Raw genomic sequence first — 52854 nt, 5'->3', positions numbered from 1 at the left:
TACCGACCGGTGTCCCACCTTCCGTTTATTTCGAAAATCCTCGAAAAAATTGTTGCACAGCAGCTAAATGAACACTTAGTGTCTAACAATCTCTGTGAGCCTTTTTAATCCGGTTTCAGGGCAAATCACTCTACGGAGACAGCCCTCGCAAAAATGACTAAGGATCTATTGCTAACGATGGATTCTGGCGTCATTTATGTTGCTGCTTCTCGATCTTAGCGCTGCTTTCGATACCGTCGATCATAATATTTTATTAGAGCGAATCAAAACAACTGCGGGTATGTCAGATTTAGCCTTGTCTTGGTTTAACTCTTATCTTACTGACAGGATGCAGTGTGTCTCCCATAACAATGTGACCTCGGACTATGTTAAGGTAATGTGCGGAGTTCCCCTGGGTTCGGTTCTTGGCCCTGTACTCTGCAGTATTTACATGACACCTAACTCTACATGCCCCTAAAGCTGACCAACACGCCGGATTGTAGTCAGCTGGAGGCGTGTCTTAATGAAACTAAACAATGGATGTCCGCTAATTTTTTGCAACTCAACGCTAAGAAAACGGAAATGCTGATTGTCGGTTCTGCTAGACACCGACATCTATTTAATAATACCACCTTTGTCAGAGTTGTCCCTGACAGTTTGGTCAAGTTTTAGTTTTCCTCTGCGTTTGTCTTGGTTTCCTGTTTTTAGTTCCTGTCAGCACTCTTATTTTGGTTATTTCCTGATTGTCTCCCTGAGTGCTTTGTCCCCTCAGCTGTGGCTGATTGGCACGTGGCCACACCTGGTGCCAGTCAGCCAGCTGCCTATTTAAACCTGTCCTGTCCTCCAGTCACGGCTGGATTATTGTAGTGTCTACTGGTCAATGTCACTTCTACCTGTCATTTATACTTGTTGTTGTAGCTCTGTCTACTTCTGTCCACTCTGTTCCTATCATAGTTCATCCTGCTCGTTTCTTGCCACGTGAGTTTTGTTTATTCGTGTCACAGTTAGTGTTTTAGTTTCTTGTCCACAGTTAGCCTTTGTGCTATTTTAGTTCGTAGCCTAGTTTGTTCTCCGCCTTGTGCGCGCCTTTTGTTTGTTCCCTTTTGTTTGTTTTTTGCCAAAGTATTTAATTAAATCATGTTTTCTCGCACTATGCCTGCTATCATCTCTGCATCTTGGGGTTCGTCACCAACAAACTTTGACAACCTTAACATTTGACAACAAACAATTACACAAGGCGACTCGGTAAAGAATCTGGGTTTATCTTCGACCAAACTCTCTCGTTTGATTCACACATTAAGAGTGTTACTAAAACGGCCTTCTTTCATCTCCGTAATATCGCTAAAATTTGTTCCATTTTGTCCACTAGCGACGCTGAGATCACTATTCATGCGTTCGTTACGTCTCGTTTAGCATGTATGTCTAGCATTAAAAGATTACAGTTGGTACAAAATGCGGCTGCTAGACTTTTGACAAGAACAAGAAAGTTTGATCATATTACGCCTATACTGGCTCACCTGCACTGGCTTCCTGTGCACTTAAGATGTGACATTAAGGTTTTACTACTTACGTATAAATACTACACGGTCTAGCTCCAGCCTATCTTGCTGATTGTATTGTACCATATGTCCCGGCAAGAAATCTGTGTTCAAAGAACTCCGGCTTATTAGTGATTCCCAGAGCCCAAAAAAAGTCTGCGGGCTATAGAGCGTTTTCTATTCGGGCTCCAGTACTATGGAATGCCCTCCCGGTAAAAGTTAGAGATGCTACCTCAGTAGAAACATTTAAGTCCCATCTTAAAACTAATTTGTATACTCTAGCCTTTAAATAGACCCCCTTTTTAGACCAGTTGATCTGCCGTTTCTTTTCTTTTCTCCTCTGCCCCTCTCTCCCTTGTGGAGGGGGAGTTACACAGGTCCGGTGGCCATGGATGAAGTGCTGGCTGTCCAGAGTCGGGACCCGAGGTGGACCGCTCGCCTGTGCATCGTTTGGGGACATTTCTGCGCTGCTGGCCCGTCTCCGCTCGGGATGGTTTCCTGCTGGCCCCACTATGGACTGGACTCTCACTATTATGTTGGATCCACTATGGACTGGACTTTCGCCGATATATTGGATCCACTATGGACTGGACTTTCACATTATTATGTCAGACCCACTCGACATCCATTGCTTTAGGTCTCCCCTAGAGGGGGGGGGGTTACCCACATATGCGGTCCTCCAAGGTTTCTCATAGTCATTCACATCGACGTCCCACTGGGGTGAGTTTTCCTTGCCCTTATGTGGGCTCTGTACTGAGGATGTCGTTGTGGCTTGTGCAGCCCTTTGAGACACTTGTGGTTTAGGGCTATATAAATAAACATTGATTGATTGATTGACATTGAAGTACGACTGAAGGCAAGATTGTTTTATAAATAGCTCCGCAGTGACTCTACGGTTTAATTTTACATTTTCGAGATTAATACAGATCCCAAAAACACAACAGCAGGTACCAATAGGTAAGAACAGTTGGTTTTGTATAATAGGGCCCCTTTTGTTTTATTTTTAAGATATTTTTGGAGGAGCCACAGCTAATAAATGGTAATGGTGGATAATTGGAATAAATGGTATTTCGGGGTGTTAAATATAACAAAAATGTACATCAGACTTAACCGATCCAGCAAACGTGACCAAAAAGTGTAATAAGACCTGATTTTGGAAACCATTCCACCTCGAATATATATACAGAACACTTGGTAAGCAAAGTGCCTCCGTGACAAGGCGGAATCCTGATTGAGTTGTTTTTGTGCACGGTCAGTACATTTACAAGTACATGCACCAAAGAAAACCAAAATTATTACATGAAAGGGCTTGAAACTAGCTTTCTAAAACATAAATAAATATCAAGATACCAGTTTAACAAGTGTCAACATGTTAAAAAAAGACACATTTAATATGTGATATGGAGTGAGCACAGCTCTATGCACAGTGTAATTAATAAAGTTAGTGTTTGGTTAGTCAGTGATAAGTACAATACGATACAATAAAAATAGCGGCAGATCACATAAAGTATCATTAAAAACTATCAAGTATGTCTAGCTGAAGACCGCAGACACTGCAAAACGTTCACGTGCCCACCGCATGACACGCACAAGGTGGTGGTGACAAAAGTGAATCGGCTGCTTGATAGACACTGGTGGCCTGGAGAAACAATAGGCTGAAATAAATAAAACACATATTTTAAAAATGTTGCTGAAAATAACAAGGACAAAACTAAGTAAAATCTCAAACTACTTTCCACGCAAAAATGTAATCAATGACTTAATGCAAATGAGAGGTGCCGTAGAAAAAAATAAATAATTTGAGGACAGCATTAAAGGGGAACTGCACTTTTGTTGGGAATTTTGCCTATCATTTACAATCGACAAGAACACATATGAATTTTATTTTGCATTCTGATTTTTAATTGTTGACTCATCCTCGGTGGCTAGCAATTGTGCTTATGAGAGTAATCCATTTTGCCTCTAAATCACCCTGAACATGTGCCAGCAATACTCCGTTTACAGTACGTGAAGTATTAGCAATATTGTAATTATAAACGTTGACGCAGACAAACTATTTTAAGACATCATACAGTAAGTGATCAGGTTATTATGGATGTTGTCTCTCATGAAATGTGTCATGATTAGTAGTGTTGCTGTTGTTGAAGGAAAAAAGTGAATGTTGTGATGCGTCGATTAAATGAATGTGCCTCCGTTTGCTTAAAATTTGTAAAATATGTAAATATTGGATGCTATTATGAATTTGTCTGTTAGTGCATTACATACTTCCAGCGTGTATATAAAACGTTGATAAAGCTGTTTGGATGATTTTTACAGTGCTTTATAGGTACGATCGACTCCCAGAGGCTTCATTGTTAGCTGACTTTTATTTACACGTTGGAATGCATAAAAAATAAAGCCTTATGTGTGCTTCTCTCACAAAAGAATTGTGAATTATAGGCCGAATTAAAAAAAAATGCAGTTCTTTAAGACGTAGCATAGTAGCCTGGGAATAGAGATTACTTGTACTGTATATATATATATATATATATATATATATATATATATATATATACATTTGCCTTGGTAAAGAGACTCGGAAATGACAGTATATCCTGTATATACTGTATATATATATGTATACATACTGTATATATATATATATATATATATATATATATATATATATACATATATATGTATATATATATATATATATATATATATATATATATATATATATATATATATATATATATACATATATATATATATATATATATATATATATATATATATATATATATATATATACTGTATAGGTATGTCTGTATGTTAACGTTGTCATTTATTGTGTGTTTTTCTTTTTTTAAATACTCATATTTGCAAAACTTTGTTGAAACAGTGTTGCAAAAACTTGTATTGCTGCAACTTCTCTATTTGTGGGCATGGTTCTTTTGACTAAGAGTCTTGCACATATGCTTGCACAATCAAGACAACTGCAGTCAAAAAAGCCCTCTTGAACATTGTGCCTTATATCATTTGTATACAAATAAATTCTAAAGATAATACTTTTTTAACCACTTATCCACGAGGCTAATGTCTCTAGTCTATCATGTTTTTGGAATGTGGGAGGAAAGGAACACACAAGCAAACAAAACATGCAAACTTCACATAGAGGGGTTCGAGCTAGATATGAACCTAGAACCTTCTGGTTGCAAATTGGAAGGCTGTTTTGTCTTCTAAAAGCTTTACAGAACCATTTTGATGAAAACAAAAGACAATTCAAACCACAAAATGTACAAATGTGTAAAAGAATCAAGCAGTCAGAAAACAGCCTATACGGGCCCTGTAGCCATAGTCTAGGGAAAAGCAGGGCAGTGTGCAGATCATGCGCTGTGCGTAGGGCCCTGTGATCTGTTGGGGGCTCTGTTTTGTGTAAAAAATGCATGTATATGTCAATTAATTAAGGCTTAATATGAAATGTTTTCCACAAACATATTTCTAGCCTATCCCTGCTATGTCACTGATAAGAATAATGGAACATTTCCCTAGATATTCACAAAGTCTCTTGTGGTTTGCTGCAGTACTGGGCTTGTAAGCCGAAGCACTGGGTGTGATGATCAGCTGTGTCTGGCAAGCATCTGGAGTGAGAGAGGGAGAGTCATGATTCAATTAAAAAAACAAAAAACAAAACACTATTAGAATTAGAAAAGACCCCAAAGAGTGCAGATGCCCACCAGGCTGGATTTCCCAAGAGTATAGAATTAAAAAAAAAAAAAATCCTAAATCCACACGTTTATCCAGGTAGGTTTTTTTTTAGAGACAGATGAAACTTTCTGAACTGAAAGTAAAAAGACCACAGGAAAAAATAATAGGTTACTCAGCTTTATTAATTTGATTTTACATCCATTTTTACATTTTTACATCCATTCATATTTCTAGCGATAGATTTTGTTACATTTACATTTAAGGTCAAAATTATTAGCCCCTTCTTGAAATCAAATTAAAGCCCTTTACCAATGAAAGGGTCATGACCCAAAGTGTTCACAGTTTGTGTGTGTCCACTAAACGAAAACAACATTTGTATAAGGCTTTATTTGTTGAATTGAAACAAGAAAAAAGTAAAAAGACGCATTCTCCAAAATTATTAACCCTTGGACAAGTAATTGTAAATGCCTTTCTGATTGAAAAGGGAAGATAATGTCTTCTGGCAGTTTCTAATAAAGTCGCCATATGTCTGTTGATGTATTTGTCTGTTGATGCACATTTTATCAAGGCAAATGTTTCAAGTACATTCAAACAACTTGGCCTCTAGCATGGACCATAACTTTCAGCTCCTTACACAAATTTTCTATAGGATTGGGCTCTGATGGGCCACTACAGAACTTTGATTTTGGTGTCTGTTAAAAAGTTCTTGATTAACCTTGATGTTTGTTGTTCATTGTCTTGTTGGAAGACTAAATGACAGACTTCTTGGTGTTATTCTTGACTAAATTAATATTGTTTTTTGTGGTTGCATATGTAAGAAACAAGGTTTCCTGTGCCTGAACCAGCAAAACACCTCAGCATAATCCTCCCACCACCATGCTTCACTACGTACAGTATTATTAGGGTTGAAGGTCAAACAAAAACAGTAACATCCCAAGTGTATTTAATACGACCAAAGAACCAACTTAAAAAATTCATCCTCGGTTCCATCTGACAAACGTCAGTCAAACTTTGATGTGCCGCTGTGAGAGCAGGTTTTTGTTGGGCGGTGGCCATGAAGTCCACTACGATGAAGATCCTTCACAACAATATGATGTGAAACATCAATTCTAGATGATGAGAAATCACCTTTGCTGCAATCAATTGTTGTTCACATTTAGAACTGAAAGTTACATAAATGTTGTGTTTTTGAACCACGCCCAAGTTTGTATTTAACAGAATTTGTTTTGTTTTTTGTTTGTGCTTTCCAATGATGACACACACATCTGTTTTGGAGACTCTGAGAGACTCGGAAATGACAGTATATCCTTCCACCTTAAGATGAGCATCTACTGTCCTCAATCTGATGTCCAGACTGATTTCCTTACTTTTTGGTATGATGAGATTACTTCTTATAAAGATACATGAGCAACTCTAGAGCAAGTCATTTTTGATCAAGTGGCTAAGTGATACTAACTGCGCTTTTTGGGGTTACCTTAATAAAATTCAGTGTTAATTGACAGCTCAGATGTGTATGCCAAGTCGGCACATCAAAGTTATGGCTGCCCTCAGAGTGCCGCATGTAACAGTAAATATTGATCTGAATATTGATGTAAAATCGCCTAACGGTCAAGGCTGGTTCTAGGCAGGCATATATAATTGGGCAGTCCAAAATGTGAAGGGGGCATCATATGTTGACGCTGTTCCATCATGCTCCAGCCCTTTTTTCTGCGCTTATACAATAGTAACATCCTTCTTCATAAAATGTGTTTCTTAGCTATGTGACCAAATCCAACTTGGAGAAGTGCATAGCACTCCGTCAGGCCTCTACTTTTAGACTTGTACAACTTGGGTGTCCCACCTGAAGACTAAGAAGCTCCTGCTGGTATCACTATTAAAGTACCAGTAGAGTGGTAAAACAAGTTCACCTTATATGCTTATTTCTGTTGTCGTAGAATTTCTGACCTTTTGACCTATATTTCGTGTCTTTTAAGAATGTCCGCTCATTTTCAATTCTCTTGTATTTTGTGCCATTGAATGGACCAGTTGTGGGACAAAAGTGAATATTAAGTCGTGCCAACCTGTCTACAGAATGTGTTGACTGTCTAAAGGATTCGAGTTGTTATGGAACAGATAGGAAAAACAACAAGACATTGACGCACTCGATAAGGAACAATGACGCACAAAAGACATATAAAAAATGGCAGAAGACCGGAACTCGAGAGAGATTTTGGCTTGTGTGTGTCTTGTTTGCTCCGGAGTGACATGTGGTCCATCTGCACGGCCAACTCAATTCAACCTGCACTTCTGATAATGGGTAAATAAATTTGTTGTACTAAACTACTTTTGTTGCCTGTTTAAGCTTCGGACAATCCACTACACAAATTGGCGTCACGAACAGGATGGTTTAGAAGCTACAGGTCGACAGCCGCTCCCGCTCTCTCAGTCAGGCAGACAGTGTGCTGCACGCGCGCATAACAAGGTAAGCGTTTTGCTTAAAGTGTAAACATTTTCTGCCTGGAGAGAGCCGGATTGATAAGACTAATTGCTGAATCTATTTTTGATAAAAGATAGGTTTAGTCAGGTTCTCCAAAAACAACCTGGAATGGGGTAAATTATGGATGGATTGAGTTGTTTTATATGTGATCATTTGTCTGTGTGTTTGTTGAAAACTTGTGATTTCTTGTTTTTAACATAAGGGGATTGCTGATAGAATTTTGGTGGTTTGGAGTGTAGAAGCATAGACGATGTGGGACGAAAAATTTCTTTTAACCTCTTCATCCTCTGTCGTTGTTGGCAGAGGATGCTTTTTTCTGCAAGTACATTAGGTTAGCCGGAGTTGGACACAGCGAAATTTAAGGCAAGGTTGGCTAAACTGGTGTGACATTTGACCCACACAAATTTATGACGTCTATGAAGGTCCTACGTATCTGTCTATGTGGAAGCTGCAGCCGGGTAAAAAGCCTGATATAAGGTGATCGTTCAGTGACTCCGGTAAAGGAGATCAACTGAGCCAAGTTGTCACGAATTTGGAAATTTGCTGCAGTATAGATGGATAGAGTTAAGGGCTCCATATGGTAGAGCCTTGGTGAAACTATATGGACTGACCAGACACGATGTACTGTAGGATTGGGGGGTGATTCCTGATGATTCTACAACGCCTTAGGCTGTTATCCGTGTTGGTCAGGAAGGAAAAGCAGGGTTTGCTCCGCTAAACGGGTTAATCGCCGTTATATGAGTAAGAATGACCTGCGTGTGTGTGTTATGAGACGGCCGATTCCACAAAAGCACGCGTGCATTAGTTGTTTATATTGGTCCGGACCAGGGGGGTGTGGTTTGTGGGATAAAAATGTGTGTTTTTTAAATTTATATATATATATCTGCATAATTTAATAACTTTTGTGTAGCACCTGGTTTCTTATCTGGTTTAATTCCCCCCTTCCTTTTCCTCCCCCCCTCTCGCAACCTCCCTTCACGCTTTTTCTCACAGCCCCGCTATCTGTAAAAGTTTGGAAATTGTCTAAAATGTGTGTGCGTGTGAGAAAGTAGACAAAGTTTATGTACAGAAAACATATGAGTGTATGATCTATCCATTTAATTATCTTATTCCGCTCTCGGAGGTTGGATCGCGGTGGCAGCAGCCTAAGCAGGGAAGTCCAGAATACCCTCCTTAAACTAGACTATTTGTCCATCTAAGAGTGAATGATAAATGTTGTTCTTATTATTAAGGTTCTGATATGATACAGCTGTGCTTCTGGATGAGAAAAATAGTTGTCTATTGCATTTACTTTTAACTGTGCTGGTAAATTCTCTGTGTGAGTGACTGTGTGACGCATATAAAGGAAAAAAAAAAAAAAGGAGTCTCAGCTGGAAGACATTTTGAGATAAGAGTGTGTGCGTGTGGCGAGGCTGTGTGAGTGTCAGCTGTACGAGGCGTGGGCCGAAGAGGTGTGACAATGTTAGGATAGCATTGAGCTAGGTTAGCATTGTGTTAGCATAGCATTGAGCTAGGTTAGCATTGTGTTAGCATAGCATTGGGCTAGGTTAGCAAAAGTTTGCATACTGAGGCATAGTAAGGCTAAGTTAGCATCTAGCTTGGCATTACTAAGTGTGGTTGAACAGTTATTCTCGGTCTGTAGTGTGCTAGTAGTAGGTGCTTGCTAAGTCCAGTAAATTAATAGATATATGGAAAATTACACGTTTAAATATCAATAAATAAATACGGATTGTGGGACATTGAAACATTGTTTAATTCATCATTCATTTATATGTCTAGTATACTTTTTTTGGTACAGCCTTGTTGCTTATCTGATCCATCCAGTTTCTGTGTTGAAGTTGAGACAAACACACACGCACGAACATCATAGATTAGGACACATTGTAACTTTGAATTAATAGTTATACAACAAATAAATTAATAATATTGAATTTAAATTTGATAAAGATAAATTGATTATACATTGACATTTTAATTTTTTTTAGGAATAAACACACAATAAAATAAAAGTAAAATTTATATTCTAATACATCTAAGGGCATCTGTGAAACATAGAGTCTGAAGAAGTACAGATAAGAGCCACTCAGCGCCATTGTCAAAACAAAACGTAGAGAAGCGTTAAACAAATTCTAATCAGAAGGAAGACAGACCAAAATATGAGAACTTAAGTAAACAGACAGCAAGTAAACCAGAAATAATAATGTAAATAAATAACAAAGAAAGCAAATTTCTATGTGACATTGGTGCATGTAGAATTACAAATAGAGAATAAAACTAAATGGAAATAACTGTCTGCAAGATGAGCATGACGTCATGAATTGTGCTCGGGTTAGTAATAGATAGATAGATAGACAGATAACACGTTATTGATTCCTTCAGGAGAGTTCCCTCAGGAAGAAGAAGTAAAAAGTAAACAGTAACTAATAAGGGTATAAATGGAAACAGAATAGAAAAATATTACAAGGAGAATAAAAATATAACAGTAAAATAAGAGAAACTAGGCATTAACGACCATGATATAAAAAAGTATTGCACTGTTATTGTTTTGCATTCCCTGTCATCCTAGCCCCCCCAAAGAGGAATTGTACAGTGTAATGATGTATGAGACAAATGATTTTTTATAGGCTAAACCAGTAGTTCTCAAAGGAGGGTATGGTGTTTCCGCCCGGACAAAAAAGGGGGGTACTTGAAGGTATGCCAAGGGGTACCTGAGATTTTAAATATTTTAAAATAGCGACAATTCAAAATCCTTCATAAATATAATTATAGAAGAATAATTCTTCAACAAAATAAATATTTAGAATTAAGTTCACGAGCCCAGATGGATCTCTATTGCAATATCCAAAGAAGGTTGATGATTGATTATATGTATAGAAATCTTTATTATAATTTAATCATTTGTTTAATTTTTGAAACGTTTTAGTTATTCTTATATTTTTTGTCCAAATAAGTCAAGTAAGACCACAACAAATGAGCAATATGGTGCACTGTTATACAATCTAATAAATCAGAAAATGATGACATTATGCTGTATTTTATTTCTTTATTTTACTGGAAAAAAGGTTGAAAACCACTGCCCTAAATCATATCTAAAGCTAAAATTATTTTATAAGACTGATTATTTTGGATTATTGTGTTTGTATTATGAGAGAAGGAGAGAAAGTGAGAGAGAGAGGAAGAGAGAGCAGGTGAAAAAACAAATTGAGGGTGAAGAGGATGGTTTGAGAAAATATGGGAAAAGGATGTTTATAACCTTACGTTATGTGAATGGTTTCTAGGAGAACAGAAAATAGAAACATTGTGTGAAGTGTAAGGAAGAGATGGATACAGGATGTTGTTTGTAAAGGAAAACGAAAGTGAAGAAAAGATGAGAAAGTGACAAATGAAGGTATTCGTAAATGGTATGCTGTTGATTGTTGATTGTGGTTAGCTGCAAGTTTGTTTAATTGTTTGTTTGTTTAGTTGTTTAAGTGAAATGGGAAGAAATCAATAGGAATAATTACATGCAAAATGGAATAAAACTATGAGTGCGATAGATAATGAATGAATAAATGAAATAAGTTTATTTTGGTCATATAATCAACCATCAACCAATTTGTGTGAGCAGTTTAACAGTAAATTAGACATATTAACAATCATACACATTTACACACAGAAAAGAAAAGAAAAAAGAATGACCGAAAAAAAGAATAGGCGGAAGCCAAAGCTTATATTGGCCTATGATATACAATTACTGAACATTAAATTACCTGGAACATCAACGTTAAAAGATGAAAGTAATTGTTACTATATTTTATAATGTTCAAAAAACTATACCTTTCAAGGGTCTCCAAAACCATAACAAAAAACTACATGTGTTCAGCTCATCACTGAGGATGGTACATTATTTAACTCCTAAAACTGAAATACATTTGTGTTTTTATTTTATTTTACTTGACCTATTTCAAAAATCAATATCCCCCGTAAATGATAGTGTCTCCTCTTAATGTAAACAAGCTAAGAATACAAACTGGAAGGCTGTTGTTCTTTACTTGGAAACATAATTGCCATTGTTTTAAAATTAAATTATCTGAACATTTAACACATTATGACTTAAAAAAAAAAAAAAAAAGGATTGATATGATCATAATAATAATGCTTTGTGTATTATTGAAATGAGCCTTTTAATTTTAAGTATTGGGTCTATATTTCTTCTATAAACACTTCCCCAAACTTCAAAACAATATTACATATGGAAAAATAAATGAATAATATAACATGTGCAGACATTTCTTATTCAGCATGTGTTTAACTTTATACCGAATAGCAATGGATTTGGATATTATGTTCAATATGTGGCTTCCAACATATTAATGATCAATTACTATTCTCAAGAATGTAGTTCATATACTCTGTAAATTTCCACTTAATTCAACTTTAATTTTTGTTTCACAATTTGACTTTGCACCCTGGACAGGTCGCCACCTCATCACAGGGCCAACACAGATAGATAGACAGACAACATTCACACACTAGGGCAAATTTAGTCTTATTAATTTCTACATATTGAGATCTATTACTTAAAATAACTACTTAACCACTGTTGTGAAACACCTTTCTAATTTATGGGAGTATTGGGATAGGCTTGAGGAAGATGTCTGCTGTGGTGGTGGTTAGTTTGGAAATTAATTTAATAAAAGTAACTTTAAAGTGCAGTCTGACATTTTAGTTTGGAGTAATTTATATTTTTATTTAGACATTGCAGTACACCATACTTCTGGATGTTGAGCTAGAAGAGGATAATGGCATGACAGAATAAAGTTAGAATTAAAGTTGGGGTGCCAGTGATTGTCACACACACACTGGGTGTGGTGGAATTTGTCCTCTGCATTTGGCCCATCCCCCGTGATTGCCCCTGGGAGGTGGGGGAATCATGTTTGGTGATTTGGCTCCCAAATTTTTTGTAGTCTTTGGTGTGACTCGACCGGGGTTTTGAGCTTGCGACCTGCCGATCTCAGGCCGGACACTCTAACCACTAGGTCACTGAGATGAAGGAGGCAAACCAAATCTCAACAGCTTTTAGTTAGCTACAGATTTTGAGAGTATAATGCGAATAACTATAACTTTACAACTGTTTGCTGTGAATAGTGTTGAATAATAATTACAAATAACAGCCTACATTAATAATTAGAATAAGAGCCGATATGTAAAGTGTTAAAAAGAGGAGAAGTGTGATTAGGGCTGGCGCCTAGAGCATGGCCTTGTGTGTTTTGTTGTGACTAGGTTGGATAACCAGTCGGAGACAGGCAAGGAAAGGATATGCAGCTTTGTTTGTGTGGCGTTTTTCATGCAACAAAGTGAAATGAAAGAAAATAAAAGCAAAATTAAAATGCAGACAATAAAAATAAACACAGTGCGGACGTTAAAAGTTAAAATATTAAAAGATTTAGCTGAAAGATAAGGAGAAACGTGAATAAATACATTATTTTGTTTTGGAGAATATCACGTACAGCAGGAGGTCAGAGTGCAAGCATGACAGCTTGCTCGCGCCTACTGATAGACAAATGATAGTTTAAATTAACTTATAGATAATCTTTAAGTGAATTAAAAGGGTACTTAAATACACATGAAGTAGTACGTATAATCTTTGAATTAAGGTTATTGATTAGCAATTAATGGGATAGTTAAGACTGTAATTTTAAAACGTGATATGCAAAATTGAACTAACCGAGAGGATATGAAAACGATGGGTGTACATGTTTTGAGTTCCAAATTCTGGAGGAAAAAAAAAAACCTCAACAAAGCGTAAAACCATACAGACGGACTTGGGTGGTAGCCACGGTTGTGCTAGGTCAAGCGAGGGTGGAAAGGATGTGCAGCCGGGGGACTGCCAGCTTCTCTGAACAAGACAAGCTCCAAAGTTGTAGCCAGAACATGCTCACAAAAAATACAGGTGTGACAGCAGGACGAACAGCAGGATACAAACAGACTCCTGCTGGACATAAGTGTCAACGGACAATGTTCAACGCAATCTTTGAAGCATTCCTTTGTGGTCAACCTGCACACACCTTGTAATGACCTGCTTACGAACTGTGCCCTGACAATTCAATACCGCACAGAAGGAACTTCCTGATGTTGCCTGACAGCACGACATCAGCTGACAACTACTGGGGACGCCTCCCAGGAACGAATGGAAGACGGGGACTGCTCCAACTGTCCTAGCACTGGTTGACGGAGGTGCGTCCGTGTGTCCTGCCACCCAAACCGCCAAAGTGTACGAACACCAATTAGACGACTCATAATAGGAGCCTTTTGACTCTTATATATGGTGGGACTCAAGGTATGGCCGCTCATGTGAACTATCCTTACAACAATTAGAATGGTATAAGATGGACAACTAATGACCCACATTGTTCCCTCTGTCCTGCCTACGAAACCAAAAATGTAGGTCAAATGATAAAACAGGGCGTAGCTGCCGCTGATTGAACCGATACGCTAATACCACATTTTCAATTATTTCAGTTGTCTGTTAAAAACATAGCTATTGGTTGCAATTGGGACATTCCTGCAGTAGGCTACAAAGAGCTAGCAGCTACACAACAGCTGAGCTAAAACAAAATTTAAGCATATCAAATATTTATAGTTGCTTATTACATACACAAAGTCGCAGAGAGACAGAAGTCTGTAGAAAGTATTCAGTAACAAACGTGTCCGCATTATTAAACTTTCTACCACAGGAAACATACTGAACAAATACAGCAGTTACTGTCCGACTCTAATCCGGATTACCTTGTCTATCAGAGACATGGTTAAAACCCACAACAACTTTCGCTCTAATTAATGTCCCGGGGGACAAGATTACAGAAAAGACAGATCGAGTGACAAAGGGGGGAGGAATTATGATTTATGAAAGGGAAACATTAAAAGTAGATAAATTTGAGTATGTTAAAATGTTATTTAATTTAATTTTCCTCAGAAATGTATTTCAAGGTAATTGTAGTATACCGACCGACCACAGCCAAAGACATTTTTCTTGATTCATTTTCAGACATCCTCAAACAGCATAGTATGAAAGAAGTAACGTCATGGGGGACTTTAATCTGGACTGGTTAAATAAGACGCGTAGAAAGAAACTTAAGGATATTATAAACGGCTTCTACATGATACAAATTATAAGCTGCCCTACTAGAATTACAATTGGATGACAAAAATCAAAGAGAACATCTGTAAATACACGAATACAAAACCAGAAAAAAGAGTGTAAAATAAAAATACCATTGGATTAATAAAACAATTTGGATTCTAATAAAGACATGAGGACTAAACAGGTCTAAATACAGATCGTATGATTTTAAAAGTTTGGAGGAACAAAGTTACAATGTTTATGCGGAAGTCTAAGGCTCACTTTCATTTAGAATTAATCAAAGCTGCAAAAGGGAACAATAGAGAGTTATGGAAAACCAGATACAAACTTACGGAAAGAGAGCAAACAAGAAACAACACTATAACATTAAATATCAATGGCGCTACTATCGCAGACAGTCTGGACATAAGTAATAATTTTAATGAACATTTCATCCAGTCTGTACAAACCCTGAATAAAGAGTCCCTCAAAATCAGTACAAATAATTGTCATTTATTCAGGAAGGACTAATTTTAGAATTAACAAATGAAACAAAGTTAAACAAAATCTTCACTGCATTATCAGATTCACGATCTAGAGATATATATATATGGGTTGGACACTATCTTCCTAAAAACATATAAGGATTGTATTATTGCTCGTATAACAACAATTGATAAATAAATCAATAACGGAAAACACTTTCCCTACCACGTCGAGAAACTGCTACTATAATTAAATCCATAAAGCAGGAAATAAAGAAGACCAGAACATGTACAGACCAATTAGCCTTCTCCACGTTATAACAAAAGGAATAGAAAATTTAAAATTAAAAAGTGGCTTTGGAGCAATCAAGGCTGCTCAGACGGTCACTAAGAGGGGCATTATGTTGACACATCAATTTAATGAGTATTATATTTATCTATGAGAGCATTTTTGTTGGAAATTGTGAGGTATGGCTGTTAAAAGCTTGGTTGTTGTTATGAATGATGACAGATGTGAACAAGAGCATGTATTGTCTTTGTGTGATGATGTAAATAAGGTGTGGTAGTATTGTATGGTAAGTATGTGTCCATGAAGGGGCATTTGGTGACTTTTCTTATAATTGATTACATGCTACAGTATGATTATTTTTGATTAATTATTGATTATTATGAATGTATATATTTATTATGATTAATTAGTGTCATAATTTTATTGCTTGATTTTTGGATCCCTTTAATTTAGGTAGCCAGGGACTGCAGATGGAAAGTAGCTATTTAGATATAATCTGGTACAGAACATATCTGTTTCTGAACTTAATGTTTCTGTGCATTGTCCCATCATAGATAGACTAAATTAAATACAACTATTTAGTGAATTATTGTGGCCACAATAATTCACTAGGTGTTGTAAAATATCAAAGTACTATTGCAAAAGCGAACAGTGACCTCAAACATGACCTGTCCTCCGCCTCTGTTCTTGCTGCGCTTGACTATCAGCTGTCTTTTCTTTTTCTTGGATGTTTCTGAAACTACTAATACTACTACTACTATTACTATTACTACGACTAACACTGTTCCTGTGAGAGGGACAGAGGGGGGAGGTGAGTTTGGATTGGGTCAAGTTTGAGCGTGTTGAGGTTTTACTTAATCGATATGATCAATCCGGTACAAGGATAAAGGAACGTAATGATTAAGATTGACAATTGCAGTGGTTGGCGGAAGCAACCCCAACCTCAAAGGAGGGTGCCAATTCAGTAATTAAATGTTTTGTGAATTATCTAATATCCCGACATGGTTTCCCCAAAAAGATTAGGTCAAACAACGGCACCTAATTTAAGAAAACAGGTTAATCTTCTTCAGTCACAAGATCAGCACTTCTCAGGACCAGCAGCTTCCTAGGAAGGTGGAAAGACCATGAGACCAAAATGGTAAGTTTGCAAAATGTAGAATTTGTGTGCCAGTTCCTCTGTGCAGATTTGAGGATGAAAGCAGCCACTCCAGATTCCCTTGCACTCGCTAAGAGGGGCACGGTCAAAGCCGATCCAGGACCAACACCCGATACCTGACTGGAAGGAACCGAGAGGAGAGACAACACCTTGCCAGCGATGACGAGAACAACTAAGGTTGCCAGCCAATGTGTCCACCGGGACTCCAGCAGCTGTGGAAAGAAGTGTCGGGAGTGCCGAAGCAGCGAGTAGGCCTGAAGCAAGCCGAGGGCCTGGACCAAGGCCCCACGCCCCATACTCTGCCCCAGCCTTCCCCAAAGCCCCCACAGCTCCAACTCTACCTGAGTTTTCCCCAAAGCGGCCAGCGCGCACATGCCATTGCACAGTCTGCCCAATGGACTGAACCACACCCCAAGAAGAGACAGAGACAGACTGTTTGAGTGGATCTCTTTCTTCACCAAGGCAGCCAAAAGCCCAACGAGGTGTCGGCAGGCCACCAGCCTGAGGCACCACCGAGCCATCTATACGAGCTCTAATCGAACATGGACTCATACGAAATTCAGTTGTGTGTTCAAAATCAATTGATAATTAACAATATTGGTAACTACATTCATTGCAAATGCCGGGAAAAATATTTTTGCAAATGTCTTACAGTCATAAGTCTATATACATTCATCTATTTATGTTCAATGATGTTCATGATCAAAGTATTTGTTATTCCTTTACTAAATCAAAGGGTAGGCCACTAATTGTGTTCTGTGAGATGGTTTTACTGCAGGCTGGTAACAGCGATCGCTCTGAAGGAGGGTCATAGACGGAATTTTTGCCTCGTATAAAAACATTGAGGTTTTTGCCTCTATCTGTGGTAGAGATTTAACTAGTGGTCTACATCAGAAATTGTTTTGGTCCAGGGTCTTATGACCCTGGAAGGAGGGTATGTCGTAGAATTTCTGACCTTTTGACCTATATTTCGTGTCTTTTAAGAATGTCCGCTCATTTTCAATTCTCTTGTATTTTGTGCCATTGAATGGACCAGTTGTGGGACAAAAGTGAATATTAAGTCGTGCCAACCTGTCTACAGAATGTGTTGACTGTCTAAAGGATTCGAGTTGTTATGGAACAGATAGGAAAAACAACAAGACATTGACGCACTCGATAAGGAACAATGACGCACAACAGACATATAAAAAATGGCAGAAGACCGGAACTCGAGAGTGATTTTGGCTTGTGTGTGTCTTGTTTGCTCCGGAGTGACATGTGGTCTGTCTGCACGGCCAACTCAATTCAACCTGCACTTCTGATAATGGGTAAATAAATTTGTTGTACTAAACTACTTTTGTTGCCTGTTTAAGCTTCGGACAATCCACTACACTGTTTCATTGTGTCCATGAATAATCCATATGCAATTGTATTTACATTCCGCAAAGTGTTTGAAAACACAGTCGAAACATCACAAAATGCCACAAATTCAGTATATATTCAAAATTCATTTTGAATATTGCGCTCCGAATATTTCCGTAGATTCTACGTCACTGGAGTAACGCTTCTGCACTATCAGATCAGTCATACTAGAAATATGCAAAAATTGGAAAGAGATGCGCTGTCTATCATTCCCAATCGTTACGTGAGACAAGAACACATACGTTTGACTTTTTTTATGCATTCGAAATAAATAGCTAAGAATTGAGTCAACAGATTGAGGGTCCTATTGCGCCTATTTACCCTCTCTAAAAACATCCAGAAACCGCCAAAAAAAACTTCATATACATGTCTTGACCTGAAAATTAACCAAATATGAGCGATTTTGTTATTACAAGCGCCAACGCAGACGGTCTATTTTAGTGGCGCATTGATAGCAGTGTGGCAACAATAGCTTACACTGCTACTGTTGCCACACTAAGCTGGCGTTTGCTCCTGCTAGGTCTCAAACTTGCTAAAAGTTCATTCTAGATTATATTTCATGCATCTCTCACCTGATAATAGACAAATATGGCCATGGACCGAGAGGCTGGTCGACTTTGACATCCCCCGAGATGGCGAAAAAGATACAAAAACATGCTAGTTGCAGCAACTTTTTGTTAACCCTTTGTAAGGATTGCAATTTAATCTTCATCCAAACAGAATTATGTGAGAATACCATTGGTCGGCATCTCAGCAAGAGTGGAAATATTACAGTAAGTGTTTGTTTTATAATGGTTCATTATGGTTAGTTTAAATGCTCAGCGCCAAACAATGCTGCTAATGCTATATTGTTTCAATAAAGCTGCCTCCATTAAGTACTCAGCTTCTAAAATTCATTGCTCATCCTCTTTGTGTTCGGGCACCAAAATGTAAGGTTCTGGATCACAATTTTTCCCAAAGTAATCATTTTTGTTTCTATCCTTCTGTCTCACAAAGTCTGCTTGATTAGCATTGTTGTTGATGGGGAAGGGATCTGTGGTTCCTGACTCTACGTCAAGAATCACGTGACTGGCATCCTCATTAACTCTGAAAATGGCTCAGGAATCTGTGTGAGATTGATGCTGCTTTGATTATATCTATTTATTCTCAAACTTTGTAAGTCTTTTGGTGTCATACGTAAATCAGATATAAATGATAATAACTCCAATATAGAGGCAACTTGTTTTTCCACTCTACTGGTCACTGAGGTACGCAACCCCCTGATCATAATAAGGAGGAAATCCCTCCGGGTTAAATAAAATAAAGTATCCTTCATCTACATTTTATCAATCATCACAACACTGATGGCCTAATTCTTAAATTGAATTTAATCTTGAGTACACACAATAGTTAATATTAAAACATTTACAGTACTGAAAAGTACGGTAGTCTTATGAACAGTGTTGGGTTAGTTACTGAAAACCAGTAACTAGTTACAGTTACTAGTTACTTTATTTCAAAAGTAACTCAGTTACTAACTCAGTTACTTACACCAAAAAGTAATGCGTTACTGTGAAAAGTAACTATTTAGTTACTTCTTCTACTTTTTTTTTTTTTTAAGCTCCCATCAATGCCCTTTTAGCCTTCATTTCAGTACTGTTATTGCACTGGAGAATAATACAATCTGTTGATCAACTTGACATGCATTTGCATCACTGACCTCTGCTAAGCAATGTGGTCTACATACAACACACAAAGACAAAGCTATGTTTCAAAGGGCCAATTTATTTCAGGCCAGAACAAATTGACAAAACTATTTTAAATAGCTGCAACATAACATACATAAGTAACAAACAGCATAATAACACTAACACTAACACTAACCACGTTAAACCCAGATTCCGAACTAACAAAGGTCTTAACTGATTCTCTTTCTATGCCACATCAATATGGAATGCACTCCCAACAGGTGTAAAATAAAGTGCATCTCTATCCTCCTTCAAAACCGCACTAAAAGAACACCTCCAGGCAACTACAACCCTAAACTAACACCCTCCCTTCCACATAATACCTCTTCGGATTGTAAATAATCAAATGTAGACACTTTTTCTTATACTTTCTGATCTCTCTCTCTATGTCTACTACTTGCTGTACATATCCTACCAAGTCAGTCCTACACTGTTTCAATATCCATTTCTCTGATGATGCAATGGTTAATGCTGATTGTTGATGACTGAAGTGTTGATACCGACCAAACCTAGTCCGTGTGGACCTGAGTGAGGACAGCCTGTCGTCACGTCCGCTTGGCCAACCAAAAAGTAACCACAGAACACTATACCACGTATAGTGTTCTGTGGTTACTTTTTGGTTGGCCAACGGTTTACGTTGTATTGCGCATTGGGGCAAGCAGAGCAGAGAGTGAGAGCGTTGTCGTTCACTGAGTGATTCATGTCGTTAATCCGCGGTGAACGAATCGTTCGCTCAGTCCCTCCCCCCGCCCCCATGATGAGTAGCTGGCTGCGTCGTTCGCCGACGTCGAGGGTTCAGTGAGTCACAGGATGCGCCAGTTCCACTCATACCGGCATGGTCGCGGCGGAGCTCAACTGAACTGAGAAAGGAACGAATCAGTTCATGAATGGATTCGGTTCAGTACGTTCGCTCAAAATATTTGTTCGTTCGAACATAACACTAACACAGAGAGCGCAGAAGAAGAATCAGAAGCACGTCACTGCAGCGCAGCAATAAAACACACTCAGATCTTCTGTTTCTAGCCGATACTACATAAAAAATAACGTAAAATAACGCAGTAACGCATCATGTAGTAACGGTAACTGAGTTACTGAATATAAAAAATAACGCGTTAGATCACTAGTTACCGCCGAAACTAACAGAGTTACAGTCCCAACACTGCTTATGAATAATACACAACATTCTTCTCAGACTAGTTTCTCATTAGGTAAGCTGCATTATGCAGCAAAGTTTCTGTATTCTCCACTTATTTACATAGAGAAACTCAAAAACTGTTTTTTTATGCTACGCTTCTGGCGAAGCAGGCATGTATGTATTATAAAAAGGAGTAGCGATGCATGACCTCAACATAATTTGTTTATGAGTGTGGTAGAAGCAGTAAATACACATTGCTAACTTACAGTTGTATAGATGTCATGATGACTCACCTGCTGATGGCATCATACAGCGTCAAAAACAAAATGTATCCGCTTCACTTTCCCTTTCATCTAACAATGTGGAACATGTTAAATCTACACATTTTTGTTTTGGCGCCACCGGTGAGAAATTAAACATTCTCATCTGACAAGGAAACACATCTGATTGGCTCTACTTCATAGCTTACTCCATCCTCTCTCATATTCGACTCTAATAAAGAACTGTGATATTCCGAACTTGTCCCACCCATCTATAAGATTAAATTAAATATGATTGTATTTGCTTTCTGTCAACATTTTAGTCTCGTTTTTATTTGTCGACACTGGTTTGCTGAGGGCTGAGGTGAGTGATGTATTTGTTTATGTGTGCACAGATTCGCCGAGCCAAGGGACAGAGATGAGGGAAGATGATACGAGTGTACTGTGTCCCTTTTTCAGCGGATTTCTAGGCTACTGGTGATAATTTTGAAAACTTGTAATACATTATTTTTGTGAGTATATTAAAATGTACTTTCCCAAATTCAAAAGTTTTGATTTGAGGGGGAAATACATTTATTTGAGGGGGCTCTGCCCCCTCTTGCTCCTACATAAAGCCAGCCTTGCTCATGACTATTTTGCAAAATTGCATATGCGTTTGATTAATAATATTTTTTAATGCACAAATTGATAACTTGCTTTGAAATAATACTTTTGGTTGTTAAGCAGGTATTTGAGTATTTGAGTATTTGTTATTATTTTAACAAAAAAATATGTTTGCTGCATGAAACGATAATATTAAAGTTAAAATGCAATAGGTTATCAAAACCAACTATGAACTGTTTGCGTCCAGAAACCATAATGTGAGTATTGGTGAATAAAACACCTTCTAAAATAAAGTTTATTTGTTACAGGACTACTGTCCAGGGGAAATTATTCTAATATTATGATTTAACAGCTGCAGAAATATGTTAATTGTTTTTACATTGCACTGTGGAGAACTTCACTTCAAACATATGCATGCAACCAACAGTCAAGAAGTAAGTACTTCCTCTGTATCCCAAGACAAACAATCTTTCACAAGGCCAGTTCTCTTTAAGTAATAACGGTCAAAACTGTGGAAATGTTGCATTTTCCTCACAATTGTGTGCTGTATAGATCCAGTTTGGATCACCAGAAAATGTAAGCACCAAATAATTGTATTTTTTCAAAAACACATATGCAGTTATGCAATATTTTACTCTACTTAATGTTCCATTCAACTGAATATTTATTCAATTCAGTAATCTGATCAAACATATTTTTGCTTGGTGAAAGACCAATTATAAATACATAAAATAAAATAAGACACTTCACTTTACAATTAACTGGTTTAATTTTGAAATAACTAAGACTAAATGACATATTACAGTGTGTTCATGACTTCTCTCTGAGCTGCTACCTTATTGTGGTAGAGGAGTTTGAGTGACCCAATGATCCTAGGAGCTATGTTGTCTGGGGGCTTCTATGTCCCCTGGTAGGGTCTCCAAAGACAAACACGTCCTAGGTGAAGGACCGCACAAAGAGCAGCTCAGAAACTTCGATGAAAAGACACAAACAATGATTCAGATTTTTCTTACCCGGATGCGGGTCACCGTGACCCCCTCTGGAGCCTGGCCTGGAGGTGGAGCTCAATGGCATGCATGCCACAGGCCCGGCCAGGCACAGCCCGAAAAGCCAAAGTGGCTTTCTCTCCAATGGGCTCACCAGTCATAGGAGGGGGCATAGAGGACGGGCGGGATGTGAACTGGGCGGAAGCCGAAGGCAGACCCCTTTGCGGTCCGATCCTTGGCTACAAAAGCTAGCTCTTGGGAATTGGAACGTCACCTAGCCTGAGGGGAAGGAGCCTGAGCTGATGCGCAAGGTGAAGAAGTTCCGACTGGATGTAATCAGACTCACTTCGACGCACAGCAAGGGCTCTGGAACCAGTCCTCTCGAGAGGGGCTGGACTCTCTTCCACTCTGGCGTTGCAAGCAGTCAGAGGCAACGGGCGGGGTTGGCAATACAGCGGCTCAGAGCCTGCACTTTGGAGTTCAACCCAGTAGACGAGAGGGTAGTTTCCCTCCACCTTCGGGCGAGAGGACGGGTCCTTATTGTTGTTTGCGCTTAACTCAACAAACAGCAGTTCAGAATACCCGCCTTTTGAATTTGCTGGAGGGAGTACTGGAGCGTGCTCCCCTAAGTAATTCCCTTGTTCTGCTGGGGGACTTTAAGGCTCACATTTGCAATGACAGTGAAACCTGGAGAGGCCTGATTGGGAGAAACGACAGCCCAGATCTTAACCTAACCTAACCTGATCTTGTGTTTTTGGATTTTTGTGCTAGTCACAGATTATCCATAACGTTCAAACATAATGTCCATATGTGCACTTGGCACTAGGACAATCTAGGCCGCAGTTCAATTATCTACTTTGTAACTGTGTTTTCAGATTTGCGGTCTTATGTTTTGGACACTCGGGTGAAGAGAGGGGCGGAGCTTTCTACCAATCACCACCTGGTGGAGAGTTGGCTCCGATGGTGGAGGAGAATGCCGGTCAGACTTGGCAGACACAAACGAATTGTGTGGGTCCACACTGGGAACGTCAAGCAGAGTCTCCCGTCAGAGAGAGTTTCAATTTCCACCTTCGGAAGAAGGTTGAACATGTCACGAGAGAGGTGCAGGACATTGAGTCCAGTGGACCATGTTCTGTGCCTCCATTGTTGAGGCAGCCGATCATAGCTGTGGCCACAAGGTGGTTGGTACTTGTCGTGGCGGTAATCCCAGAACCCACCGGAGGACACAAGCGGTGAGGGATGCCGTCAAGATGAAGAAGGCGTCCTATAATGTCCTTTTGACTCGTGGGACTCCGCAGGCAGCGGACAGGTACAGACAGGCCAAGCGGTGTGTGGCTTTGGCGGTCGCAAAGGCAAACACTTGGACATGGGAGGAGTTCGGGGAAGCCATTGAAAACAACTTCCGGAAGCAATTCTGGTCTACAATCCCCCGCCTAAGGAAGGAGAAGCAGTGCACTGTCAACAATGTGTATGGTGGGGACGGTGTGCTACTGACTTCGACTCGAGATGTTCTGAATTGGTGGAGAGAAAACTTTGAAGACCTCCTCAATCCCGCCAACACGTCTTCCTATAAGGAAGCAGTGCCTGGGGAATCTGTGGTGGGCTCTCCAATTTCTGGGGCTGAGGTAGTTAAAAATCTCCTTGGTGGAAGGGCTGATCTGCCCAGAGTTCCGTAAGGCTTTAGATGCCGTGGGGCTGTCTTTGTTGACAAGATTCTGCAGCATTGCGTGTATATCGGGGGCGGTGCCTCTGGATTGGCAGACCGGAGTGGTGGTTCCTCTCTTTAAGATGGGGAACCGAAGGGTGTGCTCCAAACAATTGTGTGATAACACTCCTTAGCCTTTCTGGTAAGGTCTATTCAGGCGTACCAGAGAGGAGGCGATGCCGGATAGTTGAACCACAGATTCAGGAGGAGCAGTGTGGTTTTCGTCCCGGTCGTGGAACTGTGAACCAGCTCTTTACTTTCGGCAGGGTTCTTGAGTGTGCATGGGACACACACTGGTTGGGCAAACGCCCAACCAGTCTACATGTGCTTTGCGGACTTGGAGAAGCATTTGTCTGTGTCCCTCTGGGGGGATGTGCTCAGAGAGTATGGGGGAGGGGATTTTGCCCCAAGTGGAGAAGTTCAAGTACCTCAGAGTCTTGTTGATGTGTTGGGAGTGGATTGTGAAATCGACAGGCGGATTGGTGCGCCGTCTGCAGAATGTGGTCACTGTATCGTACTGTATTGTGCTATAGACGTCTTTTGTGCTGAAGAATGAGCTAAACTGGAAGGCAAATCTCTCAATTTACCGGTCGATATATGTTCCTATCCTCATCTATGGTCATGAGCTTTGGGTTGTGACCAAAATATCAAGATCACGAGTACAAGCTTCGAAAATTGGTTTCCTCCATCAGGTGGTGGGGCTCTCCCTTAGAGATAGGGTGAGAAGGTTGGTCATTTGGGAGGAGATCAGAGTAAAACCGCTGCTGCTCCACATCGAGAGGAGCCAGATGAGATGGTTTGGGCATTGGGTCAGGAAGCACCCCAGATGCCTCCCTGGGGAGGTGTCATGGGAACATCCAACCGGTAGGAGGCAATGGGGAGGACCCCGGACACGTTGGGGGGACGATATCTCCCAGCTGGCCTGGGAATGCCTCGGGCTCCTCCGGGAAGAGCTGGACAAATTGGCTAGGGAGAGGGAAGCCTGGGCTTCTCTGCTTAGGCTGCTGCCCTCGCAACCGGACCTGGGTTAAGCAGGAGAAGATAGATGGATGGATGGCATGATTATTATTTTAAGAATTTGCAGATTTCTTGAGGGAGAGAAAATAACACAATATTTTTTGTAATCAAATTACTTGCATGACTCGAGGAATTGATTCACAGGATTTAAAAAATTCACATAGAAAAATGCTGGAAATGCCAAAATCACACAAACCCCCAAAACACAAGCAAGATCACAGAACATAATGGAAGCCAGCCCAATCACCAGGTAATTAGCCAGGAAGGAAGTAGTCACTGCCCAATTTACAAAGCTGCCCAATCGTTTTGCAAATCACATGCACAGAACTTCTGCAACGCTACTCCAATTTTATGACTTTGAGCCGTAAGAAAATATTACCTTATTAACTATTATATTATCTTAGCATTCAAAGTGAAAGAGAAAATTGTTTTCCAAAAATGGGTCAGTCAATTTTTAGCATGGAATGCAAGCGTATTTAGTTATGGCAATGTAACCACAAATATGTCACCTAGTGTAAAAAGCTAAGATGAAAAGGACAGCTTCAAATTTTATTATAAATGATATGTGAATGGATGTAAGTTATTCTAAATTTTAAAGTGTAGTTGTTTGTTATTTGAAGTTATCAACAGATACTTTTATGAACTGTTGTTTTAAAAAAACATTACAATGCTTATATATTTTTTTAAAACATCAAGCACGAAACAGTATTTGCTGACTTTTGACGCATGCTGAAACCAGAAGCTGCTCATGTGTTTGAAATGGGTTATTTTTGGTTAAGTACTAAACAAATGTACTTAAGAATATAATATCACACGTTTTGAAATTGTTTTCCATTAAAGCAATGTGTAAATTAATAAATGAGGTTATACACTTTGAGTAGAATTGTGCTATAGACGTAAAGCCCATTTACAAACCACAAAAACTTTTCTTTTTTTAAAATAAATGTTGGAGATGATTACATTTATTTTAATTACATAATACAACATCTAATTTCAAGACATCTTAGTTATTTGAAATGAGATGCTATTCAAATGATGGTGGTGCAATTCGAGGAGGATCTTGTGTTCTTCCGCTGTTGTTTTTGCAAGTAACATGCCGTATATGGATAACAACAGGTAGACTTCCCATATAAAAGATGAACTTCTTGTGTGGATATTTTGTTGCCGCATGTCTTAACCAGTCATGATCTTTCAAACTGCAGCGCTCAGCTTCCTCCTCTGCTCTGTCCAGAGTTCCACCACACAGGTAAGCACAGAAACTTTTATGTATATATTAAAAAAAAAAATCTCAATAAATCTTTGAGATTATGAACATAAACCAATCATTCAAGATGATTATATTTAAGACGATCTACTGAATTGTAAATCATAGTCTTATGCTGATTTAGTACAATCATGTTCATTTTGACTGATTGTTGATAATCATAAAAAAGAGGGTATGTGAGTTACATAACAAACATTTGATAAGGTGTATATATATGTATATATATATAAATATTTTTATTTTTTTAAATTTTTTATATATATAACAAACTAACTTCCTAAGATTGAACCTGCTCCAGATTGAGTTCAAATATTTATTTTTTTTAAACTATTTCTACTGTTTGTCCCACATCTGAACACAGAGACAAAAAAAATCCAACATACATGTACAATTATAAGTGAAAAAAAAATATCCTCCCACCCCAAAAAAAATTAAATATATATATATATTTTTTTTTTGGATGGATGGATATGTGTACCGTATTTTCCGCACCATAAGCCACACCTAAAAACCACAATTTTTGTCAAAAGCAGACAGTGCGGCTAATAACCCGGTGCGCCTTATATATGGATTAATATTCATATTTATTTTCATAAGGTTTAGGTCTCGCAACTACGGTAAACAGTCGCCATCTTTTTTCCCCGTAAAAGAGGAAGCGCTTCTTCTTCTACGGTAAGCAACCGCCCCCATAGAAGAGGAAGCGCTTCTTCTTCTACTGTAAGCAACCGCCAAGGTGAGCACCCGCCCCCGTAGAAGAAGAAGCTCGCGGATATTTAATTTCATTTGTTTTTCTGTAAAGACAACAAAATGTCTCCTACTAAGAGACACGCGTACAAGGTTCCACTGACTTTTGATATTCATGTGAATCGCACTGTGGATACAATGGGAACACGTACGGTGAATATTCGCACCACAGGGAATGAGAAGTCGTCCTACTGTGGTTCTAGCTTGCCATGCTAACGGCCAGAAACTTCCGCCCACGGTGACATTCAAAAGGAAGACCTTGCCAAAAGAGAACTTTCCAGCCGGCGTCATCATAAAAGCTAACTCGAAGGGGTGGATGGATGAAGAAAAGATGAGCGAGTGGTTGATAGACGTTTACGCGAAGACACCGGGTGACTTTTTTCACGCAGCGCCGTCCCTGTTGATCTACGACTGCATGCGCGTCCACATCACAGATGGTGTCAAAAAACAAGTGAAGCACACCGAAGAAGAAGAATTCGAGGGATTTGTGGATGAGTAATAACTTCAGAAAGTGAGCTTTAAATGTTTATTTTGTGTGTTGTGTGACACTAACGTATGAGCAACGTTGAGTTATTGATGTTGCTATTGCTCTGCACTATTTTGAGTGTTACTATTTTTGTGATTGCACATTTGCACATTACATTTTGGGAGTGAACAGAGTTGTTAGAACGCTGGTTTGTAATATATTATTAAAGTTTGACTGACCTATCTGATTGTTTTGTTGACATTCCCTTTAGCGTAGCGTAGGTGCGGCTAATAGCACGGGGCGGCTAATAGGTAAACAAAGTTTTGAAATATGCCGTTCATTAAACGTGCGGCTAATAACACGGGGCGCCTTATGGTGCGGAAAATACGGTATATATATATATATAAATGTAAGAAATGAGCGACCAACATATTTGTGTATATAAATATACTTTTATTTTTATTCAATTGAAGTGACACATTGAATGCCTTTTTTCCATTCTTTATTTCGACAGTGTCCCTTGTCTCTACTTATAATCAAAAAAGCATATATTATACACACACACATACTTTATAGAGTTTTGAAACACTACGATATTCGATTTGTCACGAGTTTTGAATCCTGCTGCACATGTAGATATTTCTAATAAACTGTACTTTGATGATTTGCTGACTCTGTGCAATGTTTGTTTGTCTCATCTTGAACAGGCTTGTGCTGAAAACAAAATGTTGTACAAGATCATTCCATTCCATTCTATATTGATACAGAATCTGGTTCTGCTGTTGCTTTCTGATTAAAAAGTTTTTTCAGTTGACCAAACCTCATTGAAGGATTTCATCAGCTGCTTGTGGAGTGTGGCCAATTAAATCTAGAATGGCGGCAATATGAAAAGCACAAAGTACAACACAAAAGTAGTCATTCTAAAACAACTAATAAAAAGGTGACGTAGCATGAAAGCAAATCAAATAGCAAACAGCAAAAAACATAACTAGTACAAAAAACGTGGGAGCAAATACTGGAGGCGAAATTGAAAAAGATACAGCTTTCACAATCATTAGTGTCAGTCAAGACTCAAGACGTACAATCCAGTTCTTGCCTCAGCCGCTATGGCTGCTGGTGAGCACTGTTGCTTCGCCCTGCACTAGCAATAATTGGCATCTGGAGACAGAACGAAAACACAAAAGGTAACAAATGATAAACAAAAGTATTGCTAGTATGGTTGATTGGTTCATGCGTGTGTGAAAAATTGCAACCTACACACAGAAGACAATTTAGGAATATCCATGTCATCAAGCCAGTGTTGATCCAATACTGATACTACCTGAGTATAGATACTATCAATGTTTGTACCGATCCAGCCACCCACGTGATTAACTCAAGTTACTCTGAAAATACACGGCGAATAAAGGCAAGTATTTCCTTTTAATTGACCTATTCCTTGTGTTCTATTTCAGGGTTTTTCTGAAAAGATCCAGGGGAACTCAGGTTAGAGTGGTTTCAGCAACATACACATATCTGTCAATGAATGAGTCACTTACTTGTCACAATAAATATTGATGAACAATACTGTATGTCTCTATATCACCCAGACAACACCATTGCAGATGAGGAATTAAGTGTCTCCACATTGCTGGAAAGAGCCAACGTTAATGTTGGTATGTTGCTCTCTCACAACAAGTTCCATGTATGAATCCTTTACAATTAAAAATATTAATTTTACAATAGTATAACTTGTAATATTTTGTCTAATGCGGAGTAGCAGGGGGGACAGTTTGCAGACCAACAGAAGTGACTTACACTTTGTTGATCATTTCCTAGGAAAGAACCCGGATGAACCTCTTGTTATGTTTGGAGACATAGCAATACCAAGTGGTCTGGAGAATGCTGATCCTTGTACACAACGAGGTTGCCTTTGGCCAAAATCATCTGATGGCAACGTGTATGTGCCGTATCGCATCTCCAACCAGTACTGTAAGTCCAACAAGCCTGTGAATATTCTCATTTGTTCTTGTTATCGTATTCTCAGGATAGTAAATCTATCGCACAATCGATGTACTAGAGCTGTCTTGTGAACCATGAAGGCTGCCCAGATAAGATGGTTGAAGAATAGATAAGACAGCTCTAGTAGGGCTTTGTAGCTGGACTGTGGCTCTTGTAGGGCTCTGTAGCTGGAGCATAGCTGTCCTATCTTGAGGCATGAACCATGAAGCCTACCCGTATGAAAGGCTCAAAGACTAGATAGGACAGCTCTATATTTTGAGTCTTTTAGCCTTAAAAGTGCTATAGAAAGCCTGATAGTAAAAAGCAATAGCAAACATGTCAATAATTTTACATCAATATTTGTTCTTTGTTCACGTCAATGTACATTAGTGTTAGTGTATAACTATTCACAAAGAACAAATAGTTCTTTGTGAATAGAACTATTTTAACATCACAAGTTAAAAGGTATTGCACACTAGAACATGTCAAATAAGGAATACATTTATCATAAATGATTAATAAATGATAAATGGGTTATACTTGTATAGCGCTTTTCTACCTTCAAGGTACTCAAAGCGCTTTGACAGTATTTCCACATTCACCCATTCACACACCCATTCACACACTGATGGCGGGGGCTGCCATGCAAGGCGCTAACCAGCAGCCATCAGGAGCAAGGGTGAAGTGTCTTGCCCAAGGACACAACGGACGTGACTAGGATGGTAGAAGGTGGGGATTGAACCCCAGTAACCAGCAACACTCCGATTGCTGACACGGCCACTCTACCAACTTCGCCACGCCGTCCGAAACAATTTAACATAAATGTAACATGACACATCTTTCACATTGCTAATATCTATTTACTGTACTTTAAGCACAAATGTCTCTGGGTTTTTAATTTTGATTCTTTTTTTTGTTATCTTTGATCAAGCCTCTGGAGAAAGAGAGACCATCATCCAAGGTCTGCGGTCATTTGCGGCTTCCACTTGTGTTCGATTTACACCCCTGAATGGACAGAGCGACTTTGTGGACATCCAGTCCCGTTCGGGGTATGGTTAACACCATACATGCACAAGCCAGTCCTTACAATAACTTTTTGAATGTATTATGTAATGTAGAGCACTATTCAAGCAAGATTGGTTAGGGTTTGGGTTAATTAAAATCTTGTTATTGTATTTTTTATTTTATTTTATTACAAGAGTCAAATAAAGAGAGTTGTGAAAATGTCAAGAAAAAAATTAAATGTCTAAGCGTAAGGCTAAAAATAAAAAGATTGTGTAAGTTAAAACAAAAAAAATTGAGGCGTTGAATCACAAAATTGTCACAACCTTGATACTGATACCAAGTGTGAAACCACAACAGCAACATAACATCTATGTAGTTACACACAGACTTCCTGTTCAGTGCAAAGTAGGTCTGTATGGCAGTAATAATTTGGATTGCTCGCCAGAAGAAAGATTTAGAATCTTTGCCACTTTTGTTGCAACATACAACCAAATTAGCACATCAGCTGTGGATAAAAATATAAAATAATACAGCAGGTATTAACTCACCTCCCCCCATGGTAGGGACAGGGGATGTTAATATCAGATGATTCCACTGCAAGGTTGATAGTCGAACCAGACTTCATCGAATCAAATCGTAGAATCTTTGGCTATTTGAAGACAGCCCTAAACTGTTAGTATAGCATGTCATTACTAAATGTGGGGAGTTTTAATAAAAATGGCATTAGTAAATGCCACATTTTGTAAAAAAGTGTGTTGTAGAGAACGGAAACACAATTTACTCCAAGCATCAAACCTTAACAAATGTATTACTACCAGATGATTTTGTTCTTTTGCAGTTGTTTCTCGTTTGTTGGACGTCGTGGTCGCGCTCAAGTGGTGTCTTTGAGTCGCCGGGGTTGTGTTTTCCAACAGGTCATCCAACACGAGCTGCTCCATGCATTGGGATTTAATCATGAACAGACTCGATCCGACAGGGACCAGCATGTTCGAATACTCCTCCAGAATGTCATTAGTGGTGGGCAACGTCAACAATATATTCATTCTTTTCTTTCCCCCAAGCTGAGAGCATTGATTGTTTAGGAATATAAACAAAGATTTGACAACATAATTTCTTGCAGGAATGGAAAGCAATTTCCGGAGGATTAATACAAGAAACCTTGGTACTCCCTATGACTACAACTCTGTCATGCACTATGGAAGGTAATTTGCGTCATACATATCTCCCAATAACAATTACATCTCCTATCCATCCATCCGTCCGTCCCTCCACAGATATTAGATGTATATCAGGAAACTAAAGCATTTTGGTCTGTTACACAGGTTTGCCTTCTCCAGGAACAGAAGGCCAACAATTGTTCCTATCCCTGATAATAACGTCAGCATCGGCAGAGCAACCCAAATGAGTCCTGTTGACATCCGTCGTGTGAATATTCTTTACAGTTGCAGTTCATATCTTTTGCCAAAGTCCAGTCGCCTTGCCTGATTTAGTTTCGATTCTTATGTCATTCTTGCAAGTACCCACAGATGGGTCATAAATCACACACAAAAATAAATGAAGATACATTTCAAGCTGGTGTTTACTCTATGTCACCAAATGTTAAGTGATTTCCTCTATCCTATTTCGTAATTTTTGCTTGCCCAATTTAAAATCTCTGCATCCAGCGTAGAATTTTCAGGTTTTGCTTACTTTTACTTACACTCATGTTAATACTTTATTTCACATTGGCTGAGTTTGTTTGCTTAGACTGGTTTCCTTTTTGGCTGCACAGAGGGCCAAACAGACAAGAAATCAGGGTTCAAATCTCTGTGTGTAGTTTGCATGTTCTCCCTGGGCGTGCATGGTTTTGCTCTGTGTAATCTGGTTTACTCAAACATTGCTAAAACCCGCATAATTTGATAAAATGGCGGCGCATTGAAATGCAGCAGCTTGAAGACGCTCTTGGGAGTGTAGAGCGATTTGGCAAAAAACACCCGTCATTTCTGTCAATTTCATGGCTGGCTCAAAGCGTGAACACTCTGTGATCACATACGACCGACAGACAATTTTGGATGTGGCTAGATCGGGTCGTTATAGACTGAAAGATGCATGTACGGTGGACCTCCTCGCTAGCATGGGAATACTTCGCGGGCTACATCGAGCGGCCTTTGTAGCAGCGGAGTCAAGTATTAGCGGGGACCGTCAATGGAGGAGACGTAAGCGGTGTGAGCGGAAGCAGAAGCGGGGATGCCGAATTGGGGCCAACAACAAAGGGAAAGGCCCAAAGAAGCGTGGAGTGTCCGGGTAAGGAGTCATTTAAACTAGAACTAGCCGGCGCCAGGCTGGATAATCCCTGCACACATAGCAATTCTCTTAAAATAAAACAGAACTCACATAATGTTTTTTCTTTTGTGACCGTGTCAGAGGCAGACATACATTGTACTGAGGTGGCTAACTATGATGCGTTCAGTTTATCGCAGCATCAAGCAAACAATCTGAAAATTCCCGTCGTATCAATTCCTAGATATGGTCGAAACTATTTAAAGTGCACTACGCATAATAAACGCAACATTATTAATATTACTACTTCGGATAATTTCAACAAACAATCCTCAAAACAGCCCACTACCTATAATATGGGCTTTTTAAACATAAGATCACTATCTTCCAAAACGTTATTAGTTAATGAGGTCATTAGAGACAACAAACTTGACGTCGTTGGTCTCGCCGAGACCTGGCTCAAACCAGACGATTTTTTTGCGCTAAATGAGGCATCTCCTCCTAACTATACGAATGCACATGTTGCCCGTCCTCTTAAAAGGGGAGGGAGTGTCGCACTAATATACAATGAAAACTATAATTTTACACCTAACCTAAATAATAAATATAACTCGTTTGAGGTGCTCACTATGAGGTTTGTCACACCGCTACCTCTCGACCTGGCTGTTATCTACCGCCCCCCCCTGGGCCCTATTCGGACTTCATCAGTGAATTCTCAGAGTTTGTTGCTGATCTAGTGACGCACGCCGACAATATAATCATAATGGGGGACTTTAATATCCATATGAATACCCCATCGGACCCTCCGTGCGTGGCGCTCCAGACTATAATTGATAGCTGTGGTCTTACACAAATAATAAATGAACCCACGCATCGCAACGGTAATACGATAGATCTAGTGCTTGTCAGGGGTGTCACCACCTCTAAAGTTACGATACTCCCGTACACTAAAGTAATGTCCGATCATTACCTTATAAAATTCGAAGTTCTGACTCATTGTCAACAAACTAATAATAATAATAATAACTACTATAGCAGCCGCAACATTAATGCTGCCACAACAACGACTCTTACTGACCTCCTGCCTTCGGTAATGGCACCATTCCCAAATTATGTGGGCTCTATTGATAACCTCACTAACAACTTTAACGACGCCCTGCGCGACACCATTGATAGTGTAGCACCGCTAAAGCTAAAAAGGGCCCCTAAAAGGCGTACCCCATGGTTTACAGAAGAAACTAAAGCCCAGAAATTATCATGTAGAAAGCTGGAACGCAAATGGCGTGCGACTAAACTTGAGGTTTTCCATCAAGCATGGAGTGATAGTTTAATAACTTATAAACGCATGCTTACCTCAGCTAAAGCTAAATATTACTCAAATCTCATCCACCTCAACAAAAATGATCCTACATTTTTTTTTAGTACAGTAGCATCGCTAACCCAACAAGGGACTCCTCCCAGTAGCTCCACCCACTCAGCAGATGACTTTTTGAATTTCTTTAATAAGAAAATTGAAGTCATTAGAAAAGAGATTAAAGACAATGCATCTCAGCTACAACTGGGTTCTATTAACACAGATACGACTGTATATACGACGGACACTGCCCTCCAAAATAGTTTCTCTCTCTTTGATGAAATAACATTGGAGGAATTGTTAAAATGTGTAAATGGGACAAAACAAACAACATGTTTACTTGACCCAATTCCTGGGAAACTTATCAAGGAGCTTTTTGTATTATTAGGTCCATCAGTGTTAAATATTATAAACTTATCACTTTCCTCTGGCACTGTTCCCCTAGCATTCAAAAAAGCGGTTATTCATCCTCTACTCAAAAGACCTAACCTCGATCCTGATCTCTTGGTAAACTATCGGCCGGTGTCCCACCTTCCGTTTATCTCGAAAATCCTCGAAAAAATTGTCGCACAGCAGCTAAATGAACACTTAGCGTCTAACAATCTCTGTGAACCTTTTCAATCCGGTTTCAGGGCAAATCACTCTACGGAGACAGCCCTCGCAAAAATGACTAATGATCTATTGCTAACGATGGATTCTGATGCGTCATCTATGTTGCTGCTTCTTGATCTTAGCGCCGCTTTCGATACTGTTGATCATAATATTTTATTAGAGCGTATCAAAACGCGTATTGGGATGTCAGACTTAGCCTTGTCTTGGTTTAACTCTTATCTTACTGACAGGATGCAATGTGTCTCCCATAACAATGTGACCTCGGACTATGTTAAGGTAACGTGCGGGGTTCCTCAGGGTTCGGTTCTTGGCCCTGCACTCTTTAGTATTTACATGCTGCCGCTAGGTGACATCATACGCAAATACGGTGTTAGCTTTCACTGTTATGCTGATGACACTCAACTCTACATGCCCCTAAAGCTGACCAACACGCCGGATTGTAGTCAGCTGGAGGCGTGTCTTAATGAAATTAAACAATGGATGTTCGCTAACGTTTTGCAACTCAACGCTAAGAAAACGGAAATGCTGATTATCGGTCCTGCTCAACACCGACATCTATTTAATAATACAACCTTAACATTTGACAACCAAACAATTAAACAAGGCGACTCGGTAAAGAATCTGGGTATTATCTTCGACCCAACTCTCTCGTTTGAGTCACACATTAAAAGTGTTACTAAAACGGCCTTCTTTCATCTCCGTAATATCGCTAAAATTCATTCCATTTTGTCCACAAGCGATGCTGAGATCATTATCCATGCGTTCGTTACATCTCGTCTCGATTACTGTAACGTTTTATTTTCGGGCCTCACTATGTCTAGCATTAAAAGATTACAGTTGGTAAAAAATGCGGCTGCTAGACTTTTGACAAAAACAAGAAAGTTTGATCATATTACGCCTATACTGGCTCACCTGCACTGGCTTCCTGTGCACCTAAGATGCGACTTTAAGGTTTTACTACTTACGTATAAAATACTACACGGTCAAGCTCCTGCCTATCTTGCCGATTGTATTGTACCATATGTCCCGGCAAGAAATCTGCGTTCAAAGAACTCCGGCTTATTAGTGATTCCCAGAGCCCAAAAAAAGTCTGCGGGCTATAGAGCGTTTTCTATTCGGGCTCCAATACTATGGAATGCCCTCCCGGTAAAAGTTAGAGATGCTACCTCAGTAGAAGCATTTAAGTCTCATCTTAAAACTCATTTGTATACTCTAGCCTTTAAATAGACTCCCTTTTTAGACCAGTTGATCTGCCGTTTCTTTTCTTTTCTTTTCTACTCTGCTCCCAACCCGGGGTGGACCGCTAGCCTGTGCATCGGATGGGGACATCTCTACGCTGCTGACCCATCTCCGCTCGGGATGGTTCCTGCTGGCCCCACTATGGACTGGACTTTCGCTGATGTGTTGGACTTTCACAATATTATGTCAGACCCACTCGACATCCATTGCTTTCGGTCTCCCCTAGAGGGGGGGGGGGGGGGGGGGGGTAACCCACATATGCGGTCCTCTCCAAGGTTTCTCATAGTCATTCACATTGACGTCCCACTGGGGTGAGTTTTCCTTGCCCGTATGTGGGCTCTGTACAGAGGATGTCGTTGTGGCTTGTACAGCCCTTTGAGACACTTGTGATTTAGGGCTATATAAATAAACATTGATTGATTGATTGATAATTAAGTAATTATCCATCGTTGTAAATGTGAGTGTGAATGGTTGTTTTGTCTATATGTGTGACGGTCCACAACTTTATGTGGAAAATTGCAGCTCCACACTGCTATCGCTTCAACATTCACGGACAATCAGGTGGATTATGCTTTTGTTTATTGTAGTTGCCTGTAACACAGTGCAAATTGTGAGATGGCGAATCTACTGGGGTCACAGGATTTCCCATTAGAAGGCTTATTATTTCTCATACGTATTACACAATAAAAAAACTGTTTAACTTTACAAAACAGTGTTATGTTTGGCTCCTCTCTGAGCTGCCACCTTACCGTGGTAGAGGAGTTTGCGTGTCCCAATGATCCTAGGAGCTATGTTGTCCGGGGGCTTTATGCCCCCTGGTAGGGTCTCCCAAGACAAACTGGTCCTAGGTGAGGGATCAGACAAAGAGCAGCTCGAAGACCTCAATGAAAAATAAAACCTATGGACCCAGATTTCCCTCGCCCGGACGCGGGTCACCGGGGCCCCCCTCTGGAGCCAGGCTCGGAGGTGGGGCACGATGGCGAGCGCCTGGTGGCCGGGCCTGTCCCCATGGGGCCCGGCCGGGCACAGCCCGAAGAGGCAACGTGGGTTCCCCCTCCAATGGGCTCACCACCCATAGCAGGGGTCATAGAGGTCGGGTGTGATGTGAGCTGGGCGGCAGCCGAAGGCAGGACACTTGGCGGTCCGATCCTCGGCTACAGAAGCTAGCTCTTGGGACGTGGAACGTCACCTCGCTGGGGGGGAAGGAGCCTTAGCTAGTTCCGACTAGACATAGTCGGACTCACTTCGACGCACAGCAAGGGCTCTGGAACCAGTTCTCTCGAGAGGGGCTGGACTCTCTTCTACTCTGGCGTTGCCGGCAGTGAGAGGCGATGGGCTGGGGTGGCAATTCTTGTTGCCCCCCGGCTCAGAGCCTGCATGTTGGAGTTCAACCCGGTGGACGAGAGGGTAGCTTCCCTCCGCCTTCGGGTGGGGGATCGGGTCCTGACTGTGGTTTGCGCTTACGCGCCAAACCGCAGCTCAGAGTACCCACCCTTTTTGGATTCACTCGAGGGAGTACTTGAGAGTGCTCCCCCGGGTGATTCCCTCGTTCTACTGGGGGACTTCAATGCTCATGTTGGCAGCGACAGTGAAACCTGGAGAGGCGTGATTGGGAAGAATGGCTGCCCGGATCTGAACCCGAGCGGTGTTTTGTTATTGGACTTTTGTGCCCGTCACAGATTGTCCATAACAAACACCATGTTCAAACATAAGGGTGTCCATATGTGCACTTGGCACCAGGACACCCTAGGCCGCAGTTCCATGATCGACTTTGTAGTTGTGTCGTCGGATTTGCGGCCTCATGTTTTGGACACTCGGGTGAAGAGAGGGGCGGAGCTTTCTACCGATCACCACCTGGTGGTGAGTTGGCTGCGATGGTGGGAGAGGATGCCAGACAGACCTGGCCGGCCCAAACGCATTGTGAGGGTTTGCTGGGAACGTCTGGCATAGTCTCCTGTCAGAGAGAGTTTCAATTCCCACCTCCGGAAGAACTTTGAACATGTCACGAGGGAGGTGCTGGACATTGAGTCCGAATGGACCATGTTCCGCACCTCTATTGTCGAGGCGGCTGATTGGAGCTGTGGCCGCAAGGTAGTTGGTGCCTGTCGTGGCGGTAATCCTAGAACCCGTTGGTGGACACCGGCGGTGAGGGATGCCGTCAAGCTGAAGAAGGAGTCCTATCGGGTTCTTTTGGCTCATAGGACTCCTGAGGCAGCGGACAGGTACCGACAGGCCAAGCGGTGTGCGGCTTCGGCGGTCGCGGAGGCAAAAACTCGGACATGGGAGGAGTTCGGGGAAGCCATGGAAAACGACTTCCGGACGGCTTCGAAGCGATTCTGAACCACCATCCGCCGCCTCAGGAAGGGGAAGCAGTGCACTATCAACACCGTGTATGGTGAGGATGGTGTTCTGCTGACCTCGACTGCGGATGTTGTGGATCGGTGGAGGGAATACTTCGAAGACCTCCTCAATCCCACCAACACGTCTTCCTATGAGGAAGCAGTGCCTGGGGAATCTGTGGTGGGCTCTCCTATTTCTGGGGCTGAGGTTGCTGAGGTAGTTAAAAAGCTCCTCGGTGGCAAGGCCCCGGGGGTGGATGAGAGCCGCCCGGAGTTGTCACAACGGGGGTGCAGTTTGCTGAGGTTCGTTCTCTCAACGCAACAAGACGGCTCCGGACGACAGCGTGAAGGTAGGCTTTGGTTTATTAACATAAGTAATCCAAACTACCAACAGTACAGGCAACACAACAAAAAGAAAGGCAGGCTTGCCTAAAACACAAGAGGCTATAATCTCTTAAACAGACGCTATGACATGGAACTACAAAACTTACTTGGGAAAAGTGTGATGCAAAAACAATGACTCCACACCGAGTGACCGGAAAAGGCAGAACTAAATAGTCTCTGATGAGTAACAGGTGCGCGTGCAGGGCAGGTGAAAATAATAAGTAACCATGGTGATGAAACAAACTCATAAGTGCACAGGCAATAACAAAAGGAGTCCAAAACTACCAGAAAACACAAAACAAACATGATCCGGACCCAGGATCATGACAGGAGTTCCTTAAGGCTCTGGATGCTGTGGGGCTGTCTTGGTTGACAAGACTCTGCAGCATCGCGTGGACATCGGGGGCGGTACCTCTGGATTGGCAGACCGGGGTGGTGGTTCCTCTCTTTAAGAAGGGGAACCGGAGGGTGTGTTCTAACTATCGTGGGATCACACTCCTCAGCCTTCCCGGTAAGGTCTATTCAGGTGTGCTGGAGAGGAGGCTACGCCGGATAGTCGAACCTCGGATTCAGGAGGAACAGTGTGGTTTTCGTCCTGGTCGTGGAACTGTGGACCAGCTCTATACTCTCGGCAGGGTCCTTGAGGGTGCATGGGAGTTTGCCCAACCAGTCTACATGTGTTTTGTGGACTTGGAGAAGGCATTCGACCGTGTCCCTTGGGAAGTCCTGTGGGGAGTGCTCAGAGAGTATGGGGTATCGGACTGTCTGATTGTGGCGGTCCGCTCCCTGTATGATCAGTGCCAGAGTTTGGTCCGCATTGCCGGCAGTAAGTCGGACACGTTTCCAGTGAGAGTTGGACTCCGCCAAGGCTGCCCTTTGTCACCGATTCTGTTCATAACTTTTATGGACAGAATTTCTAGGCGCAGTCAAGGCGTTGAGGGGATCTGGTTTGGTGGCTGCAGGATTAGGTCTCTGCTTTTTGCAGATGATGTGGTCCTGATGGCTTCATCTGGCCAGGATCTTCAGCTCTCGCTGGATCGGTTCGCAGCTGAGTGTGAAGCGACTGGGATGAGAATCAGCACATCCAAGTCCGAATCCATGGTTCTCGCCCAGAAAAGGGTGGAGTGCCACCTCCGGGTTGCGGAGGAGACCCTGCCCCAAGTGGAGGAGTTCAAGTACCTCGGAGTCTTGTTCACGAGTGAGGGAAGAGTGGATCGTGAGATCGACAGGCGGATCGGTGCGACGTCTTCAGTAATGCGGACGCTGTATCGATCCGTTGTGGTGAAGAAGGAGCTGAGCCGGAAGGCAAAGCTTTTAATTTACCGGTCGATCTACGTTCCCATCCTCACCTATGGTCATGAGCTTTGGGTTATGACCGAAAGGACAAGATCACGGGTACAAGCGGCCGAAATGAGTTTCCTCCGCCGGGTGGCGGGGCTCTCAATTAGAGATAGGGTGAGAAGCTCTGCCATCCGGGGGGAGCTCAAAGTAAAGCCGCTGCTCCTCCACATCGAGAGGAGCCAGATGAGGTGGTTCGGGCATCTGGTAAGGATGCCACCCGAACGCCTCCCTAGGGAGGTGTTTAGGGCACGTCCGACCGGTAGGAGGCCACGGGGAAGACCCAGGACACGTTGGGAAGACTATGTCTCCCGGCTGGCCTGGGAACGCTTCGGGATCCCCCGGGAGGAGCTGGACGAAGTGGCTGGGGAGAGGGAAGTCTGGGCTTCCCTGCTTAAGCTGCTGCCCCCGCGACCCGACCTCGGATAAGCGGAAGAAGATGGATGGATGGATGGGTGTTATGTTTGGGTGTGATCGTATATTGTGCTTTAAAATACAGCTTTACAGTAACTATTATCATATTCACATTTTGTAGTTCGTCTCACATATGTATTGTCTGCAATAATCTCTTTTTAAATGCAAAATAAACAGAAAACAGTCAAAATATTTCTTATGGGATGTCCCTGAAAGTAACTGGCATATCCAATGTGACTGTTTCCAACCATTTGGTTGATAAACCAAACTGTGGCAGCATTAGCATCATTGCAACAAGTGAGGACATTTATATTGACCATAAAACAAAATATAGTGTAACAGTGCAAATTGTGAGAGGTTGAGTCCACTTGGATCACAGGATATTCTAAATTACACATCAACAATCACAAGTTAGTTCAACACTAACGTCAGCCAGTACCCATAACTCCATCGGCACACGGCCACCAATAACACCCCAACCACTCCAGCCCAACACAGCAACGCCAACCACCGGTAGAACAGCAACCACCACCGCCCATCCGCAGTACAAACATCCGCTGCTGCTGAAATCGAAACAAAAGAGCGACCGACCCCGCAAACTGCAACAATGCACACACCAACCCCAACTCCATCCACAGCCCAGCCTAATCGAGCCATCGGACAACCAAACACCCTAACGCGCTCCCGACCACGCCGAGTGCCACATCCCATATAGCCGCAGACCGCACCGGAGACCGCCACCGAGAGGCGAACAGCACGCAGCCGCCCCGGGTAAGGGAGGCAATGACCTGTAACTCGGCGCGCAGCAGGCACCCATGCCAATTCACCACCAGTCCGACCGCCCCCAAGTAGTAGATCCCACCTACATCCACTCCACTAACCCCTCTAAAAAAAACCAAGCCTGGTCGTCACCAATGCCCAGTGCCACCAAACGTCCAGGCCCCCCAGCCCACCACCCACCACGCATCCCATCCGGTAGAAGGCCATAAGGGTCCAGCCCCACGCCCACAGCCGGCATGCCGTAGCACCTCAGCAGACTGCGATCAGCAATGCACACCGGGGCAGCGACACATACACACAAGAAACAGACAAACAGAGCATGAGAGGAAAAAATAAATAAAATGTAAATTGAAAAAATATTAAATAATACATTTCCAACCTGCTTTTTAAACACCAAAATACTATTTTCAGCATCTGTGGCCATTTTATCTAACCTGCATCAGGTAAATATACCAACAGGTATCTCTTTCTGCTAATAAATAATTGACATGTTCCACACACTGTATTTGTATGGATATGTCAAAGTACCTGTTTCCAGTTTGCCAGGAATAGCTTCATTTACAGCAGTATGTTAAATGTCCCACACTGATAAGAGCGGTTGTTTTATATGTAACAGATGTTTTCAGCTCAGGCTCTGTCAACACTTCAACATGTCACTAAAGTCTCAAATTTCAAACCGCTCGTTTGGAGTATGTTTTGAAAAAGGTACGATTGTTTTGAAAATAATTATGCCATGCATTCATGGTTTGTGTTCCCATTTCTGGGAGTTGTGGGGATCCCACATACCCAAAAACTGGTACCAACAGGTAAGAAGAGTTAGTTTTGCATAATAGGACCACTTTAAGGAGCGGCTCCACACGATGCATGACAGGTAATTCTTCCGGTTGGCAGCTGAAGGATCAAAAATATGGTCGATGGTTCAAGTTTATTTTGAACAAGTATACTGTTACAAAATTATACAGTACATATTTCCAGTTTCTCGTAACATGTCCAAAAAGGAATAAAAAGAAGCAAATCTTATTTTATTTTACCTCTTTTTAATTTCATAGCAATTCCAACCATATTTTCTCACTTCCTGTTCTCAAATTGTACACACAATTTAAATCCATTGATAAAAATGAATAAAGTTCTCAATAAATCGTTAAATACGTTTTAATTCACATAATGAGATGTTTAGGATTATCATGGTTGGTGGTTTTGCGAGTGATATATGGAGTTGGCAAACTACTGTGTTTATGTGTTTGTTTATTGGCAACATCACAAGTTAAAATTCTAAGCTTTCTAGTATTTCAAGTTTTTCTAAGAATAATCGTCTACTTCATGTGATGTAGACCACATACGTAGTGCGAATGAATATTTTTAATGCAATTATTACTATACTGTATGGAAATTGGACAACAGTTATATTTGTTTAATAACAAATGTTATATTTTATAAGAAATAATTGGTCAACTAAACCTGAAGCAGTCACATTAACTTCCAAATCTCTTACAAGGGGATCTTAGTTTAATATTTGATATAGTTTTGCCAACAACCACCCGGACCACCGAGAGGCTAACCACAGCGGTGTGTCTTCCAGAACTGTAGAGAAATGCCAACAGACATAGAAAAAAATGTTGTGGACAACATCAGGATAATAATAATAATAATAATGGATTAGATTTGTATAGCGCTTTTCTAGACACTCAAAGCAATTCACAGAGAAGTGAGAACCCATCATTCATTCACACTTGGTGGTGGTAAGCTACTTTCGTAGCCACAGCTGCCCTGGGGTAGGCTGACGGAAGCTAAGGATAATTGCTCTCCGTTTAGCTGGGAGAATGTGGAATGACATAAGAGCTCTTGAAGATGTCCAGGATAAAGCAACTGCCAATTTTGGTATGGTACCTACAGGCAGTTTGTTCTGTGGCAATATGGTTCTCTTGGGTGGTAATACCAAGTTCCTACGTATGTAAAATTTGTGACAAATATCCTGATCCAAACAGACATTATATAGGATATATACCTAGCAGGGTGTAACTAAAACATTTGCATTTATTTTATATGGTAGTGGGTGTTATTATTAACAGTTAAAAAATATAAAAGTACATCACATCATATAGGCATTGTGTTTATTTATTACTATAGAATAATCATGTTATTTTTCAATCAAATATATGGATTCTGAGAATTTAGAGTGTGAATGTTGTCTGTCTATCTGTGTTGACCTTGCAATGAGGTGGCGACTTGTCCAGCGGTGAACGCCGCCTTACACCCGAGTGCAGCTGGAATAGGCTCCAGCCACCCGAGACCCTAAGAATGGATTGGTGGATGGATCCTTGATGTTTTGATGTACCGGTACTCCCTTTATAGAGGTTCACCTGTAAAAGAGCACAGACTAAGGACTGCAAATTTGTGGTTATTTACACATTTTTTTTATTTTTTTTTTATATCAAAAATATTAAAGATATACCACATATTTAAAGTTATAGAGCTAGGGGAAATAATCGATTTTTTGATTAATCGCAATTCAAATGTGGGCGATTGTAGAATCGATTAGTAAACGTCAAAAATCAATTATTTATTTGTTGTAAATAAAGTAATGCAGCCAGTCCTAAAATTTGGCTGACCGCAGCGACGAGAGTTCCGACCAGCTCCTTTATTTTAGGGCACCTATGATCCAGTTTTGCACACATTTTCATGAATTTAGTAAATGTAAATCAACTGTTTCTCGTTTCTCTGTTTTTAAAAGTTGCAAGTGAAGAATGCCTATTTTGTGAAACGAAAAGAAATGTAAAAATGCATCAATATAAATTACATAAATTAAAGATACATCAATAATTGATTTGTAGTCAAATCATAGCTTCTGTATCATAATCAAATTTTGAGGTGCCCAAAGATTCCCATCTCTATCAATCAAGCACTAACCAATTCCTTTTCTGCGTTGCCTTTGCATGAGTTATTCTGTAGTTGGGCTGCTGTACCAGAGAGAACACCAAAGCGACAGGGGTCATCAGGCATTTTAGTTGTCATCCTAAATAATCCTTCAGAAGATGAAAGTCTATTTCGTATAATCGCCCTTTAAAGGTCAGGTATGTAGTGGTAATCTTTCCTTTCTTTTACATGCTCCACATCTTAGAATTGTTTTTATTGTAAACCTTCTGGCACCTATAAGAAAATTACATAAAAGACAAAAAAACAATTTTTTTAGTTGTGAACAACACAATGGTAAAAATCAACATCTTACTGCAGTGTGCCATCAACTACCTTCTTGAGTGGTTGGTTTCGGTGACTGTTGTACACTTATTGGTTGAGATGAATCAAACATTTCGATTTTCCTTCTTTTGTGTCATCTGGTATATCAGTGTCATCACAAATACCATGCACTACTTCTTTCATACAAATTATGGGTAGTGCATCCAATGTTATATTCTTCAGAGCACCATCACTCCTGTTTTGATACAAACCAACAGTGAAATTACAATTTTAGTGAACATTTCTAAATGCCAGATATTACGAAACATACCATACACAAATTGACGGAAAGGGGTCATCATCACTATCATCCTGGTCTTTGTCCTTTTCAAGGGTGAAATACTCTTCAGAGTCAGACTCGGATGCTGTGTCAATTGTGGATACCACGTCACATCATCCTAATCAATACTAAAAACAATATACAATAAAACAATACAGTTTGGTGGTTACAATAATATAAAATGCCAAAATGTAATTTTCAAAACTTACTCAGAGTTGCATAGATTGTCAAACTCATCCACATCGATGCCAGTCGTAAGATATCGATTTAGAAGACATGCTGTAAAGGAGAACAATTTCACATAAATTGTTGGTCTTTTCTTCCTCATTTTCACCCCTGTTTGTCAAGTACATACAATACATACATACAAACCCCAAAACCAATGAAGTTGGCATGTTGTGTAAATCGTAAATAAAAAATGAATACAATGATTTGCTAATCCTTTTCAACCTATATTCAATTGAATAGACTGCAAAGACAAAACACTTAACGTTTGAACTGGAAAACTTTGTTATTTTATGCAAATATTAGCTCATTTGGAATTTGATGAATGCAACATGTTTCAAAAAAGCTGGCACAAGTGGCAAAAAAGACTGAGAAAGTTGAGGAATGCTCTTTAAACACTTATTTGGAAAATCCCATAGGTGGACAGGCAACGTGGACAAAAAGCATGCACAGGTGTTAGTGTATACAAATAAGCAAGTAAGATGAGCTGAGATTTTACCTGAATGGTGCCCCAAGGTGGTAAGAACTATAAAAAAGGTATAAGTGCAGGTCATAATAGTCAGAACTTCAGCTCAATCGTAAAGTAGGGTTTGAAATTATGGGTGTAGTGTATACAAAGATCAGTCCCTACCTTGTGTAACTCTCTGCATGTTTAATGCAGGTGCTGGTGAAGGCATATGAATACGTCCTTCCCCATGGTGAGGTGCTAAGGGAGATACATTGGTATTAAATGGTTGTGATCTGTTAACCATGGTTACTGGATGCTGAGATATTATTTCGGAGATCAGTCTTTACCTAGAAAGTTATCTCCAGTTGAGGAGTCGAGTTGACAAGTACTCATGACTCTTGCTGGCACTCGGCGAGACGGTGGAGCTGGGAGAAGGGATACAAGGAGAGGGGAATATCTTTAGCACTAAGAATGTTAACCATATCTTTAATATTAATGTGGTGGTTTCATTTTTTTCGATGTTAAGAGATTATTCCTTACAATGCCTGTGCAATTGGCTTGCCAACCCCAGAGATGCGAGGTCACCATTCCCCGGGTCTTCTTCGCTATCATCCGAGTCCCCGAGACGATGGCTGTTGGGTAACCATATCATTAGGATTATTGCAATACCAAAATTGCCAAATATACATATAGTACAAGCATCTTTGGTCTATTTTTGAATGCTACCGGAAATAACCTTCCTATTACTGTAGAAACATGACAAAAACAAGACGGAACACACTTACACTGGCTTCCTGTTCCTTTTTTCTGGCAGCTCCTCATTCTCTGCCTCAGATTGCAAATCCCAACTCCATGTTCCTCAGTAATGTGACACAGGAGGAAATAGTTACAATCGTGAAAAATGTTTAAATCTAAGACTTTAACTGATTGTAACGGAATTGATATGGAAACGATAAAAAAGGTTATTGAAGATATCTCAGGACCATTGATGTATATTAGTAACCTATCATTTCAAACAGGTACATTTCCAAACAAAATGAAAACAGCTAAAGTTGCACCAATTTATAAGACTGGAGACAAACATCAATTTACAAATTATAGACCTGTTTCTTTACTTCCACAATTTTCTAAAATCATTGAAAAACTGTTCAATAACAGATTAGAGAGTTTCATAAATAAAAATATAATACTCGAAGAGAACCAATATGGATACAGAGCTAATGTTTCAACTTCAATGGCTTTAATTGAAATTACAGAAGAAATTACCAATACAATAGATAGTAAAAAATGTGCGGCAGCAGTTTTTATGGATCCAACTAAAGCATTTGACACAATTAATCACAATATTTTAATCAAAAAACTAGAACGATATGGCATTAGAGGGTTAGTCTTAAACTGGATAAGAAGTTATCTAACGAACAGGAAACAATACGTGAAGCTAGGCAAACACACGTCTACAACGCTAAATATATCCTGTGGTGTATCTCAGGGATCAATATTAGGACCTAAATTATTCAATGTCTATATAAATGACATTTGTAAAGTTACAAAAGATTTAAAGTTAGTATTATTTGCGGATGATATAACAGCGTTTTGTTCAGGAGAGAACACACAGAAGATAATACAAATAATAACAGAAGAAATTAACAAATTAAAAAGATGGTTTGACAAAAACAGACTATCTTTGAATCTCAGTAAAACTAAAATAATGCTATTTGGTAACAGTAGAAGAGAAAGTCAAACACAAATACAAATAGACGGAATAGAAATTGAAAGAGTAAATGAAACCAAATTTCTAGGTATAATGATTGATGATAAATTGAACTGGAAATCTCAAGTAAAAAATATACAACATAAAGTAGCAAGAAACACGTCAATAAAGAATAAAGCAAAACATGTTCTAGACAAAAAATCACTTCATATTCTCTACTGCTCCCTAGTGTTACATATCTGAGTTATTGTGTAGAAATATGGGGAAATAATTACAAAAGTACATTTCATTCATTAACAGTCTTACAAAAAAGATCAGTTAGAATAATACATAATGTTAGATATAGAGAACATACAAATCCTTTATTTATTGAATCAAAGATACTGAAATTCCACGACATAGTGAATTTGCAAACAGCTAAAATTATAAACAAAGCAAACTATAACCTGCTACCCAAGAATATACAACAATTCTTCTCAAAAAAAGAGGAGAAATATAATCTTAGAGAGAAATGTAATTTAAAACATTTGTACGCACGTACAACACTCAAGACCTTCAGTATATCAGTATGTGGAATTAAATTATGGAATGGATTAAGCAAAGCAATCAAACAATGTACTAATATGATCAATTATTTATGCTTACATGTGGAAATAATAATAATAATAATAGTAAATAAAATAATAAAAAAGGTAAATAAAGCATAAAATACTCTCTAATAAATTAATTAAATAAAAAACAGTATATAAAATATATACATCAGCAAATAACAAAAATATAGATCAAGAAAAAGGATCCTTAATATGTGCAGCAATTTTTCCCACTCACATCACCTCATTTTATATTGTTTTCTACAATTAACACATAATAGACATATCTTTTTTTTTTTAATGGAAACAAAAACAACAGGGCGTCACACACAGCTAGTCCACAGTAAACAGGATCTCGAGCTCCACTAAAGAATAAAGAAAGAAATAATACGCACTCATATTAATAGCAAAGAACGGCTGTTTCCACTCTGTTAACGTTACGTTGTTGACTAACGAAGTAACGTTAGCGACCTGGGCCTAAACAACACTGACAATAAAGTAATACGCTTTCGTTTCAACCAGTTGGAAATATGTGGAATATCGTAGCATGTAACCTACACACATTCACAGCGTCTAACAAAAGATAGCCTAAGTTAACTGTATTGAACTTTTGAAACGTTCATTTACTACTACTACTACTCACCGGCTTCACGCGGGAAACTTTCAAATTCTGGAGTCGGGGTCCCCCAGAACACAAATCACAGATAAAATACAATTTTACAATAGCACGGCAAAAAAATGACCGTCGTTGTGTGGGTTTTTTGACGAATAACACTCTTTTTCCACTTTTCTTCGGTCCCGCCTCGATCACCTTCTTCTTCTTCTTGTTGTGATTTTAATGCGGTTGGCAAGCAACCTTGTGGTGAGCATTACCGCCACCTACTGTAATGGAGTGTGGATCGAGGTGGATTCCTACTCTAAATTATTTTATTTAACCCCGTGTTTTTAAAAAATGTGTGTATTGCTTTATAACCTGTGTGTTCTGAGTGCAATCCTAATATATCTTCCACTGCTAACCTAATATTCTCTTTCGCTAACTTATTTCCCAGTATTTCCCTTTCTCTATTATATTTTCTACAATGTATTAAAACATGTCTTACATTTTCTATCTGGTGGCAAGAATCACACAGTCCTGTAGCATGTTTCCCCATCAATTTCAATGAACTATTTAGATATGTATGTCCTAATCTCATTCTAGTAATAATGTCTTCTTCCTTCCTATTTCTATTGCCTCCTCTCATTACACCTACTCTCCTCTGGACTTTGTAATACTCTCTACCTTTTGTTTCCTTATTCCAATTATCCTGCCACTTTTTATTGTGTTCTATCTTAATGATGTTCTTCACTTTTTCTTTACTGTGCTTAATCTCCATGTTTACTTCTGTTTTAGTGGTTGCTTGTTTTGCGTACTTATCAGCTAATTCGTTCCCCTCAACTCCTACATGAGCAGGAACCCAAAGAAATGTTACCACACCTCCCGCTTTATTTATTCTGTAAACTGCCTGAACTATTTCATAAACTAAATCTTGTCTTGTTTCTGACGCAATGTTTTTTATGCTAGTCAATGCACTGCTGGAGTCCGAGCACACGACTGCTTTTCTTGCTTTATTTTCTTCTATCCAATTAATTGCCATATAAATTGTTACCAATTCTCCCGTAAAAACAGATGATTTATCACTAATTATTTTATTTAATACTATGTTTCCTTGTGGAATAACAGCTGCTGCTCCTACCTTATTATTTATAGTTTTTGATGCATCTGTGTACACCATGATGTTGTCTAAAAACGTTTCCTCAATCCATTGTTCTATCTGGTAACTATTTAAATTTCTATTCTTTAGTAATTGCATGTTTACATTTGGGTTTTCATACATCCACGGTGGTATTGCGGGGATTGGTACTGTAGGGCTAACTTTAATGTTATCAATTTGAACTTTATTACATCGGTCTCCTATTATCCACCCAAAACTATTCATTTTTTTCTTCTCTTTTTCTTGGCAGTTTAATAGTACTTGATGGGTTGGATGTCCTTGCTTGGACCCTTTTAAGTTTGCCCAATAAACTACTGACAGTTGATCTCTCCTCATATCTAAAGGTTTTTCATTCATCTCTACTTGTAATGCTGCAACTGGGGTTGATTTAGTAGCTCCACAACATAATCTTAAAGCCTGTGATTGGATCCTGTCTATTTTCCCAAGTAATGTTTTTGCAGCAGATTGATAAATAATGCATCCATAATCAATAACAGATCGTATTAAACTGATTTATATTGCTTTCAATGTCTGCCTATCAGCCCCCCAGTCTTTACCCCTCAAAGCCCTCATTATATTTAACACCTTTTTACTTTTCTCCACTATTTTGCTGATGTGAGTTGACCAGTTAATATTTTTATCAAACCATATACCCAAATATTTAAATACTTGTACCTCTTCTATATTTTCCCCATAGAGTTCAATTTGGATCTTGTTTTGTACTTTCCTCTTTGTAAAATGTATGACTTTTGTCTTTCCAACAGAGAATCTTAAACCCCACGCCGTTCCCCATTCTTGAACTTTATTTACCGCTTTTTGAATCTTCTTTTCTATATGATTAGTATTTCTACCTCTCTTCCACATCACTCCGTCGTCAGCAAACAGTGCCACATCCACTAACCCTTCCACTTCACTAAAAACTTTATTTATCATTATTGAAAATAATACTGGACTTATTATACTACCTTGCGGGGTCCCATTTTCCACTTCATATACTCTGCTGTATTCATTCTCTATTTTTACTAATATTTTTCTACTTGTTAAGAAGTCTTTTATCCATCTGTACATTTTCCCTCTAATCCCAATTATATTTAGTTTTATCAGCAACCCCTGTTTCCACAACATATCATAAGCTTTCTCTATATAAAAAAATACTGCAATTATACTTTCTTTATTTATTTGTCCCTTTCTAATTTCCTCTTCCAGCTGCACTGCTGGGTCGTTTGTGTTTCTTGCTTTGCGAAATCCACTTTGGTAGTTTTTTATTATTTCTTTTGACTCTAAATAATATACTAGTCTTTCATTAGTCATTTTTTCCATTACTTTACCCAAATTTGAGGTCAATGCTATTGGCCTATAATTACCTGCCTCTTCCGGGTCTTTCCCTGGTTTGCATATCGGAATTATTACAGCTTCTTTCCACTCTGCTGGTAATTTCCCTTCTTCATATATCCTATTATATAATTTCAAGACCACTTCTTTGCCAATGCTGCTTAAGTTTTTGATCATCTGATAACTCACCTGGTCTTTTCCTGGTGTTGTATTTTTAACCTTTTTCAATATTCGAACCATTTCATTCAAAGAAAATTTCATATCTATAGTGTTGGTTAAACTATTATCATTGTCTTCCACCATTTCCCCAATATTTAAAGTAATTGTTTCTTCTCTCTTTTGTTTTTCTACATTTCTCAAATTATCATTACTGTGCACTTTAACAAATGTCTTTGCTAAAAGTTATGCTTTTTCTTTATTTTCTACCACACACTGTGTCCCATCTTTCATCACATGATTTTTAAGTTCACTTCTGATCCCTGACATTTTCTTGATCATTCCCCACACTTGGCCTAAAAGAGTAGTTCTATTTAATGATTCACAAAACATTCTCCAATAGTGTTTTTTTGTCTTTTTAATAACGTACCTTACTTTAGCTTGGTGCCTTTTATATTGGATCAAATCTTGGAAATTATGTGTTCTTTTCAATATTCTAAATGCTCTATTCCGTTCTTTTATTGCGTTTGTGCACGCTTGTGTCCACCACGGCACTATCTTCCTTCTTTTCCCCATACTACTCCTTGGTTTGCTCTTTTTGGCTGCTTCTATTATGCACTTTGTAATATCTGTATTCAGTTGTTCAATATCTTGATTTATATCCACTTCCTTTAATGTCATGTCGGTACTTTCCCTAAATTGTCCCCAATCACCGTGATTATACTTCCATCTTCCTTCTTTTTTAGTGCTTTCTGTCCTTTGGTTTATGTTTATGTGAATGAAGATTGGGTAGTGATCCCTTCCTATAGTGCTGTCTTTATTTACTTCCCACTCTACCTTTCCTGCTAACCCTTGTGACACCAGTGTTAAATCTATTGCTGTTTCTTTACCCGTAACTACATCTAATCTGGTTCCCGACCCATCATTCACACACACCAGTTTTTTTTCCTCCAAAAATGCTTCCAATGTTTCCCCATTCCAGTCATCCCTTTCACCCCACATTGTGCTATGTGCATTAAAGTCACCACACCAAATGATATTGCCACTCCAGTGCTCGACTATTTTTTCTAGTTGATGAATTTGTAATTTCTTACACGGATTATAGAAGTTTAGCACTTTGTATCTTTTTTTATTATTCCCTACTATTTCTAGTTCTTGTTTTTCTTTTAATATTGTATAATGCATGTCTTCTTTAATAAATATGGCACATCCTCCTCCTTGCCCATCATTCCTATCTTTACGTACTGTTACGTATCCTTTTATTATAAAGCTCAATTTTGGCTTCAGCCAGGTTTCTTGAATACATATTATATGTGGTTTATTTTTCATATTATTAATATATCCCTTTAGTTCCTGTCCGTTTGCTACTAAACTTCTGGCATTCCACTGAATAATTAACA

General features: G+C 39.7%; 1 protein-coding gene and 1 long non-coding RNA gene across 6 annotated transcripts; one reads left to right on the top strand and one right to left on the bottom strand.

The window, feature by feature from the left end:
- Positions 1–4993: 4993 nt before the first annotated feature.
- On the bottom strand, positions 4994–49554 carry LOC133640474 (uncharacterized). Of its 5 annotated transcripts, none has more exons than XR_009824169.1 (11): positions 48859–49554; positions 46700–46772; positions 46455–46546; positions 46262–46339; positions 46098–46172; positions 45966–45992; positions 45451–45520; positions 45233–45369; positions 44974–45157; positions 43935–44874; positions 4994–5140 (listed from the first exon to the last, which is right to left on the bottom strand). It is a non-coding gene; the product is annotated as an uncharacterized LOC133640474 (long non-coding RNA). The 5 variants fall into 5 exon arrangements; XR_009824168.1 differs by lacking the exon at positions 4994–5140 and adding an exon at positions 27796–29181; XR_009824171.1 differs by lacking the exon at positions 4994–5140 and having other exon boundaries at positions 42728–44087; positions 44635–44874.
- On the top strand, positions 26679–32573 carry LOC133640466 (low choriolytic enzyme-like). The gene is made up of 8 exons (XM_062033911.1): positions 26679–26795; positions 29478–29508; positions 29613–29678; positions 29842–29994; positions 30935–31052; positions 31847–32025; positions 32129–32210; positions 32331–32573. The coding sequence occupies exons 1-8, from the start codon at positions 26733–26735 to the stop codon at positions 32491–32493; spliced, it is 855 nt and encodes a 284-aa protein (XP_061889895.1). The 5' UTR covers positions 26679–26732; the 3' UTR covers positions 32494–32573.
- Positions 49555–52854: the final 3300 nt, after the last annotated feature.

Source organism: Entelurus aequoreus, linkage group LG02 (assembly GCF_033978785.1).
Source record: "Entelurus aequoreus isolate RoL-2023_Sb linkage group LG02, RoL_Eaeq_v1.1, whole genome shotgun sequence".
Classification (NCBI taxonomy): domain Eukaryota; kingdom Metazoa; phylum Chordata; class Actinopteri; order Syngnathiformes; family Syngnathidae; genus Entelurus; species Entelurus aequoreus.
Note: the sequence above shows the minus strand (reverse complement) of the source record. Positions and strands in the feature narration are given on the sequence as shown.

Excerpts from the sequence above, each read along its gene's own strand:
- LOC133640466 (XM_062033911.1), top strand. The coding sequence starts at position 26,733 with ATGATCTTTCAAACTGCAGCGCTCAGCTTCCTCCTCTGCTCTGTCCAG. Across the intron at positions 29,995-30,934 it reads TCGCATCTCCAACCAGTACT|CCTCTGGAGAAAGAGAGACC; the intron begins GTAAGTCCAACA and ends TCTTTGATCAAG. Across the intron at positions 32,211-32,330 it reads TCTGTCATGCACTATGGAAG|GTTTGCCTTCTCCAGGAACA; the intron begins GTAATTTGCGTC and ends TCTGTTACACAG.